We start from the raw sequence: 72,089 nt of genomic DNA, 5'->3' as shown, positions 1-72,089 counted from the left end.
TTAAAAAACATAGTTGGTTTATTGAAGGCGAATTAGGTAAGGTCATTCTTTCTGGAAATAGACATAGGAATATCTATACTATCAGTAATATAGATAGTCTTAGAAAACAAAATTTGTCTAGCGTCTATGATTGATGATCCTTGGGTATGGCATAGGAAGTTTGGCCATGCTAGCATGCATGCTATTCAAAAACTTTCTAAACGTGATCTTGTCATTGGACTTCCAAAATTAGATTTTTCAAAAGATCTTTCACGACCCTAAACCCAACCCGGTTGTGATAGCACCTCTCGTGAAGACAAGGCCAGCCAACACACCTCCAATTCACTTTAAGAAATTAAAATAATAATTATTAAGTCTTTAATCAGAAATAAAATTCCAAAATAAGCATTTAACAGTATAATTTACGGAAAGAAAAACCAACACAGCCCGACATCGGGGTGTCACCAGTCATGAGCATTTAAAATAATACTACCAATTTGAAAGTCTGATCTAGTACTAAATAACTGAATCAAAAAGGAAAAATATAGAGGGGGGTTGCACTGGGCTGCAAATCGTCAAGCTTCTACCTAGTAAACCTCCGAAGATCTACTGCAACTATAAACCCTAAGTAGCAGGACCTGTAACACCTGAATCTACACACAGAGGTGGAGGGAGTAAAGTGAGTACTTCCAACTCAGTGAGTAATAAAAATAAATGAAGACTGAACGATATAAAATCACGTTAAACACAACATTTAGCTATCAGAGGCATAACAAAATAGGTAAACACAATTTAACAATGAAATCTCATAAAACCCTTTTTAAAAATCAAGCAATATATAGGAAAAACAACTAGAAATGGTAAATACATAAGAACTACCTCTCGGTACAATAAGATCAGAATCAGCCCCTCGAGCAATATCACAGAATAGTACCAGCCCCTCGGGCTATATCTTATATCTCAATGGGTACTCGCACTCACTGGGGCTGTGCAAACTTTTGGAGGGGCCCCTTACGGCCCAAGTGCAATATCAAGACAACTTGTGGCATCGTAAACAGGCTCTCGGCCTCATATCAATATCAAGCCACCGTGTGGCATATAATCTCAGGCCCTCGGCCTCATTATCATAATCAGTATATCACTGCTGCGGAGTGCAGCCCAACCCAAAAGTATCCTCACAATCCAGGCCCTCGTCCTTACTCAATCGGAATCTCATAAGCCCCTCAGTCATAAGTAAAATATGAAGCTCAGCTTAGAAATATCTTTAAAATATCATTTAAGGTGTTTAAAACCGATTAACATAACTGAGTTTTGAAAACAGTAAAATATGGCATAACTGAGCATAAATATGAAATCAAACAGTGAGGAAAATATCAGTAAAATCCCTGAAGGTTCCAAACAATTGGCACGAAGCCCAAATATGGCATTTAGCCCAAAACATGACAATATCAAACAATTTGCTATTAAGAACGCAGTAAAATAGTCATTCGGGATGGACTAAGTCACGATCCCTAATGGTGCACGACCCCACGCTTATCATCTAGCATGTACGTCACCTCAACATAACCGAACGTTGTGTAATCCGGGGTTTCATACCCTCAGGATAGCATTTAAAATCATTACTCACCTCAATCCGGCCTGAAGTTTAGCTCGTGCCTTTGCCCTTCGAATTGATTTCGGATGCTCTGAATCTACCAAAATCAGAATGTAACCATTAATTTATGCTAAAGGGACGAAGCCCACTTGAAAATATTAGAAAAACATCACAAATCTCGAAATTACCAAAACCCGCCCCCGGGTTGATATCTCGGAATTCGATAAAATTCACGTCATTAGATTCATTATTTCCCCACGAGTTCATACATATAAAAAGTTCCAAAATCTGACCATAAATGGTCTTCCAAATCCTCAATCAAAGGCCTAGGTTTCTATGCCCTAGTTTCTCTAATTTTACCTTTAATCATAGCTCTAATCCATGCATTAATACCATAGAATCGAGTTTTTAAGTCCAAGTTTCTTACCTCAATGCGTTCTCCTTGAATTCTCACTTCAAAATCGCCCAAAGCACTCAAATTCATGTTAAAAGGTGAAGAAACCCTGTGAAAATCGCGAACAAAATAACTTATGTGTTATGTCCAGACATTTCCGCATCTGCGGTACTTCAACCGCATCTGTGGTACCGCATTTGCGGTTCTTCATCCGCTTGAAATCACTTAAGTTCCCCGTCATCCGCATATGCAGTTCCTCGCCCGCATCTGCGACATTGCAGATGCGGTCCTCCTAACTACTTTTGCGGTCCCAAACAAATGTACCTCTAGCCGCTTCTGTGGCGCCGCACCTACGGTCCTCAATCTGCAGGTGCGGAAATACCAGAAACAGCAAAATCTGTAGCTGCAACAATTCCTGAAACTCCTCGTCAACCATCTGAAACCACTCCGAGGCCCCCAGGACCTAAACCAAAAGCAAAATCATATCCCATAACCTTATTCAAACTTGTACCAATCTTCAAAATACCTCAAACAACATCAAAACCACCAAAACACATCGACTTCAAGCCTAAGATTCTAAAATCTTCTGCATTATGCTTTTGATCAAAAACCTAGCAAAACCACATCCGAATGACCTAAAATTTTGCACACACATCCCAAATGAAGCTACTACAACTTCCGGAATTCCATTCCGACCCCTATATCGAAATCTCACCTATCAACCAGAAAATGCCAAAAACTCAATTTTGCCAATTCAAGCCTAAATCTACTCCGGACTTCCAAAACACATTCTGATCACGTTCCAAAGTCCTGAATCATCTTCTGAAGCTATCCGAACCATCGGAACTCAAATCCGAGTCATCTAACACATAATTCAACATTCGATTGACTTTTCCAACTTAAGTTTCCTAAAGAGAGACTAAGTGTCTCAAACCTTACCAAAACCATTCCGGATTCGATCTGACCAACCCGATACCACATAACACGGATAAACAAAGCATAAAGAAGCAGAAATGGGGAAAACGGAGCAGTAACTGATAAGACGACTGGCCGGGTCGTCATATCCTCCACAACTTAAAAAAACGTTCATCCTCGAACGTGTCAAGAAACATACCTGAAGCCTCAAACAGGTGAGGATACCTGCTCCGAATCTCCCGCTCAGTGTCCTAGGTAGCCTCATCCACGGACCGACTTCTCCACTACACTTTCACAAAAGCTATATCCTTTGACCACAACTTTCGAACCTGATGATCCAAAATAGCTGCTGGCTCCACATCATAAGTCAAGTCACCATCCAACTGAACCGTGTTGAAATCTAGAACATGAGACGGATCCCCAATATACTTCCGGAGCATAGAAACATGAAATACCGGATGCACACTTGACAAGCTGGGTGGCAAAGCAAGATCATAAGCCGCCTCCCTTATCCTCCTAAGCACCTCGAAAGGCCCAATGCAACGTGGACTCAATTTACCCTTCTTCCAAAATCTCATAACACCCTTCATGGGTGCAACCTTCAACAGAACCTTCTCACCAACCATATAGAACATGTCTCGAACCTTCCTATCAGCATAACTCTTCTGTCTCGACTGCGCTGTACGAAACCGCTCCTGAATCACCTTCACCTTGTCTAAGGCATCCTACACCAACTCTGTCCCCAATAGCCTAGCCTCACCGGGCTCAAACCAACCAACTGGAGATCTACACCGTCTCCCATATAGAGCCTCATGTGGAACCATCTAAATACTCGATTGGTAGTGTAGACATGTGATTTTTTACCCTCCCCAAGATTTTTCATATTTTAGCACGTAAATATTTAATTTAGGCATAATATAGATATTTTAAGTAATTTTGACTCTTTTACTTTATTTTATTACAAGAAAATGAAAATTACAAAAATATTTTATTTTTATGTACCTTTCATAAAGTAAAAAAAATATATACAAAAAATAGTACCTTATTTTTATCTTTATATAATTTTGAAAAATACCAACAAATAGGTTTGTTTTAGCGATTAGTTTTATTTTAATAATTATATTTATTTAAGTAAGTTTAATTAGTAAATAAAGTAGTATTTTGTCTTGTTCACGGAAAGAATAGAACTTGGGCTCGAGCAACCCAAGACTTAATCTCTTTTTCTCAGGTAGAGACTAAGTCAAATAGGCATGAATCAATACTTGCAATCATTAATTCTTGAATTCAAGAATTAACAAGGGTAAATATCACTAACTCAATCACAAACAAGCCCTAAATCAAACACTCATTAAGTACCCACACTAGAGTTGGGCCACAACCCTAGCTAGAAATTTAACTACTCATGAAAAATAAAGAAACTAAAGAAGAAATTAAGATAGAATGCATAATAATTGATTTGGGGAAGAATATCTAATGTTTAGAAGATAATCTAGTACAATATTACTCAAAACAGTAAAGAAAACGGCTCAAGTGCTTTCCTCAAAACAAAACTTAATCTAAAAATGACAAAACATTCTATTTATACTAAGCTAAAAATATCTGACGAAAATGCCCATGCGAAGATTGTGCGGCCGTAAAATTATAAGTGCGGTCCGCACAAGTAGACTTGGCTTGATAGGTTCCATCTCTACGGCCGCACAATTCTGTGTTGCGGCGGCACTCCTTCTTCTTATGCGAACCACACATTTATGAGTGCGGCTGTACTCTTGCTTCTGTGTCCGTACAATTATAGTGTGGTCCGCACTTCTTAACTTTGGACTTGAATCCAGCTTTGTGATTCTTCTCTTTTGCAGACCATATAATTGTGAGTGTGGCTGTACAATTATGGTGCGGTCGGCATATCTTCAGGTTTCCCAAAACCAACTCTCTAAATCTCCTCTTCTACGGCTGCACATTATTTATGCGGTCCGCATACTATAAAGAAAAACTAACATGGCTTTTTTCCTTGTTTTGCGGCCGCACACAGTATTGTGCGGTTCGCACTGTGGGCCTTTTTGCCTTGTTTTGGTCCTTGTCCACTTTTGACTCCTTTATGTGTTAATTTTGATTTCTTTGGCTCATATCGCAACACTCCTTCAAGCAAGCACATTTCATTAGTTTTTGGGAATAATTTTATGTATTTTTGAGCTAAAACGCAAGTAAAAGAGAGGAAATAAGCAGTCAAAACCCTACCTATCAATCGGTAGCCAAGACTGGCTCCTCAGACTGGCCAGTTGGTGCCAAGGGAGCTAATGGTACTGCTGGTACTGTAAGAGTTGGATTAGTCAGCATCTCAAATGGGAGATCTTCGGCTGCTGCAATCTTGGTCACCTGTCTCCGGAGTTTTTTAACTGACTTCTTGGAAGCCTGGGACTTCATCATTTTCTTTATTTGCTTTCACAGATCCTCAATCACTAACTCATTTTGTATCAAGGTGTTCATTATGGTGGTCTGGTTCTCTAGGAGCTTCTTCAATGTCTCTTCTACTGTCGGAGGAACCTGAGGTGCTGGAATGGATGACTATGCTGCAACAGTACTGGATATGCCAGACAACTTTGCAGTGGTTGTCTGTATCCAGTTGTTGAGGCTTGCTAGTGTCTGGGAGACTCGCACAACAGAAGGTGGAGCAGTAGGCATAGGCACCGACTTCAAAGCCAACGTGGAACCTGTGGCAAGAGATTCAGTGGGAACTGAAGATGGTGGTGGAGGCATCGTTGTGGCATTGGAGGATGGCTCTGCTAAAGTGAATGGACCCTCAACTATCTCCGCAACTACCATAGCTGGCTCGTCATACTGGCCCACAGTGGTAGGAGTCTAAACCTTCTTCTTTGGGTTTGTCGTATCCTTCAGAGAGTACCATAAGAATGGCTTCTTCGGACGCACCTTCATATCATAATCCCTCAGCTCTACCCCTACATCTATGAGATACTCTGTAATAGTTTTAAGATATGGGTAAGACTAGTCAGCTTGCCTCGCGATCATAGAGATGTTGGTTGACATCACGGCATCCACATTGATCGGGTACTCGGCCATGATAGAAGCAACTAGAACTGTCTGTGGAATCGGAAGATAAGTCTCACTCTAGCACGGGTCTTGTCTGGTATAGAAAAAAGTCTACCACCCCTTCGCCTCAAAGCTCAAAATGTTCCTCTAAATATGAACCCTTATTGTGATCCATGGTGGATGTGGCCAAGTAGCTTCTAGCATCTATACTAACCAAGGACGGGCTGCCTCCCCAAGTGCACACTTCACTTAGTACTCTGTGAGCTCGACATCATCAAAACCAATTAAGTGTTCAATGTGTGCTGGTCAAATCGAACCTTGAGGTTTCTCACTTTTGTAAACTTTGTCCCCTTCTTGATGTGCGCCACATTGGGTAGAATTCCTAGACAATGTACTCCTTTGCATCCACCACGCTCTAGATAAACCACATCCACCCTTTGTATTCTCAAAACTGTCTCAAAACTACGGGTTTTTACTTTTATAACTCTTTCAAATGGAACTAACGCTCAAGAGTTTGCGACCTCATCGGCTACCATACGCGGAAACTGGAGAAGGCTAGTAAGCTGACAAACCAGTCCTACCATGCCTCTTTCTGTCTCGACCTTTCAAGACGGCAACTGTAGCATCCCCCCCCCCCCCTTGCCATCATCGGGGATGTCATCAACTTGAGTAGTTGGTGCCTCAGGGACAGGTGTAGAGAATGGCTCAGAAGCCTGACTAGCACTTTCTAAACCATCGGAAGTGCTCTGAGATGTGAAGGTTTGTCCTAGAGTTGATACCTTCCTGGTGGCTTTGATTGGACAGCAGGATACTCTTCAACCGAGTTGCCCTCTGATGCTTCCCTATACGGGAAATAAGATCTGGAGTTAGAGAGCTCTAAACCTCTCCTTGTACCAGACATAGACTTCTTTGTGATTATCTTTTGAAGGGTGAGGGGCAAAGCGCTCTTTCCTCGACCCCTGGAAGGTTCTCCCCTCTCCTTTGAAGTATTACCTCTACCTCGGGATCTAACCATTTTATGTGCCAAGCAAAAGCAGATGTTAGTTGCAATTCAAGTGCAAACATACAAGAACACACCATAGAGATAGTGAAGAACACAATGGAAAACATATTTACAAAGTAGAGAGTTGTGGTCTGCAGAATTCTTATTGAAGGCTGCAGAATAGGCATTGTGGACCGCAAAATTTTCCATTGCGGTCGTAGAAATGGATTGCGGATCACACATTTCTCATTGCAGCCGCAACTTAGATACCACTAATATGCCAACTCTTTGATAACAGAGAATTGGTTGTTTTGTGGCCGCAACCAGTTTTCTGCAGCCCGCACATTTTCTATTATGGCCGCACATATGAGTCATCTAATTGACAACTCTTTGATAACAGAAAAAGAGTTGTTCTGTGGCCGTAATGGGTTTTCTGCGGTCCGTACATTCTTCATTATAGCCGCAGAATCATTCCTTACTAAGTATCCTAGATTCAACTTCTGTGGACCGCACAATTTCTTGTGCGACCACAGATTTCAAAACAATTATGATTAGGGTTCTAGGGTTTGCAATTTTTGACTTGGTATTAGCATATAATCATGAAACCCTATTTACCCATTCTTCATAGAGTACGTACCAGTTGACCCACTGTAGTTTTAACCCTACATGGCTGTATAATTGAATTTCTACTAACAAGTGGCTTAAAACTAACTAAAAATCTTGTAAATTAAACTAAAAATTGAATGTTTCTAACAAGTAATTGAGGCATACTAGATATGAAGTAGTGCAAGAAATGAGTGATCACAGTTGTTGAGTGTGTGGGTAGATTATTTAGTAGAAGATTTCGTTTTTTTGAGTTGTGAATGTTTAGAGAGGGAAAAAGTGTAACAGTAGCCTCAAGCCTCTTATTTATACTTATTTACTTTTCTAAGAGAAGAAGGAACGAGTGAGGACGCAAAATACCAATTGTGGACCACACTCTGTTACTTGTTGAGCTTAAGCCAACTTTTGTCTGCGGTCCGCAGAAATATCACGACCCAAGTTCTCCCTATGTGAACTGTTGTGACGGAACCTAGTCTCTATGACTAGGTAAGCCTAATATTTCATGGAAAAAGGAACGAAAACATAAAAGCTATCAACTAATAGGTAAATTTAGACAAGGAAATAAGATGTTGCTCGGCATATACAATAATCTTTTTCGAAAAGTACTTAAACTCTCCCAAAACCCGGAATGTCATAAGTCACAAGCTACAGAAAGAAATAGTACTTCTAAACTCCAGAGTCTAACAAAGAAGAAAAATACAAGAAGTGTTTAATATGGGGAAGAGTAGATAGGGACTCCAAGGTCTGCGGATGCAACATATATACCTTGAAGTCTCTACAACTGTCTCGCCTCACTAGTAATAAGGCTGAGAAGTGGCACCTGGATCAGAATAAATAAAACATGTGCAGGGAAGGGCATGAGTACACCACAACAATACCCAATAAGTTCCAAGCCTAACCTCGGTCGAGTAGTGACGAGATCAGGTCAGGGCCCTACTGGTATAAATAAAGTGAAATAAGATATAATGAAATATCGCAATAGAAATGAATACGAAAATCTAATAATAATAAAATTATAGAAATACAACATCTTAGAACATTGAGATAACAACAGGGGATCTCCTGAGATACCGTCTCGTAGTCCCAAACGTAAATGTGCAGGGGGATCTCTCGAAATACTACTCCGGAGTCACAAAGTAAATATGCAGAACAGGGGGATCTCCCGGAATATCATTTCGTAGTCCCAAAGTAAATATGCAGGATAGGAGGATCTCCCGGAATACCATTCCGTAGTCCCAAAGTAAATATGCAATTCAATCCACATAAATAACAATTACAACAAGAAAGCCTATCGTTGATACTAAATTCAAGTAAAGGGAAGCATGAAATTTCACTAAACATGATGCACTTTGTTCAAATAGGCAGTTAAAACACTATGGCATGCTATTTTAAACTAAACATGATAGTTACAAATGCTAGTGTAGTTCAAATAGGAGAAACATGTTATGACTTAATGAAAAATGTGTTTTACAACAAATAGCCAGTGTACGTACTCGTCACCTCACGTACACGACGCTCACATATCAAAACAGTACCAAATCCTAAGGAGAGTTTCCCCCACACAAGGTTAGGCATGCCACTTACATCGAACCAAGCTAAATCAATCCGTAACCAGTCTCTTTCCATGAATATCTAATTCCGAATGACCCAAATCTAGCCAAAACCAATTACATAACATAAATATAGCAACAAGAAACAAATCTAGCTAATGAATTCAAAGCTAAGGCAAGAAATTAGAAAATCTCTCAAAAAGCCTCCCCATGCCCACGTCTCGGAATCGGGTAAAAGTCACAAAATATGAACACCCATTCACTCACGAGTCTAACCATACAAAATTTACTCAAATTCGATACCAAAATCACGATCAAAATCTCAAAATTCTGCCTAAGAACTTTTCCCAAATTTTGCCCAATTTTCCAACTCAAATCCCTAATTAAAAGATGAAATCCGCAATGGTTTAGTGGTAAACAACCAAAAACGAGTTAGGAATCATTACCCAATAACTTCCTTTGAAAATCCTTCAAATTTTCGCCTAAACTCGAGCTCTCCATGTCCTAAAATGAAAATGAGATCAAACCCTTGAATTTTCCCTTTTTTTACCCAGCAAAATCGCTCATGCAACCTAATTACCGCACCTGTGGAAAATCCATTGCAGGTGCAGAAATGACTTAAGGGACATGGCACCGCTTCTGCGAGAAGGTGGCCGCACTTGCACGTAAGCACTTGCGGAATTTGGTCCGCTTATTTGGTCTCACTTCCCACCTACGCTCCATTGTCGCAACTGTGGCCATCGCATATGCGGAAATTTTACTTTGCACTTGCGAACCTTGAGTTCCTCTTTCCAAACTGCATCTCTGCCTTACTTGCGCACGTGCGAGTCCACCCCTACGGTTCCCCAACCGTAGATGCAAAAACACCAGCAACCAGAAATCTTCAGCAATTGCATAAGTCTAAATTTCAACCCATTGAGCATCCGATATACACCCGAGGCTTCCGGGACCTCCACCAAACATACCAACCATTCCTAAAACACCATACGAACTTATTTGAGCCCTCAAATCATATCAAACAATGCTAAAAGACAAATCATCATCAGAATCAAACTTAGAGAACTTGGAGCTTCAAAATTCTACAACCGATGTCGAAACCTATCAGACCACGTCCGAATGACCTCAAATTTTGCACACAAGGCGTATTCAACACTAGGACCTACAACAACTTTTGGAATTGGATTCCGATGCTTACATCGAAACTTCTACTACCGGTCCAAATCTCCAAAAGTTCAAGTTTTTCTGTTTCAAGCCTAAATGAGTTACGGACCTCCCAAAAATAATTCGGACACGACCCCAAGTCCAAAATCACATAACGGAGCTAAAGGAACCGAAAGAATTCCATTCCGGAGTCGTCTTTACACAGTTCCGACTACGGTCCAAATCCTGAGGCTTAAGATCCCATTTAGGGATTATGTGTCCCAAAACACTCCAAAAACAAAAACGAAACCTCCTGGCAAGTCAAAATAGTAGAAATAGATACGGGGAAAGCAGTTAATAAGGGATCGTGGATCTAACTCTCAAAACAATCGGTCGGCTCGTTATAAGAAATATGTGTGCAACCATAGATAACTATTGTGGAACGCAGAATTTATGTTAAGGCCGCAGATTGAGCATTTCTCTGACAAACCAACTTTAGAGAGTTGTCATTTTACCCCTTCAATTTGTGCGGCCCGCAATGTAATTATGCAACCACAGAGAACCTTTTTCTGAAGCAACCATAATTGTGCAGTCCACATAATACAATTGCGATCCACACTTCTTCCCACACATAGCCAAATTTCTGGGAACATTTCATATTCTCCGTCATGTCGTTATTGTGACACTCTTTGATCATTGTTTTATACCGCTCTCAAATCTCTTGTAGCGGTTCATTGGGCTCTTGCTTGAATGCTAGAATTTCATCTCTAAGAGTAGCCATATGCCCGGGAGAGAAAAACTTGGCAAAACTTTCCCTGCCAACTCATCAAGTATGAAGGGAATGGTTAGGCAATCGTTCCAACGAATTTAAAGCTTTCCCCCATAGAGAAAAGGGAAAAATCCCTAGCCTTAAAGCATCCTCAAAGATGTTTGTTTGTTTACTCCCCCAACAAGTGTCGACAAACCCCCTCAAGTATTTGTATGCATTTTGACTTGGAGCCCCGGTGAAGAAACCTCGGTTCTCTAGCAAAGTGAGCATTACATTGGTGATTTGAAAGTTGTCTGCCCTAATACGGGGAGGGACTATTGCACTTGCATACCCTTCATTCGGTAACACCCGGTGTGGAGCCGCTCTTGATGGAGGTAGGGGTGGAACTGGGACGTTGTCGTGATGCGCTCGACCTCTTCTATTTTCTTGAGGTTCAAGAGGAACCTCTTCAACTTGGTCATCCTCAACATCCACATCACCTAAAGGCATATTGTCGAGTTCATTGTTTTTCACTGCCATAATTGCGCCTACAATGGATTAAAACACAAATTAGTAACATGGAAGAAAAAAAAGACAATCCACTGTCACAGCCCAAAATTAACCGTCGTGATGGTGCCTATCGTGGAACTAGGCAAGCCACTACCTAATATTTCAAGACAGTAAAAACTTTGAAAAAATAAAGATATAAGCAATTAATATTTAAGAAAAGCCTTTTGAAACAGAAATAATCCGAAATATGATACAATCTATCCCAAAACTAGGGTATCACAGAGTACATAAGCATCTATACCAGAATACAGTCTACTACAATGTCTAGAATAAGAACTAAAATACAGATAGAGATAATGAATGAGAGTCAAGGCCTGCAAATGCCATGCAGCTACCTTGATAGTCCATAAATCCTGACTCCTCGATCATCACCCGTCGTGACCAGAGGCACTGGATCTGCACACGAGGTGTAGGGTGTAACGTGAGTACAACCAACTCAGTAAGTAACAAGTCCAACCTTTGGACTGAAAGGTAGTGTGAACTCAACCGGCACAGTTCAAAATAGAAATAATTGTGCAAAAATGTAGGCATGCTTTCAAGTTAAATAGATAGCTCAAACTTGTAAGATAGATCAAATTTGAACAACGTGAAGAATATATCTCTTCTACTTTTACATGCTTATCCACATGAGATATGTGATGCACCATGTTGATAGCCTCATGTGTGTTGATACCCAATTTTTTCCTCATATTCTTCAAATACATATATATACTTTTAAAATAGTGCACATGTATCATCATTTGATTTATAGGCATGCACAAGTATTTTTCATAATTTTCCATAATTTTTAAGGCTTTAAATAAATTTGTTTCTACATTTTTATTATATAAATATCCAATAATTACCCTCCAAATGATTTCTATGATGAGTTAATCATCTAAACTTATCATTTATACTAGCATAATATTTAAATATTTTTCAGTACGTTTTTATAATTATATTTGTATTTTTTAGGCCAAATTGCACATCTTTGAAATAATAGCCCATAATAATATATAATTACACTATTTATGCAGAAAATAATTTTCTATATTTTTAAAATGCTAATAACTATTTTAATTTATTTTAGTGCACAAATGATATTTTTATTATTTATCTATTCTTTTTACAAATTATTTATTTATTAAATACGAGTATTTAAAATCTAGCCCAACTTTTAATTAATTTCGGACCTAAAATTACCCATCTACACCTACCCAAATCCTTAGCCCAACACTTAATCCCAATCTATAACCCCCTAACCCAGTCCAGAACTAACCCAACCTTGCCTAAATCCCAATCGTTGATCACAAATGATCAACAACTCACAAACAACCCCGACTTTTCCTTATATCCCCATCTCCAAACCATATAGACAATTATCCTAGCCCTGCCGCCCTTGAATTCTCTCGAACCTTCTCCCTTCCTCCGTAAATTGTAGCACTGTTACCCCTCAAATCTCTTTGATTCCAACCCCAAAAATGGAATCAATCTATGATTCCTTAACCACACTAGTCCCACCTCCCTACTGGCTACCCGTTTTTGGTATTACATAATGGTTTGCCTAAAATGGCAAGCAGATCTAGTAAGAATCGAACCAAAACTGGTTCAAATCTTTAACCTGTTGTTTATTCTGTCTGCGTTCATAGCTTGTTCTTTGTGAGTACGAATATTTTCATATCTCTCATTGATTCATACTTAACCATAAGGTTAGGGTTTTCAGATACTCTTTTGATTCGAATCAAAATTGGTTCAAACTGTAATTTTGAGTATTATTTTGCCTATATTCACTCTATTATGCATAAATCTTCCTATTTCTGTTAATTCCTTTTACTTTCCCTAAATTAGGGTTTCAGACCCTAAATTTGGACCAGAACTGGTTTGATTATGTGTTATTTCGAATGATTTGTTGTCCACATTCATCTCATGCAATAGGTATTTGATTATCTTTATTATCTGCCGACTTGTGAAGGTTTACCTAAAACTAGGGTTGGAGACCTTTCTTTGTCTTTACTGATTTTCTGATTGATACCCTTTCCTTTCTCGCATGGGACTGATATTTCCTTATTTCTGTTCAATCTACCATATTTCCTTTATTTCTTTACCTTATTTTTCCCTAAAACTGGTTGTTAATCGATTCTATGTGATATTTTCCTTATTCTAAGTGTTGCTCGCCTGATTGCACGCCATTATTCTCTGATTAATTCACTGAACTCCGTATTATTTGCTCTAAAACTAGACTTCAATTGATTCTGTGATTAATTTCTTTCCTTACTTATGTGTGTTTGATTTCTTTCCGTATTTGTTCGCCTAATTGAACCCTGTTTAAACCTTCTCCCCTTTCCCCTTTAGACAGACTCGAACTCTCAATACTCTCACTACGAAATCTAGGGCTTAGTTCTATTATCTTTCTGCTCTCTCTTATTTACTACTGGTCCTGGCCGGCTGAAAGCCAAGGCCAAATATTATTTATTACATTAATTAAATGAGGCATTTATCGGCATTAAATCTCTCCAGATCTACTTGTCACTAGGCTTACCTCTGGCACAACGAGGTTCCCCAAATTAGGATGCGAATTTACATTCCTGTAATATGTGTTTAAATACTGCAAATACTTTTCAGAATCCTTACTAACTTGTTTACCTTTTTGCATTTTTTTATTTTGATTACTCCCACCCCCTAAGGTTGGTTCGCACATACGGGCATCGTTAGCATATCACACAAGATCTAGAGGCCCTCCACCTCCTCCTCCCCCTCCAAGTAATCTGAAAAGCAAGGGAAAGGCTAAGATGGATGATATGAGTGGTATTCGAAAAGAAAATTTTGCACACGTGGAGAATGTTGAAACTTCACACGGTCAGAGTAATCCAGCACATATTGATTTGGTCCTACAGTTGGAACAGAAAATACTAGAATTTCAAGGGGAACTTAAGCAGGTCTGCAACTTGGCAAACCTCTCTCTCACCATAACAATCCCAGACCTTAACCAGTAAAATGCTCAAAACCAGTACCTCCTCAAAACACACCAAACCATCATCCACAAAATCCTCCTGCACCCCCATCAATACGCAACACCTCCCCAAACTCCTAATCCTCCACCAGTACTAACTCCTCCTCAACACCAACATCTTCTGACTTAGTACCCTTAAACCACTTACCGTGCTCCTTAGAATACCCCACAACCTATTCTTGATCCGCAAAATTCAACTAATGATTGCCACTACACTTCACCACCCAGCACCTACCAAAACAATCCCATATACGTGGAAACCTTACCCCATTCTACTCAACCAATCTCATACACTAAAAAATCCTCCGATAAGGACCTGCTCATTAAGAATATGGAGGAGGAGCTCAAGAAGCTCACAAGCCACGTCTAGGGTGTTGAAGGAGGCAAAGGAATTAAGGGTCCGAATTCAGCCAGACATAGAAATGTCGGAAGGTTACAAACCTCCTAAGTTCGAGATGTTTGACGGAACGGGTGACCCGAAGGTACATTTGAGGACATACTATGATAAGCTCGTGGGAGTTGGGAAAGATGAAAGAATTTGCATGAAGCTGTTTATGAGGAGCCTCACAGGAGATGCTTGTCGATACCCAATTTTTCCCTATATATTTTTCAATATGCAAACACCTTCAAAATAGCATATGTATGCATATATAAGTATGCCCAAATGTTTTAATATTTTTTTTCCTTAATTTTTAAAGGTTTTTAAATTAATTTATTTCCCTATTTTTATCCATAAAAACCCAATAATAATTTCCAAAATTTTATGTTTGGTAATTCATTTATTGGACTTTCAGATTTATGTTAAAATATAGCCAATATGATTTTTTCATATTTTTACATATTTATTTAGTATTTTTAAAGCTAAATTGCATATAATTGCAATATTAGCCCCTTTTAGGATTTAATTGTGTTTACATTGATAAATATTAAGTTCAGTATTTTTAAATTGATAATTATATGTTATAAAACATTTTAGTACTTTCAATTTATTTTCAAAATTTTGCTATTTTTTTATAAAATAAATGGGAAAATGGCTATTTAAAATCTAGCCAGATTTCATTTCAATTTCAGCCTAGTTTGAACCCCAATTTGAACCCAATTTACCCGGACCCAATTTCAAATTAAACCGACCCAGACCTGGATCCCCACCTAACCCTTTAAATCCCAGTCGTTGATCATTTAGATCAACGACCACCGGCTGCCCTTACCATTTTTAACCCAAACCAACCCCTTAACCTAATTCACTTCCCACTTACTGCCGCCCTTGAAACCCCTCCTCTCTCAACTCTCTTTGAAACTCTCATGAACCTTAGCCTCCTCCCTCTCACCCCACCCTAATACCTACCTAATCCATGGCCTTCTGTGGTCATTTGAGGCATATACAAGCCTTCCATGGCTTCTATGTATTTGTTCTTATGGTTTCCAGGCCAGACCTTGAAGGAGTCTGGTCCAGTCCTTGTTTGATTTCAGTTCATTGCTCTTCTCCGGTCATTCTTAACCTTTCTCCGGCCAGCCATGGCCGCTCGAGTCAGATCCTTGACTCGCCTGGTTAGATCGGTAAATTTCAGGACCTTTCTCACCTTTTCTGGGTTTTTTGAAACCCTAATCTCTAAGATCTTTTCGATTTCTTTTAGATCTACCTTAGATCTGTGCTTACCTTGAACCTTTAAGCATTGTCTCGAAGTTTCTTTAACTTTTCTCTCAAAACAACTCTTTATCTTTTCCGATTAGGGTTCTTTTTTTAAGTTATTTCAAAATCTATTCTCTGATTTTAACGTGTTTCTGATCTTGGTATGTTTTTCTCATGTTGTTCTTCTATCTGAGTTAGCATGTTTAAAAAAAACTAATTTCTTTTGGCTATTTGTTAGATAAGTGCTTGTTTGGTTAAGTTTTGTTCGATCTATTTGTTTATCATCTTTTAAGCTCGACTATTGTTGAAAAAAAACCTATGTCTTGGGTCTGAAACTGTTCATTTAAATACCTAAGTCGATTTGATGTTCCTTGGTTCAGAATCTCTTTTTCTTTATATGATTCCTCTGATTTTTGGTTTTATTATCTTTAAAACTCGACTATGCTTGAAACCCTAACTTTTCAAAAGGTTTTCTCGTCTGCTACTGTGAGACCTTTGCATGTTTTTGATACTTTGTTTTATCCATTATTCACTCAATGTGACTTGACCTACTTGATTACTATGCTTCGAATGTTTGCTTTACTACTGAACCTTATGCCTATTTCTGTATGTTGTTTCTTTTGCCAATGGGTTTGGCCTCACATGTCTGGTGTCTCTACTCACTCTGTTTAAATACTAAAGTGCAGAAGCATGTTACTTCCTTGATTGATCTTGATCTTGTGACTGATTTCAGAACTTTTTTTTATGAACTCTAATTTCACTCGCCTATTTAAAGTTAATTGATTCTTTTCCTTTATTATGATATTTTGTCTTACTGAATCCTTTCCCAAAATAAGCATATTTCTGTACTTAGACTTGATTGCTTACTTAATGCTTTTACTACCCCTTTTATGGTAATAAGAAGTCTACCTACAAACTGATTCGTCTTTCCTTATTTTTTGAATCTGTTACCCCCGTTATACAAGTGATCTCTTGATTAAATGGGAATCACTTTGTTAATTGATTCTGACTGTTGTTGTTTCCATATTTGTATTGAAACTTTACTTATTACCTTATTTCTCACATTTTTCAAAACTATAAATACCTTGCACCCCTCTTCTTTCAAAGACACAAACACTTGAGTTCAGAACACACACTTCACTCAAAACTCTCTTTTCTTTGTTACTACTTGTGTTGCTGCCTTACCTAGCCGGCTGAAAGCCAAGGCTAGGATGTGGGAAATTTGGTTACTTTCTTTCTGCATTTGCTTCTTTACTGGTATGTTCTAATTAATCTTCAGCATCAACAACAACATGTTTCTTTACTATTTCTTGCACTCTTGCGTGTTTCCTGTTTGTGTTTAATCAAGTTCCATTATTAAGCATGTTGTAATCTGCCCCTTTCCCTTTTGAATTAATGTTTTCCTTATGTATGAATTCTTTCACTCACTTATCATGACTTATGAATTCCAAATCACCATATCCCCTATGTGTTTGTATTCTTTCATTGGTTTGAGGGCATGTCAGCATTAGACATTGTGGTGTATGACCCAAACCTGATCCTCCCTGGGGTCATATCCTTCATATCCCCTCTATGTGTTGTATTTTCTGGCTGGTTTATGGGCATGCCAACATCATCTATTGTTGTGCGTGTCCAAAACCTGACCCCCTCCTAGGGTCATATGCTCTCTGTAATGAACTCCCATACCTCTGACCCCTTTGTATCAAAATGTTGATTCTATAGTGTTAACTTTATTACTACTGTTTTCAAATTACCCTTACCCCCTTACTACTCTCCACCTAATTTTAAACAACTCTCTGCTCCTACACTTCTACTATACTCTTAGACTTAGGTTCTGCCCCTCTTGTGTGAGCCTTGCCTTGGGACCCACGAGTTCCCTCTGAACTTGGACACATAAGGGATGGCCCTTCCACACTGCACTCATTCCTGTTTGGTTATGCATAACTTGGTTGTAAGCACTGCCCGGGGTTCCTTGAGACCCTTAAGGAACTTTAACATACCCAGGTCTGAGAAAGGCTTTGAAACAAATGGCATTTGAGGTGGTTTATTCCATAACTCAGAGGGGAAGTTAAGAATCAGGCTTCCTCTGGTTGTAACTTTTTTTTCTTTTACACTTTTCTAATGTAATTCGTTATTCGGTTTGTAATAATTTGCAATAAACGCTGGGGTTTGGCTAGTTAAAAGGGCTAGGTAATTGTGCATGATTAATGGTAGATATCATGCCTATAGGACCTAAAATTATGCATATTTAACTCTACAATTTAGATATCATGCCTATAAGATCTGTTTTCACTAAAATTCTGCATGTTCTACATCTAGAGAATATGATTATATGACCTAAAGTCTGCATATTTAACTTTGCATTTAGAGAACCTGTCTATAGGATTCGTTTAAATTCTGCATGCTTAACTCTGCATTTAGAGAACCTGTCTATAGGACTCGTTTAAATTCTGCATGCTTTACTCTCCATTTAGAGAACCTGTGTAGAGGACTTGTCTTAGATACTGCATTACCGCACTTAGACACCATGTTCTTAGGATCCAACTGGTTATCGTTTGGCATCATGTCCAGTAGTTTAAAATCAGTACCCTTTTATAGAAATCATGCCTATAGGAATTGCGAGTAAATTCTGCCTTCTTCATTACACGTTCAACTAGATATCATGTCTATAGGAATTAAATCAACAATAATAGATATCATTCCTACAGGATCTGAAATTAGTCTAGTTTAAAATTGACCTAATTCATACTATTCTCAACTAGTTTTTAAACAACTCTCTCACCTTTTGTTAATACGGTTTAGAAAGTATGCCTGTAGGATCTCAAATCGTTTGTTTTAAAATGGTTACTGTTTTGCCACATTCTGAATCAGTAATAGATATAATGTTATAGGATCTTACCCAAACACTTAGGCAAGCCTTAAGTGATAGGAACAATAAGACTGAATCCGCCTTTGTTAATCAATAACTGCTACAACCAGCAAGCAGGCCTGATTCGGACTTCTTATCTGAGTTATGTAATAAACTAGTCTACTTCAACAATTAAAACTCCCCTCACCTTTAGTATTTTTAAATTCAGACCCTAAATATATGTTTAAGTCATGCTATTTATGTGTTTTGCTTGAGGAGATATACATGAGCCTTTTATTTGTTTACATGCTTCCCCTAATGTGCAGTATTATGTGTTTTTGTATGTCGCCTTAGATTTTTCACCTTTTGAAACCTAAAGTCAGCCTAATATCCCTCCCATTTAGGAATAGTAGTCCTAAGTTCCTCCGGGGCTAATAAGAATAGGATGGGTAATAGCATGCAATAGTGGTCGAGACCAATTCGCGTTTTAATACCTTAATGGGGTGGGGAGGGTAGATATGGATATGATGAATGATGCGCTAATACCTCGTGTATCCCCTCTTTTGAGGAGTCTCATATCGGGTATCGCATTGACGTGATCGATATTATAAATAAACCTAGGACCCCCCATTTCCCTCTTTTATATTTTCAAGTATTTGTAGAACTGTAACTCTTTCTTTTCGAAATCCTCCTTCTAACTGTTTTCAAACTTTTATGTGTTTAAATCCCCTACTATTTGAGCCTATACCTGTTTGTTTGCTAAATTGCACAAATTCACAAAAACTATCTGGCCGGGAACCACACTAGTTCATCCTAAGGGGTGCCTAACACCTTCCCCTTAGGATAATTTCAAGCCCTTACCCAATCTCTAGTTATCAAACAAACTTAAAAGTGAACCCTATAGGTGTCTTAATGTACCTTAAATCATTAGGTGGCAACTCTTCAAATGCAAAACCCAGTTCCCAAAAGGAATGAGTTGTCTTATACCCAAAAAAATGTCATAAACCAGATCTCCCAATGCAAAGAGGGAAAAAAAGGGGGCACGACAATGCCCTATCTTGGTACATCAGTCAAAATCCCAAGAAGTGGGTTAACTAGGTAAGCATGGCATCAGACTTTATGGACCGATTCAGGTTTAATACAGAAAATGCACCAAACGTCTTCTACATATAGAACCTCAAGAAGAAACCAACGAAAACTTTCTGCAAGTATGCTACTCGTTGGAGGTCAGAAGCTGCAAAGGTCAGGCCAACACTAGACGAAGAACAAATGAACAAATTCTTCGTCAAGGCCTAGGACCCATCATACTATGAAAGGTTAATTGTCATCGAAAATCACAAATTCTCCGACATCATCAAACTCGGGGAAAGGATTAAAGAAGGGATCAAGAGCGGGATGGTAACCAATTTTAAGGCATTGTAGGCTGCGAATAAACCATTATAGTTAGGGGATATATCAAATAAGAAAGAAGTAGGGGCAGTGATGGTAGCCCAAGGTCCAAAATCTCCACTCACATACCAAACACCTCCACCCACACACCAACCTTCACCTCCCAGATATCCTCAACTCGCTACCGCCTATCACACTTATAACACCCAGCCAGCCTATTACCATTCACCTCCAACACGTCAAAATTATCAAAAACCTAGACCCAATTTCGATCGCAGGCTGCCCAGGCAATACACCCTTATTGTTGAGCCCATCGACCAGTTATATGAAAGACTAAAGGCTATCGGATATGTCATCCCTATTGCCGATGTCTCCATGGAAAACTCCTCCCAATGGGTCAACCTGAACAAAACATGTGCGTACCATTCCGGCATGAAGGGACATACTATTAATGAATGTCGTACTTTTAAAAACAAGATTCAGACCCTGATTAATAACAAAGTCATACAAGAAAAGGAAGCCGCACTTAGTGTCTGCAACAATCCCCTCTCGTATCATAGGGTTGAAGGAGTAAATGTGATAGAAACTGATGAAGAATGGGATTCTGAAGGGAAAATTGGGCTTATTCGGGAAGGTGACAACTCTAACCTGCATTCACACTTACTCCTATTTCGGTAAAGATACAGCCACCGGTCGAAGTTGAAGTAGCCGCATCAGCTCCATTTAAAATTGAAGTGACAGCACCTTCGACTACACCTATCCATTTAAAGTAGAAGTAGACACACCATTCACTGTGACAGTTGCATCCACACCACCTTCAATTCCAATTCCATACCTTGGGATTATGTTGCCGAAGCTAGGAGAAAAGAAAAATGAAAAAATGGAAGAGTCTAGTGTTGCACAGGGGATGACCAGAACTGGAAGAATCTATACACCTGAAAATATAGGAGGTACAAGCAAGGAAGTTGCTGCCAAACAACCTATCATTGAAACTGGTCCAGATGATCTTTGGAGGAAAGTACAGGAAATAGAATACTCTGTTGTTGACCATCTAAACAAAACCCCTGCTCATATTTCTATTCTATCGCTGCTACAGAATTCTGAGACGCATAGGAATGCTCTAATGAAAGTGTTGAATGAAGCGTACATGCCTAACAATATCACCAACGGAGAAATGGCCAACATGGTAGGGCAAGTACTGGAAAGCCACAAGATCACCTTTCACGAAGATGAACTACCACCTGAAGGACTAAGCCACAACAGGCACTGCACATCACAGTACAGTTTGAGGACAAATTCATCGCCAGAGTCCTAATAGATGGGGGTTCAAGCCTCAACATTTGTCCATTGAATACGCTAAAAAGGTTGGGTAAAGATTTCCATGAGATACAAGCAAGGAGTATAAATGTGAAAGCATTTGATAGGTCCCAAAGGGCCACACTTGGGGAAATTAACCTTTGTTTGCAGATGGGCCCGGCTTGGTTTGATGTCGAGTTTCAGGTATTGGACATATTTACTGCATATAATCTTTTATTGGGACAACCTCTTATATATGTTGCTGGAGCTGTGGCTTCTACGCTACACCAAGCCGTGAAGTAATGGTATCCATCAGGAGGTAATCATTCATGGAGACGGAAGTAATCCCATTTACACCAGTCAAATCATCCCGGTTGTCGAGAATAGAAGAAAGCTGGGTGGAGAAACTTATCACCACATCGAGTGTGTCAATGCAACTGATAAAGATAAGTGGTGGAGCAGCAAAATAGAAAGCATACTTGCATGGTCAGGGTATGAACCCGGCAAAGGTCTTGGGAAGAAATTCCAGGGCATTACCAAACCAATACAGTTGAAAAGTCATGGTACAACTTTTGGGCTCGGATATCCATATACATGGCAAGAGTATAATGATTGGTCGCCTCCATGGCGTGGTCCCTATTATCCTCATGAGCAGCCAGTGACGCATCTGAGTCAGAACTTTCATTAGGACGATAAAATATGGGGATCTGAAGAAGAGAAGCTTTGGTTGTGCTAAGGAACCTATTTCTAGAAGAAGAACATATGGATTGCAATGTGATATTTGAGGAGGAGGAGAAAGAAGGCCTTACCATTCAGATGGTAGAGAGGGGAGCATTTCTCAGGAATTGGACTGTCACGCCATCAAGGGCCAGACGAGTCCTAGGGTAGAACGTCTACTAATGTTATTTAAAAAACAAGTCTTTTGAGCATTTACTTTTGAAAACACCTTTCTTTTAGTATTTTATTTTGGAAACATTGTTTTGAAGTCATCTAGACGATATTTTGTTTAACGTTTTAGCATTTATCAAATAATTTGATGTTTTATTATCGTTATCTTTCACATTTTTCTTCTACAACATTACTATTTATTACCTTGATGAACCAAAGGCTGTGACATGGAATGAGACAACGCAACATAAGGATAGTGACTTGGAAGAAGAAGATGAGATAGCTGAGGAAGTTGTCAAAGAAGTTGAGAATTTTGAGAATAAGCCTAAGCCTAACCTGGATGAAACCGAGACAGTCAATTTGGGAGATTCTGAAACCATAAAAAAAACTCGCATAAGTATTCACATGTCATCATTAGAAAATAAAGAATACACTCGTTTCCTGAAAGAATATAAGGATATTTCTGCATGGTCATATGATGACATGACCGGTCTGAGCATATCAATAGTGGCTCATAAGTTGCCTATCAATCTAATGTATCCGCCGATGAAGCAAAAACTCAAAAAGTTCAAACCAGACATGAGCCTAAAAATTAAGGAGGAAGACACTAAGCAGATCAAAGCCAAAGTCCTCAGGGTAGTTGAGTACCCAACCTAGTTAGCCAACATTGTACAGGTTCCAACGAAAGATGGAAAAGTCTGGGTGTGTGTTGACTATCGGGATTTAAATAGAGCAAGTCCCAAGGACGATTTCCCACTACCGAACATACATATTCTGATCGACAATTGCGCCAATCATGAACTCCAGTCCTTTGTAGATTGTTTCGCAGGTTATCATTAGATTTGGATGGACGAAGAAGATGCGGAGAAAACAGCTTTCATTACACAATGGGGAGTGTATTGCTACAAAATGATGTTATTCGGTCTGAAGAATGCTGGGGCCACCTATATGAGGGCCATGATGGCCATCTTCCATGATATGATACACAAGGAAATAGAGGTATATGTTGACGACATCGTCATCAAATCCAAGAAAGCCACAGATCACATAGAAGACTTAAGGATGTTCTTTGACCGGCTATGGAAGTACCATTTAAAACTAAATCCCGCAAAATGTGTATTCGGGGTTCCTGCTCTAAAATTACTGGGATTCATTGTCAGTCGCCGAGGAATCGAGTTGTACCCGTCAAAGGTTAAAGCTAACCAAGAATTACCACCACCAAAGAGCAAGAAGGACGTGATGAGTTTCCTGCGATGCTTCAATTACATCAGCCGCTTCATAGCACAGTCCACAGCAATATGTAAACCAATCTTCAAAATGTTGAAGAAGGATGCTGCAACCAGTTGGACCGAGAATTGTCAGAAGGCTTTTGACAAAATAAAGGAATACCTATCCATACCGCCAGTCCTAGTCCTACCGGAACCTGAGGGACCTTTACTACTCTATTTGTTCGTACTAGATGGGGCTTTTGGTTATGTTTTGGGACAACATGATGAGATGGGAAGAAAAGAGCAAGAATATACTACTTAAGTAAGAAGTTCACACCTTATGAAGCATGGTATTCTCTGCTAGAGCGCACTTGATGTGTTGTGACATGGACAACTCTGAAATTGAGGCATTACTTCTATGCCTATACCACATACCTCATATCAAGGATGGATCCTCTAAAGTACATCTTTCAGAAGCCTATGCTTACCGGGAAGTTGGCCAAGTGGCAAATATTGTTGAGTGAGTTGGATATCATCTCTGTAACTCAAAAGGCAGTCAAAGGACAAGCGTTGGCAGACCATCTTGCCAAAAATCCTGTAGGAGGAGAATACGAACCACTAAAAATGTATTTTCTTGATGAAGAAGTGTCATTCGTAGGAAAGGACATTGCTGAAAACTATGATGGTTGGAGAATGTTTTTTGACGGAGCTACAAACTTCAAAATAGTGGGTATTGGAGCAGTTTTGGTGTCAGAGACAGGTAAACATTATCCGGTATCCGCAAAGATTAGGTTTCCATGTACCAACAATATGGCAGAATATGAGGCTTGCATCATGGGCTCAATTTGGCCATCGACATGAATATACAAGAGTTGCTGGTAATTGGTAATTCAGATCTTCTTGTACATCAGGTTCAAGGAGAATGGGCTACGAAAAATACCAAGATACTACCATACCTATATAATGTGCAAGAACTGATAACGAGGTTCACAAAAATAGAATTCAAACATGTTCCAATAATCTAGAATGAGTTCAAAGACGCACTGGCTACTCTGTCTTCCATGATACAGCATCCGGACAAGAATTTCATCGATCCCATTCTAGTAAGGATCCATAGTAAGACAGCTTATTGTGCTTATGTTGAAGAAGAAATGCACAGAAATCCATGGTTCCACGACATCCAAGAATATTTGGCGAAAGGAGAATACCCAGAGCAGGTGAACCATACTCAGAAACGCACATTGTGCAGGCTGTCCAATCATTTCTTCCAAAGCAGATGAATTTTGTAAATGAGAACACCTGATCTAGGACTTTTAAGGTGTGTTGACGCCAAAGAAGCTTCCAAATTGCTCGAGGAAATACATGTCGGAACCTGCGGTCCACATATGAACAGTTTCGTTCTAGCCAAAAAGATACTCAGAGCCAGATACTTTCGAATAACTATGGAAACAGAATGCATCTGGTACGCCTAAAAATGCTACCAATGCCAAATATATACAGATATGATACGACTGCCACCAAACAAACTCAATGAAACAAGTGCACATTGCCCTTTTGCTGCTTGGGGAATGGATGTCATTGGTTCGATCGAACCCACTGCTTCAAACGAGCACATGTTCATTTTAGTGGCCATCCATTACTTCACAAAATGGGTAGAGGTTGCATCTTACAAAGCTGTAACCAAGAAAGTCATCACAGATTTTGTCAGGGATCATATTGTTTGTCGATTTGGGGTTCTGGAGTCCATCATCACTGACAATTCCTCCAATCTCAACAGTAATTTGATGAAAGCCATGTGCAAAACCTTCAAAATTAAGCACAAAAATTCCACATCTTACAGGCCTCAAATGAACGGAGCTGTGGAAGCTGCCAACAAGAAAATCAAAAAAATACTAAGGAAAATGATCGAGAATCACAAGCAATGGCACAAGAAGTTACCATTTGCCTTATTGGGATACCGTACCACAGTCCGCACATCAACCGGGGCAACTCCCTCTTTGCTAGTTTAGGGTACCGAAGTTGTCATTCCCGCCGAGGTAGAAATTGCTTCTTTAAGGATCATACAAGAAGCAGAACTCAGTGATACATAATGAATAAGGAGTCGTTATGAGCAATTAGCTCTCATAGGTGGAAAAAAGATGAATGCAGTGTGTCATAGTCAGCTTTATCAGAATAGAATGTCTAGAGCTTTCAACAAAAGGGTCAAATCAAGACAGTTCACATCGGGGTAGTTGGTGTTGAAGCGAATATTTCCATATCAAGATGAAGCCAAATGGAAATTTTTACCTAACTAGCAAGTTCTTTACATAGTTCATAGGGTACTAACAGGAGGAGCACTCATACTTGCAGAAATGGATGGAGAAGTTTGGCCAAAGCATATCAATTCGGACGTAGTCAAGAGATACTATATTTAAATTGTTCACATTTCTTCATCTGATGTAACTGAACTATGCTTGATCTGATTCCCGTTTAAGATGTGATATGTAGGCAGCCCTATGGGTTCGATCACATCTCAATAAAATTTTTATTTTCCCACAAACAGAAACTGGGGTAGAATTTTGAGGAGGACCCTTAAAATTTCGGAGCAAGTCCATCCGACATCATCATATGTAAGACAGTCAGAGAATAAGTTAAGTAATTGGGGCAGAATTTTGAGAAGGATTCTCAAAATTCCGGAGCAGGTCCAATAATCTTTGTCACATGCAGAACGGCCGAAGGATCGGTTATTAAACTGGGGAAGAATTTTGAGAAGGACCCTCGAAATTCTATGCAAAGAAGCCAAAATGTCTCCAAAAGTGTCACAATCATTAGTTCATCTAATTTACTCGATATCGTATACTACTATGTTTTTAAATAACTATGTTTATCAAATGCATGAATATTTTTCGAAAACTCTATTTCTATGACAGCCAGATGTTACCCAGGGCAACTCAAATAGGATCTCCAGGGCAAAGCAAAACAAAACAAGCATACAAAGGCACAAACCAACCTCCCCCATAAAACTCACGATTTATTTTTGGATACAGGAACAAGGAATAACCACAAATACACGCGCCATAAAATTATTACCTTCATGACAATCGGACAGCCAAGCGCAAATATATCTCTAGCTAAGAAATAGTTTGCTCCTATTTGCTACTTGTCCATCGCATGAGGCTAAGCCCTGCCTCCCTATTTGCATAAGGCTAAGCATTTCCTTCTCTTGGCATAAGACTAAGCTATGTCTCAATTCTTGCATGAGGCTAAGCCCTGCCTCCCTATTTGCATAAGGCTAAGCATTGCCTTCTCTTGGAATAAGACTAAGCTCTGTCTCAATACTTGCATGAGGCTAAGACCTGCCTCCTTAATTGCATAAGGCTAAGCTCTGCCTTCCCATTACAAGAGACTAAGCATTGTCTCCTCTTCTTGCATGAGGCTAAGCCTTGCCTCCCTACTTGCATAAGGATAAGCATTGCCTTCTCTTTGCATGAGACTAAGCACTGTCTCAAATCTTGCATGAGGCTAAGCCATGCCTCCCTATTTGCATAAGGCTAAGCATTGCCTTCTCTTGGCATAAGACTAAGCTCTGTCTCAATTCTTGCATGAGGCTAAGCTCTGCCTCCCTATTTGCATAAGTCTAAGCATTGCCTTCTCTTGGCATGAGACTAAGCTCTGTCTCAATTCTTGCATGAGGCAAAGACCTGCCTCCTCAATTGCATAAGGCTAAGCTCTGCCTTCCCATTGCATGAGACTAAGCATTGTCTCCTCTTCTTGCATGAGGCTAAGCCCGCCTCCCTATTTGCATAAGGCTAAGAATTGCCTTCTCTTTGCATGATACTAAGCCATGTCTCAAATCTTGCATGAGGCTAAGCCCTGCCTCCCTATTTGCATAAGGCTAAGCATTGCCTTCTCTTGGCATAAGACTAAGCTATGTCTCAATTCTTGCATGAGGCTAAGCCCTGCCTCCCTATTTGCATAAGGCTAAGCATTGCCTTCTCTTTGCATGAGACTAAGCTCTGTCTCAATTCTTTCATGAGGCTAAGACCTGGCTCCTCAATTGCATTAGGCTAAGCTCTACCTTCCCATTACATGAGACTAAGCATTGTCTCCTCTTCTTGCATGAGGCTAAGCCATGCCTCCCTATTTGCATAAGGCTAAGCATTGCCTTGTCTTTGCATGAGACTAAGCCATGTCTCAAATCTTGCATGAGGCTAAGCCCTGCCTCCCTATTTGCATAAGCCTAAGCACTGCCTTCCATTGCATGAGACTAAGCACTGTCTCCCCTTTCTTGCATGAGGCTAAGCATTGCCTCCCCATATGTATAAGGCTAAGCTCTGCCTTTCCTTGTCTAATAACCGAACGTTACCCTATCTGAAGCATAGCACTATTTCACCTTCTCTGGGGCTAAGCTCTTTCCTGATCCTATACAAGACTAAGCTCTATCTTTTTTTGCTCATATGTTGCATCACGATGTCTCTGTCCGAAGGTGTCATAGTCCGAAGGCATCATCCTCATAGCCTGAAGACACCATGCAATGGCTTGAGGATCTCTCAATATTGCACATCATTATTCAAAGGTGCCATGGTTCGGAGGCACCATTCTCATGGCCCGAGAACATCATTTCATGGCTTGTGAATCCCTTATCTCACGATTCATGGCCCATGATACCATGGTCTAAGGATATCATCCTCACCGTCCAAAGACAACCTTCATGGTCCAAAGGGAGTTTACATCATGTTTAAATTCTCGCAATAATCCATAAATATTTGCACGCATTGTGTTTTAAGTTTTGCAGGTAATTCAGGAGTTAACCATTCTTCAAATAGGAGCAACCTTAGCTCCGGTTTCCGCTCATACCATTCACACCCGGCCATTATTTCATACATAACCGACTCCCATCAATTACTTGCCTTTACTCTATGACCGTTCAGATATCTACCCTGTGATATATCCGTTACGCTTCATAATCACATTCATAACTCCGCATAAATCTATCTGATACTATCCTTCCCAAGAGAACCCTTTCTGAAACACACGACTATTCACATAACAATTCCATCGGTTTCATTCATCGTTGGATCCAGAACTACACACGGTCTGATTCCTATAGAATCAGGGATATGTAGGTAGCTCAAAGACCAGGGTGCAGCCCATATTTTTCAAAACACCCCATTCGGTCAAAATCGGTCATCATTTCTTTACCTGACAACTCTTTCATCCTTCTCGGGTAAACAAGGGCAGCTATTGATACCCAATATTTCCCTCATATTCTTCAAATATATATATATATATATATATATATATATATATATATATATATATATATATATATATATATATATATATATATATATATACATGCGTAAGTATTTTTTATAATTTTCCATAATTTTTAAAGCTTTAAATCAATTTGTTTCTACAGTTTTATTATATAAATAAAACATAATTACCCTCGAAATATATATATATACTTTCAAAATAGTTCACATACATCATCATTTGATTTGCAAGCATGCACAAGTATTTTTCATAATTTTTCATAATTTTTAAGGCTTTAAATCAATTTGTTTCTACATTTTTATTATATAAATATCAAATAATTACCCTCGAAATTATTTTTATGATGATTTAATCATATAACCATATCATTTATACCAGCATAATGTTTAAATATTTTTCAGCACATTTTTATAATTACATTTGTATTTTTTAAGCCAAATTGCACATCTTTGCAATAATAGCCCATATTAATGTATAATTACATTATTTATGAAGAAATAATTTTCTATATTGTTAAGATGCTAAATAAATATTTTAAATCATTTTAGTGCACCAATTATAATTTGTTATTTATCAATTATTTTTACAAATTATTTATTGATTAAATTCGAGTATTTAAAACCTGGCCCGATTTTTAATTGATTTCGGACTTAAAATTACCCATCTACACCTACCCAAATCCTTATCCCAACACTTAAGCCCAATCCATAACCCCCTAACCCAGTCCAGAACTAACCCAACCTTGCCTAAATCCCAATCGTTGATCACAAATGATCAACAGCTCACAAACAACCCCTACTTTTCCTTATATCCCCATCTCCAAACCATATAGACCATTATCCCATCCCTGCCGCCCTTGAACTCTCTCGAACCTTCTCCCTTCCTCCGTAAATTGTAGCGTTGTTACCCCTCAAATCTCTCCGATTCCAACCCCAAAAAATGGAATCAATCTATGATTCCTTTACCACATTAGTCCCACCTCCCTACTGGCTACCTATTTTTGGAATTACATAATGGCTTGCCTAAAATGGCAAGCAGATCTTGTAAGAATCGAACCAAAACTAGTTCAAATCTTTAACCTGTTATTTATTCCATCTGTGTTCATAGCTTGTTCTTTGTGAGCACAAATATTTTTGTATCTCTCACTGATTCGTACTTAACCCTATGGTTAGAGTTTTCAGATCCTTTTTTGATTCGAACCAAAATTGGTTCAAACTATAATTTTAAGCGTTATTTCGTCTATATTCACTCTATTATGCATAAATATGCATATTTCTGTTAATTTCTTTTACTTACCCTAAATTAGGGTTTCAGACCCTAAATTTGGACCATATCTGGTTCTATTATGTGTTATTTTGAATGATTTCTTGACCACACTCATTGTATACATTAGGTATTCGATTATCTTTATTATCTACTGACTTGTGAAGGTTTACCTAAAACTAGGGTTTGAGACCTTTCTTTGTCTTTACTAATTTTCTAATTGATACCCTTTTCTTTCTCGTATGGGATTGATATTTCCTTATTTCTATTCAATTTACCATGTTTTCTTTATTTCTTTACCTTATATTGCCCTGAAACTTGTTGTAAATCGATTTTATGTAATATTTTCCTTATTTTAAGTGATACTCACCTGATTGTATGCTATTATTCTCTGATTAATTCATTGAACTCCGTATTATTTTCCTTAAAACTAGACTACAATTGACTCTGTGATTAATTTCTTTCCTTACTTATGTGTGTTTGATTTCTTTCCGTATTTGTTTGCCTAATTGAAAGCTTTAAACCTTCTCCCTGTCATGACTCCAAAACTGACCCGATCGTGATGGCGCCTATCATGAAGACAATGAATAGTATTTTCGTCACTATTCATCGTCCATAATTCCGGTATCCGGCAAGGTAAGTTCACAAGATTAGTCCCAAAAGAACACCCTTTTCATTGTGAACAATCTCCTTTTGTTTTTTTTCCTAAAATCCATAACCAATTGCAGCAGATCTTAAAATCTTTCTTAAGATTTACTGTAGCGCCGACTTCTCTCTAGACAAATAAATCATTCCTGCCCTCTTGTAACGTGAAGTATCCCAGTTGGTATAGATTGTTGAGGAATATCGTGGCTGCATAAATCGTGATCTAATCTATAATGCAATAGATTTTAATTCTCGAGTTACTGTAGCAGTAAGTATCTCTCCAGTAAATTCCAACAACACTTCATTATTACGTGAAATTTCATGGATTGATCACTTAATTTTCATTACGTGAAATTTCACTTCTATTGGCTGGCCAGATTTTTATTCAGCAAAGCTGTTCGTTCTTTTAATTTTGTACATGAAGGTGTTATCATCCTCTTTGATCTGTTGAAGAAATCGTCCAACCATCTATTACAGATCATTACTGTAGCATTGAGTTCTTACAAATAGCTGCTGCAATTGTTTCATGATATTAAAGTGCTGAAGATTTCTACACTGTAATGGACACAGTGGCAGGTGGCCAGCCAACTTTTGTGGCTGCGTTGCCTACCCAACCTCCTCCAAACTTTGCACAAATATCAGGGAACACAAATAACAACAAACAGCCGATGGATTACTCCAAAATTCTGAAACCTTGCACTTTGAATGCTGCAATGCATGAGCAGCAGGAAGTCGAGCCAATTCCCATACGTCCACCTACAATATTGAATGGAGAGCATGTTATTCAGTTCACAGAAGCAGAAGTGGAAATGATGGATGTCATCGAAGGATTACAATATGAAATAGTTGGTAAATGTTCTTATGGCAGCCCAAAAATTCAACAACTGCGTAAGTTAATACCAATTCAATGCGGAATCAAAGGTGAGTGTAACATTGGTTTTCTAAAGGATAGGCACATTTTGATCAGAATGACGTTAAGTCAGGATTATCTTCATTTCTCATCAAAAACACATTACATAAAGGATAGGGGATGGCTATGAGTATTAGCTTAGGCCATTGATTTATGACTCAAAGTTTAGAGCAGATGAGGAAACTCCCAAGGCAATGGCTTGGATTTGATTCCCAGGTCTATTGCCAACATTTTTTTGTGAAGGAATGTTTGTTTTCTCTAGCTACAGCAGTAGGTAAACCTATGCACCTAGACATAGAAACAATTAACAAAACTAGACCTAGTTGTGCAAGGGTGAAGGTGCTAGTTGATCTACTTGCAGATTTGCCTAAAAATACGAGGATGGACATCTTCAATGAAGCTACAAGAACAACAAGAACTGAATGGGTGAGAATTCAATATGACATGCTGCCTAAATATTGCAGACATTGTAAGCTTCAAGGGCATGATCAGTTGGAATGTTGGAGGATACACCCTGAACTATATGTCGAGAAGGATAATGCTAACCAAGCAGATACAGGTAAGGAGTAGGACCTTGGGAACTCACAACCTATAATGATCTTATCGAGTGGAAAAGTCGTGGGTAATGTGAATGTTCCAGCAAAAGAGCAATGGAAGGAAGTGAAGGACAACAGAGTTAGAAATGTGGTGAATCTAAATACTAGTCTCAATAACAATGGAAAGGAGATGGCACCAGCTAAGCAACTTGAAAACCATCAGAACAAGGAGGGTACCAGTATTGTAGATCGATAAGCAGGAGCACAAAGCAACAGTGGTAATGAATTGGTAGCAGAAGACAATGAAGATAATGACCATGTTCAGGTAGGTAACAAATTTGCAATATTAGAAGGGATTTGATGAAGAGGAAGAACCAGTTCATCAATTGGCAATGGTGGCAGCTCATGCAGTAACAAATTGTCCAACAGTTCATAATCAAACAACAACAAAGCAAAAACTAAAACATATGGTCAATAAGGAGGGAAAGCTGAATCCGACAGCATAAGCATTTCATCTTAACTCATCGGGGATTGGTTTGACTAATGGTCTAGTCAATGGAAAGGAGGCATCAAAAGCAAAAGAAGCTACTACACAATGGGTTGAAAGAATATTCAATGATAAAGCAGGAGATGGAATAGTGGAGATCAATACCTCATGCCAGGAAATACCATCACAAGATACATTAGTGAACAAGGAACTTACTAAAACTCCAAATTCTCAAGCAGAAGGGTCAAAATCTTCAACATTAAAAGAAAGAGTGCAAGGCAGTGGAGGCAGGCTATGGGCTGCACAAAGGGAATATGATTCAGAGGAAGACGAAGTACCAATAGGAACACAAGCTGATGAGGAACCAAATAAGAAGGACAAAGAACAAGATGAGCAAAGTGTAAATGGAGAGCCCAATACGAATGACAACAATACAACTGGCAATTTTTTAATAAAGGGAGGATTAGAAAATGTTGAGCACAACACTAAATATCAGATAGCAGAAATCACAGAATTTGGAAACTCTGAAGGAAGAGGCCCAGAGGTAAATGATCCTGGAGGGACAGAAGAGGATAAACTTCAGAAGCCACAAATATACTCACAAGGACACAACACAACAGAGAAGGAGAAACAACCAAAACAAAAAATAGAAATAGTAAATGTTACTGTTACATTTGAGCAAAAGCAGTTGCAGTTGTTTAAAAAAGGAGAAGAGAAGGCCTTGGTTCTTAAAAATCAAGCATTTGGAGGTACAACAGGAGGGAAGGAAGACAATGATGAAGGTGAAGAATCTGGTAGAAAAGGATACGACATAGATCAAGACTCAACTACCCAACACCTTATAAATGCTGCAAGGCAAGGTGATTTATCACCAAGGCAAGTGGATAAGGCAAAATCAGCAGCAAAAGGTAAGAAGAAACAACAAAAAGATAATTTTACAGCCCCAAAAACTGGGGTGCACATAAGGAGAACACTGACTAAATCCAACAATCAGTGATGAATGCTCTGATTTGGAATATAAGGTCAGTCAACAAACAGCAGGCCTTTGAAAGGTTGACAAAAATGCATAGGCAAAATCACTATGAATTTATAGGATTAATGGAGCCAAAGCAACAAGCAAAAAAACTAGAGAGGTACAGAAACAAAATAGGACTTGCACAGGCAATTTCAAATGTTTCCAACAAGATCTGGGCTTTCATAGATGATGTATATGAGGTAACTGTTATGTACAATTTGGTGCAACAATTAACACTACGATTTTTTCATACTGAATCACATTTGGAGATTGTCTCAACCTTGATATACGCTAAATGTGATGCAATAGAGAGGATAGAATTATGGGATTCATTATATGCAATGGCAAGGATATGGATGCATCATGGCTTGTAGGTGGTGATTTCAATGTAATATGGGATGAAGAAGAGAAGTTTGGTGGGTTACCTGCGTCATTAAATGAAATTGATGACTTTCGACACTATGTCAACACATGCAATCTCTTTGACCTTGGATTTAAAGGCAGCACATTTACGTGGTGGAATGGGAGAGCAGAGGAAGACTGTATTTTCAAAAGGCTAGACAGATGCTTGGCCAATGTAGAGCTCCAACAAACATTTCCAGGAATAGAGGTGCAACATTTGTCAAAGACAGGTTCTGATCATAGTCCAATGTATTTGAAGTGTGATATTGAGACTCCACCAATAAAGAAACCTTTTAGGTTCTTAAATTTCTGGGTAGAACATGCTACTTTTAAAGATGTGGTGAAAGAGAATTGGACAGCTGATTTCAGTGCAAATCCTTATACTCTTTTTAATCACAAGTTAAAAAAATTAAAGAAGACCCTTTCATTGTGGAGTAAGGCTACCTTTAGGGATATTTTCCAAAAGATATCAAGCATGGAGGAGGTGGTGCTGGTTTATGAGGCAGAATTTGAAGCAAATCCTACAGGGATGAACATGGAAAGGCTACAAAAGGTACAAGCAAAATTGATCAAATTTCTTACATTGGAGGAGAAATATTGGCAACAAAAGGTAGGCATGACTTGGTTCAAGGAATAGGATAGGAATACTAAGTTCTTCCACGCTCACGTGAGAGGTAGGAAGAAGAGACTACAGCTTAACAGAATTCAAAATAGTAGAGGAATCTGGATTGAAGAGGAACAAGACATTGTAGAAGAGGCTATCAAATTTTATGAGGAACAGTTCACAGAAGCAGCTATTCCTTCATCATTTGATATCATAGATCATGTCCCTAATCTGATTACCGCTGAGCAGAATGAAGAATTGATTAAGCAGCCAACAAAAGAGGAGGTTAAAGTGGCAGTACTTGGACTTAATGGTGATAGTGCTGGGGGGCTAGATGGTATGACAGGCAAATTCTATCATTCTTATTGGGACATAATAGGGGATGACCTGTACGATATGGTGAAGGATTTTTTCAATGGTCATGAGCTACCCAAGTGTGTAACACACACCAACTTAGTACTTCTACCAAAGAAAAAAGAAATTACCACTTTTTCTGATTTAAGACCAATAAGCCTCAGTAACTTTTCCAACAAGGTTATATCGAGGGTGGTACATGAAAGGGTAGTGAAATTTCTGCCCAGTTTGATATCGAAAGAACAGTCAGGATTCGTTAAAGGCAAGAATATTGTAGAAAACATCCTTTTAACTCAGGAGATAGTGACTGACACGAGGCTTAGAACTAAGGCTGGACCTAATGTCATCTTGAAGCTAGACATGACCAAAGCTTATAATCGATTATCTTGGCTATTCCTAACCAAGGTACTGAGAAAAATAGGATTCACGGAAAGGTTTATAGGGATGGTCTTTGGAGTAGTTTCAAAAAATTGGTATTCTATTCTAATAAATGGTCAAGCTCATGAGTTTTTTAAGTCCTCAAGGGGAGTAAAACAAGGTAATCCTATGTATCCAACTTTGTTTATCTTGGCAGCTGAAGCATTATCTAGGGGTCTCAATGCTCTATATACTAACCTGTATTTTTGTGGATTTGGGATGCCAAAGTGGAGTCCAAAAATCAATCATTTGGCATATGCAGATGACATGATTATATTTTCATCGTCAGATAAAACATCTCTGATGCTGATTATAGAAGTGCTGAACGCATATAAAGTTGCATCTGGATAGCTTGTTAACAAGGCCAAATCTGCTATTTACCTGCATCATTTAACAGACATGGAAGTGGTCAGTAAGGTGGAGAGGATCACAGGTATTCACAGGAATGATTTTCCTATCATATATCTAGGTTGTCCTATATTATATTCACGGAGAAAGCTGAAATTCTATCAGCCCCTAATTACTAAGGTAATGGACAAACTGCAATCATGGCAGGGCAAGTTATTATCAGTAGGGGCAGGGCAGTTCTCATATCCCATGTACTGCAAAGCATGCCTATGCACCTATTATCAACTGTAAACCCTCCAAATTATGTGATCAATAGGTTGCACAAATTGTTTGCTCAGCTTTTTTGAAGCATCTCTATAGGAGGAACTAGTAGGCATTGGGCTTCATGGAATACTTTATGCATGCCAGTTGAGGAAGGAGGAATAGGGTTCAGGTCATTGCATGATGTAGCCAAGGCTTTATTCAGTAAGTTGTGGTGGAATTACAGAACAAAACCAAGCCTATGGAGCTCTTTCTTGTGTCAGAAATACTGTAAGAAATTGAATTCTGTAATTATTCCATGGAAGGAGGGGTCTTATATTTGGAAAAAATATTGGAATGCAGAGAACTGATTGAATATCAAATCTTTTGGCAGCCAAAAATGGGTTCATCACTATTTTGGTTTGATAACTGGACAGGTTTAGGGGCACTATATTTTTTAGTTCCTCAGGACTTTGGCATTGATGAAACTGTACATAATGTAAATGATGTTATTGAAGATGGTGAGTGGGACGTGGACATGCTATTTGAACTGCTTCCTAAAGATTTTACAGTAAACATTCTAGAGAAAATCAAACCACCTTTGTCTTAGCAGGTGTTTGACATGCCTTTTTGGATGCTGGAAACAAGAGGATATTTCAGTGTTAAGTCAGCATTGGACTATATGAGAAGAAGAGACGAACCAAAAATAACTTATAGGATGACTTGGGTAAAGGGACTGCCTTTCAAAATAGCCTTTTTCATGTGGAAAGTGTGGAAAGCAAAGTTACCTTTAGATGATTTTATGAAAAGGATAGGCTACTGCATGCCATCGAAAGGTTGGTGTTGTGTACAACCTAATGAGGAATCTCTTCAGCACTTGTTTTTTAGATCAGAAACAACTAAGACAACTTGGAAGTATTTTCTTTTGAGGGAAGGAATAGTTGTAGAGGGATTAACATTACACCAAGCAATCACAAAATATTGGACTACTAATGTGTGCCTTAGGATAAAACTAGTAATGCAAGCACTCCCTTCCTGTGTAGTCTGGGAACTCTGGAAAAGAAGAAATAGTATGAAGTATGGGAATGCTGTTTCAACTAGCAGGGTGATTTATCATGTTTCATCGAATCTGCAGGCACTGGTGAAAGTAAGAAATCCTGGGGCATCGAGGGGTAACCCTGGCAGGAGCTCAATAGGTTTTTGTGTAAGAAATGAAAAGGGAGATACAATAATGGCAGTAGGGAAGGAGATTGAGGAGACAACAAACACAGTAGCTGAAGCAAAAGCAATTATAAAAGCACTAAGATTCTACAGAAGTCAACAATACTCTCATGTATGGCTTCAAACTGATTCAATGTTGTTAAAAAAAATAATGGATGGGATTTGGAAACCACCGTGGATCATTGTAGAGCAGGTAGAGGAAATGATGCAGCTTATGAATGGGGACAATTACAAAGTTTCTCATATTTAAAGGGAAGGCAACAAGTTGGCAGATCACTTAGCAAATTATGCCTTAGATCATGGAGCTATTGAATGCCAATAATTTGTGCATCTGGATGCTCAAGGAAGGAGGATAGTAAATGAAGATAAGATACAATGTTCAAGTCTAAGGGTGAAGGTGGACAGGAGATAAGAAGTCAAGAGAAAAGGAGGAGCAGGAGACAGTTTAGTCGACCAATATATTCAAATCCTAAAGGAGGAGGATATGTTGGTGGATACTCTATCTAACTATGTGTTCTTTCTTGCAGGTTTCAAAGCAAAAAATGCAAACACAAATGAATGCACATTACGCCGATGGGAAGGCAAGTGGGATCACCCAGGTTTCATAGAAGTAACTAGCTGGAAAAATGTGGGTGAAGGCATGCTGCTTTCGAGAAAACCTGGAAGCCAACATGGCTTTGTGATTTTTAATGCACGCATGGCACAGTTAGAGACAACATCTGGGAATATAAAAATGTTTGCACTTCTTTTTGAGCACAACAAGAAGCTAAAGGCATTGGAAACACAACTAGCATGGGGAGCTCGCTTGACTTCGAGAAAAGCTGGAAACAAAGGCCAATGCAGTTTTTTGTTTTTTAAATGCACGCATGCTTCTATCATTTTTAAATGAAAGAATGATTCTAGCTGGGTGGCTATCTACTGTGTGCAAAATACGACTTGTACTACAACAACAACAACAACAACAACAACCCAGTGTAATCCCACAAGTGGGGTCTGGGGAGGGTAATATGTACGCAGACCTTACCTCTACCCCGAGGGGCAGAGAGGCTGTTTCCAGGAGACCCTCGGCTCAAAAAGGCAACAAGAGGCAACAAGAGACACTATATTAGTACTATTAATAGTCTCATAATAAAACACCATAAAATACCATAAAATCCATAACATAACATAAATAGCATACAAACAAAGTAACAGAGTAACAACAATATAAGAGATATAGGAAATACGAGAATATGTAGGGTATTAATACACAGAAGATAAAGCCCATCATTAGTAGTTGATCAATAGCATCCTAAGACTAATTCCTAACTAGCTAGTCTCACTCTAGTGCGCTGTAAAAAAGACATCATAATTTTCCCTAACCTACAACCTTAATGCTCGATCTCCACAATTCCCTGTTTAGGGTCATGTCCTCAGTAACCCTAAGTCGCGCCATATCCTGCCTGATCACCTCTCCCCAATACTTCTTAGGTATTCCTCTACCTCTCCTCGTACCCACCACCGCCAGTCGTTCACACCTTCTCACTGGTGCATCAGTGTTCCTCCTCTGAATGTGCCCGAACCATCTGAGTCTTGCTTCCCGCATCTTGTCCTCCATGGGGGCCACACCCACCTTATCTCGAATATCTTCATTTCTAATCTTATCCTTCCTTGTATGCCCGCACATCCACCTCAACATCCTCATCTCTGCAACTTTCATCCTTTGGATGTGTGAGATCTTCACCGGCCAACACTCGGTTCCATACAACATAGCAGGCCTAACCACTGCACTATAAAATTTACCTTTCAGTAACAGAGGCACTTTCTTGTCACACAGGACTCCCGTAGCTAACCTCCATTTCATCCACCCCACCCCTATACGGTGTGTGACATCCTCGTCGATCTCCCCGGACCCCTGAATAAACGACCCCAGGTACTTGAAACTACCCCTCTTAGGGATGACTTGAGAATCAAGCCTCACTTCCACTCCCGCTTCCGTCGGCTCTGCCCCAAATTTGCACTCAAGGTATTCCGTCTTTGTCCTGCTCAACCTGAAACCTTTGGACTCAAGGGTATGTCTCCAAACCTCTAACCTCTCGCTGACGCCGCGTCGTGTCTCGTTGATTAGGACTATTTCATCAGCAAATAGCATGCACCATGGCACCTCCCCCTGAATATGATGCGTCATAGCATCCATCACCAGGGCAAATAGGAAAGGGCTGAACGCAGACCCTTGGTGCAACCCCGTAATAACCGGAAAATAATCTGAATCGCCTCCTGCTGTCCTAACCCGAGTCTTAGCTCCATCATACATGTCCTTAATCGCCCTAATGTAGGCAACCGGGACCCCTTTAGCATTAACACACAGCTAGAGAGTACTCAGTCGAGGAGCTACAAGGGAGGGGAGCTACAAGGTACTAAGGAGAAACTGTTACCCAATGCCTCGATGGAAAGCAAATGGGTGGTATTGGTGCAAGGCACTGAAGCCAATGGAGTGCCCTTACAGCTTGGCAATGTCACGCGTAGTAAAACTGAAAAAGAGTCCTCGATAAAAACGAAAAGCTTACAAACATGGATGCAATTGCCAAGAACAAATCTGGAATGTGTAGGAATACACTGGGGGCTTATTAAATTATTAACTTTGGGTGTTGTGCAATGCACACCTACACATTGGGGAAAAGCTTTCGACATCTCCCTGCTTTCGAGATGTTGGGCAGTGTGTATTTTTGCACAGCCTATTTCCTTAAATCATCCAGATTACAATTGGATGACCACCAAAGGAATGCAAATGGGACTCAATACAGACAATGGCTTCAGATGTAAAGGAAAAGTATATAGAGAAGCTTTAGATGAAGTTATTCTGATGGCTTATATGCGATGGCCTATTGTACTCTGGCATTGCCCCATGTTACGACTTCAACGGGTGGTATTAGTACTATGTGCTCATTCCTTTGAAGAAAGAAAAGGGGCATGCTCAAGCTTGAGATATGATTGTTCAATGGTTTTGTTTGCCTATCCTACAAGGACATGAAAAAGATATATGGTTACAACACATGAGGAAGAAGGCAAATGCATAAATGAAGCAACGGTATTTCTGGATTCGAGATGCAGATTTTGGCTAAGTCAATGGGGTAACTGGAATGCGAGTTGGATGATTTTCCAAATGCAGATCTTAGTTACAAATATTCAATGTCTAGGTCTTGTTAAAAATGCAGACAGGAACAAAAGGATCAAGCAGGAAATTAAGAATCAAAACAATACATTGGAGCAGGAGTGGAAATTGCACCAGACAAGACAAATTCAAGAGCACCTAGCGGACAATACGGAGCTACTTGTGGCTTATATAGCAGCACAAATGAGTGGATGGACACAGCAGGAACGAACATATACAGGGAAATCAACAAGAATCATGGTTAAATCGAGCAAAAATAATTGCAGAACAACGGTCAAACAACAGATGGGGAAAGAAGCAGCGCAACAGGAGGTTCACAGGATCATATGTAGATGGTATGCAGCATTCAGGAGGGATCATTTATATGGAGCAACGAGAACAAGGGCAATACAATTTCAAGGCTAAGAGCTTTATTTTACCAGAATAAGGACCAGATCACAACTGCAGGATCACACGGATCATTGGCATAAATTAATTAAGACCTACAGACAATGTAACTATTTATGTATTCCATTATTTATATAAAAAATAGCCATAGTCACTTTGCCTAGTGGATTGCCAAAAACAAATCACCTTCCTTCTCTAAAGTGTGTGAATAGTACGTCTGTCACTATTCCCACCTTATAACTACGGCGTCCGGCAAGGTAACATTACAAGATTGGTCTCAAAAGAACGCCTTTCTATTTGCGCACAATCCCCAATTAGTTTCATCCTTAAAATCATTTCCATCAGTTATAGATCTTCAAGAGAGTACGACAGTTACTGTAGCAAAACGCCCAGATTTTTTCACTTGGGCAGTCTCTTTTGATTTTTGTCTTCACGATGTAGTGTTGCAAACTAGTGTAACATCATAGTAGCTTCCCTGGGTTCCATCGTCTCTCCCCAGATCCAAGCTGTGGGAGAGTCTATTCAAAATACTAGCCAATTGATATCTAATCCTAATCCAAAACAATCATATGCATCGCAGCTTGTTTCTAATCATTCTGCCACAAATTCGTCAAAGCTCGATCTAGTTCCTGTAACTTTTGAGCATGGAGAACCAAGGGTAAATTTCACCATGAACGAAGTTAATGATTTTACAAGAGAAGAAGGACTTCATCAAGCAGTTGTAATGAAGTTCTCATATGGAAAACTTGAGCTACAGGAATTTCGAAAAATATTTTCATCGCAATTCGATGGTCAAGGTCGCTGCAATATTTGGCTGCTGGAATTTTGTCACTTATTGGTCAGATTTTATTTTACACTGACTATGTTCTATTTTTATCAAGATCAACTAGTTATGTCAAGGCAAAAGGCGATGAATTCATTTTTAGAACATTCTCATGGACGTTAGGATTCAATCTGAAGGAGGAAACGTCTATGGCAGTCGTGTGGATCTCCTTTCCAGGTTTGCCACCTAATTTATTCGCTAAGAGGTCATTAATGTCTATTACTTCATCTGTTGGTAAGGCTCTTGATGTGGACAAGGCGACGCAAGAAAGTATACGACCTAGTGCTGTTAGGGTCAAGGTAATTCTTGATTTGCTCGACAAACATCCTAAGAAGGTTAAGCTACAGATTGTGGATAGAATTTCGGGTAAAATGATCGTGCATTACCAGGAGATAGTCTATGACAATCTTCCTAAATATTGCACTTATTGCAAGCATCAATAACATGATGAAAAGGTGTGTCGAATTATGAAAGAATAAGCTAGAACGGATGTGGTGGCAGAGGAAATAACAGGGGCAACATCTCAAGGTGATCGTGGTTTAGTCGAGACAGCTGGTCCAGGTATTGAAAAACTACAAGGTAATGCTAGCAAATATATCAATGCAAAAAGAGCTAGCCAAATAATGGTGTTAAATGCAGATGATACCAGAAATAGTGGGCAGCAGCAGATTTACAGCAATTCTGAGATTTCAAAGAATGGTAATATTGTTCCTGTAGGTCGTTCCTTATCTAGGATGTCTCAAGCTATGGTTATAAAAGTAGAAAATAGGGTGTTGAATGAACAAGGTAATAGCAGTGTTATAGTGATAGTAGCAGGAGGTGATCGACCTAGTATTACTACAACTAAATAACATGATAATGCAGTAGGTTATGAAGTTGCTACTGTGAATGGTGAGGGGCATGAACATGTAAGTGTTGAGGATTTGGAGAGGGAAAATGCTACAGCATCTAGGTTTGAGAAAATGGAAAATTCAGCTAAAGTTTTGCAATCCAATACTGGTGTTTAGAAAACTACTGTTGCATTGACTCCTACTGTTGATCGAACAACTTTTGATCCTATGGTGACAGTTGTAGGAGGTTGTCGACCTATTGATACTACAACTGAACAATTTGTTAAAGTAGCAGGTTACAAAGATGCTACTGTGAATGGTGAGGGGTATGAACATGTAAATTTGAGGCTTTGGAGGGTACAAATGCTATAACATCTAAGTTTGAGACTATGGCAAATTCAGTTGGAGTTTTGCAATCCAATACTGGGGTTTGGAAAAATACTGATGCAACGACTCCTACTATAGATCGACCAGCTATTAATCCAAAAGTTAAAAGAGATGGGCAATTGAAAATAGATGCTGCACAAAAATCTTAAGTTAAAGGTGTGCAAAATGTAAAAGCTGGAGAAGATAATGTTCAACAGTTGTTCCATGAGAAGGAGAAGATATCTGCTATGCAGGAGAAACGACCTACTATTGCACCCGGTAAACTAATTGAAAATTCATCAGGTCTCAAGACTGTAGTAGTACATGTGGATGGGAAGGTACTTAATACTAAAAGGCAATTTGCTGCTACTCCACACAAAGTAGATACAAAGAGCAGTAACTGGACAGTGGTGAGTAAATCACCTAGCAAGAAGCAAACTCTAGTTCTTCAAAATCAGATTCTACCATCACCAGTCATTGGAGTCTCGAACTCTTTTGATGCATTGGTCAATGAGGGTGAGCATGATATGAATGAGGCTAAAAATAAGGAACATCAGAAGGATGATAAGACACAATCAGTTGATGGAAAAACCAGCTTTACAGGCAATGTAAATCAGCAGAAAAGTGCAAAGGACATAGATGCTCGACTTAGGATTGGAACAGATAAAAATCACATTGGTGAGGCAAGTCAGACACACTGGGAACTGGTTCCTAATCTCTTTTGAATTTTTTCTGAGCATGTGGTTCTGGTGTGAGCATTGCCCTGCGTCCCTGAGGCCCTTGGGAACTTTGACACACTAGAAACCTGATTCTATGTGTGCTATGGGTGAATTACTCATTATTGGCTATGTTGTACATGTGAAACACGTCTCGAGGTGGAAATGGTTTGAAGGCTTGGTTGTCCAGGTGTATTTGGGCCTGATAAAGGCTCCCTATAGTTTGTGCCAATACTATCATGTAATTCATTTTCTAATCTGGTCTGTAATAACTTTGTAATAAATAGATTATGGGGTATTTAGTAAAATCAAAAGGGTTTCTTATTTCCTTTGTTAAACTGGGTAGAAATCTTGCCCATAGGGTTTCATCTACGCTGTTAATTCTGCTCATTTTGTCCAAAACTGTTAAGTTCTACGTTGTTTAGAGATTTTGCCTATAGGATTTTCATTGGTGATGTTGATTCTGCTAAAATCGTATCAGTTCTGTATTAGAAATCTTGCCTATAGGATTAATATTACAACTTTTGTTAGCAATCCTACCTAAAATTGTATCAGTTCTGTATTTGAAATCCTACCTATAGGACCAATATTTGACTCAACTGTTTTCTGGCAATATGTCTAAATTTCTACCCGTATTCTATTTAATTACAAATCATGCCTATAGAATTAAGGTCAATTTAGTGCTAGAAATCATGCCTATAAGGTTAAAATCAGTTCAACATTAGATATCATGCCTATAAGCTCAAAGCCAATTCGAACTTAGATATCCTGCTTATAGGGTAACAATCATCACAATCGTAGAAGTCATGCCTATAGGATTCTGCTAATTGGTTCTGAATACAATCGCCGCTATCAATTACTTAGGCAATATACTTATAGGACTAAAATAACAATTCTGGATTTGTAACTATGAGTTACTGTTATTCATTACTGCATGAAACGCCCAGATGCTGTACTAAATAAAATCAGTAGGCAAATAGTAGTTCCTAACACTCACATTAGTAAGACTGCTTCTGTGTATCATTGCTCGCATGTTCCTTAGATAGACATCCTGCCTATAGGACTTTAAGATTAATAAAGCATGTCAATCAATTGTGTGCATTTGCTATTTATGTGTGGAGGTCAATATGAGCCGTATCTGCTTTTTATCTGAAAGTCCTAATTGTTTTGCTTGTCGCCTAGTATTTTACATTTTTGAGAAACCTAGGCTTAGTCTAGAACTATCCCTAATAGAGGTCCCAATACCTCTAGGGCAATAGGTAAAGGACGGGTAGTGCACGCATTAGAATCGAACCAGAATCAATTAGAGTGCTTTAGGTAACAACTTAAAGATAGTAATCGGGTAGTAGGAGATGATGGTCTGTGCCCGCTGGATAATATGAGTAACACCTCATTTTGGGGAAATTACGAAGTATTATTTATGTTGCATGGGGTGATCCTATAAGCTAAAAAATTTAAGTTCGGCCGGGACCCACCGTTGTGGACCTCGATGGGTGCCTAACACATTCCCCTCAAGGTAATTTGAGCCCTTACCCAATATCTGATAATGTTAACTGGTATAACATGAGTTATCTGCTCTAGGTTCCCTAACACACCTTAATCCGTTAGGTGGCGACTCTAAACTAATTCCTTTTCCTTACCCTCTCAAAAAGAGTTGTCAAAATATCGAAACCCGATTTCACGAGAAAAAGGGGTGCGAAAATGTGCTCACACTCTCAAATGATCAATCACTCGGTATTGTATATAGTCCATATGCCTAGGGAAGATCCATCCCAGAATATATACATCTCTAACCATCAGTCATCCAGTACAGAGTAGGGCTAATCTAGCACATGGAGAAGATCTATCTCCAAGTATACAATGCTTCGGACAAAATTCATGTCTAGGGAATATCCATCCCTCAATAATATCAACTGTGCTCACAGGGGTGTGTACATACTCCGGAGGGGCTCCTTCAGCCCAAGCGCTACAATTAATCAGTATAACTGTTGTGGCGTGCAGCTCGATCCCATAACTGTCACTCATAATCAGGCTCTCGGCCTCACTCAGTCATCAATCTCTCCAGTATTACTCACGGGCTCACAATGTCATGAAACTAGCTCGAAAACAATGATATAATGTATCAATAAATAACAACTGAGATTGAGATATGATATGAAATGAATGAATATGACTGAGTACGAAATATCAATGAAATCATTAAAATGGCAGTAAGAAACGACCACTATGGGTCCCAACAATACCAGTATATAGCTTAAATATGATCTCTAGCATGATTGATAGCTTAGTTATCTTATCACATGGTAAAAACACGGATATCAACAAGATAGAGTCATTTTACAGTGCCATGGAACTGACCGGATCAGAATTCATATGGTCCACGCCCACACGCCTATCGCTTGGCATGTGCATCACATCAATACCAATCACATAACACATAATTTGCGCTTTTGAACCCGTAGAACCAAGTTTGAAAGTGTTACTTACCTCAATCCAGGCAAAACTCTACTCCAAAGTGTCTTTGACTCTCAAATCGGTCTCCAAACATCCCGAATCTAGCCACAAGCAGTAAAATACAATTAATATAGGCTAAAGGGATCAATTCCATAAGAAAAATACTAAATTATAGCAAAAACCCTAAATCAGCTCAAACCCGGCCCTGAGTCCATGTCTCGAAATTCGACAAATGTCACAAAACCCAAAAGCACATTCACTCACGAGTCTAACCATACCAAATTTACTAAAATCCAATAATAAAATCATATTCAAAACCTCAAAAATCTAACTCAAGAACTCTTCCTCATTTTCCCCAATTTTCCACCCCTAATCTCAAGTTAGATGATGAAAAGGCATAATCATGGAATGTGACCAAAATTAGATAGGAATCACTTACCCCAAACACCTACGCAAGAATTTCTCTAAAAATCGCCTTCTAGCGAGCTCCTACTTCAATTTTATGATATGAACTCGAAAACCTCATTTTGAATCATTTAAATTTGCCCAGTGATGCCTTCATCGCGAACACGGTCTTACCCTCACGTTCGCATAGCACATTTAAATCTGTCACCCAAAAACCTTCATTGCAAATGCGTCCAACCTACCGCGAACGTGATGCTTCGGTGACCCCTCATTTCGCAATCGCGACCACCCTTCTGTGAACGCATAGACCAAATGGATGGGGTCCTCAGCTGCCTCAACTCTTCTTCGCAAACGCATTACCCTTCTCGTGTTCGCGATGCCATCACTGACCAAAACTTCACAAATGTGGGCTCCTCTTCGCGAACGAGAAGAACAAATTTCCATCAACCTCTTGGTACACTTTGCGAACGCGAGACCTTACTCGTGAACGCATAAGAGGAAACCAGATGAGCAAAAACTAGCAACTTCAGCTTTTTCACCAACTCAAAATCAAGTTCGTTAACCAACCGAAATCAGCCCGAGGCCCCCGAAACCTCAATCAAACATACCAACAAGTCTTAAATCATGATACAAATTTAGTTGAATCCTCAAATCACCTCAAACAACATCAAAAAAAGGAATTACACACGGATTCAAGCCTAATGAACTTTGAAATTTTCAAATTCTGTAAACGATATCAAAACCTATCAAATCCCGTCTGATTAACCTCAAATTTTGCACACAAGTCACAAATGACCCTACGAACCAACTCCAACTTCCAAGAATCCAATCTGACCCCGATATCAAAAAGTCCACTCTTGGTCAAACTTTTCAAAAATTCCAACTTTCATCATTTAAAGCCTAGTTCTACTACAGACTTCCAAACCACAATACGAACATGCTCCTAAGTCCAAATTCACCTAACGAAGCTAACGAAACTACCAAAATTCAAATCCGGGGTCATTTCACATAAGTCAATATCTAGTCAACTCTTCAAACTTAAGCTTTTAATTAAGAGTAGAACACAAAAGGAGCAGTAAATGGGGGGAACATGGCTACAACTCTCAAAACGACCAGCCGAGTCGCTATATTATCTCCCTTTTAAACAAACGTTTGTCCTCAAATGGGTCTAGAAACATACCTGGAGCCATAAATAGGTGTGGATATTAGCTTCGCATCTCCCACTTTGTCTCCCAAGTAGCCTCCTTAACGGGCTGACTTCTCCACTGCACCTTCATGGAAGATATTTCCTTTGACCTCAACTTTCGAACCTATCAATTCAAATGGCCACCAGCTCCACATCATAAGTCAAATCACCATCCAACTGAACCATGCTAAAATCCAAAACATGAAACAGATCGTCGATAACTTCTGGATCATAGAAACATGAAATACTAAATGCACACAAGACAAGCTAGGTGGCAAGCCAATCTTGTAAGCCACCTCCCCAATCTTCTAAAGTACCTCAAAAGGCCCAATTAATCGAGGGCTCACTTGCCCTTCATCCCGAACCTCGTAATCCCCTTCATGGGTGAAACCTTTAGCAGAACCTTCTCCCCAACCATGTAAGACACGTCATGGACCTTCCGGTTGGCACAACTTTTCTGTCTAGATTGCGCTGTGCGAAGCTGCTCCAGAATCAATTTAACCTTGTCCAAAGCATCCTGAACCAAGTAAGTACCCAACAGCCTAGCCTCACCCGGCTCAAACCAACCCACTAGAGATCTACACCGCCTCTCATATAAAGCCTCACACAGAGACTTCTAAATGCTTGGCTAATAGCTGTTGTTGTAAGCAAACTCCGCGAGCAGCAGAAACTGGTCCTATGAACCCTCAAAATCAATGACACAAGCGCGTAGCATATCCTCCCATATCTGAATAGTGCACTTGGACCGTCCATCTATCTGAGGATAAAATGTTATACTCAGCTCCACCTGAATGTCCAACCCTCGCTGCATGGCCCTCCAAAACTGTGATGTAAACTGCATGCCTCTATCTGAAATGATGGAAACTGGCACACTATGAAGGCGGACAAGCTCTCTAGTGTAAATTTCAGCTAACCGATCTGAAGAATAAGAAGTACCCACTGGAATGAAGTGCTCGGACTTGGTCAACGGATCCATAATAACCCAAATAGCATCGAACTTCCTCAAAGTACATGTGAGCCCAACTACGAAGTTCATAGTGATCCGCTCCCACTTCCACTCTAGAATCTCCAACCTTTGAAGCAATCCACTCAGTCTCTGATGCTTATATTTTACCTGCTGACACTTAATACACTGAGCTACAAACCCAATTATATTCTTCTTCATTCTCCTCCAAAAATAGTGCTATCTCCAATCATGGTACATATTCGTGGCACCCGGATGAATAGAATGCCGCGAGCTGTGGGCCTCCTCAAGAATCAACTCCCTTGCCCATCTACATTAGGTACACATATTTGGCCCTACATCCTCAACACTATTACAGCCCATGTTTTTGTACGTGAAAGTGTACCATAAATAAATTAATGGAACCTCGAAAATGAGATGTTACATCCCGCATTTTTGTATGATAAAGTTATATCGTAAGTAAATCGACGTAGGCTCGGGGATAAGATTATCTTGAGGTTAACGTATGTATGCTATTTATAGCAAGCAATAAGTAAGTGTCCTGAAAGATAAAGGATACTCCAATTAAAGAAAACGAGTTGCATTGAAGGTTGTCGATTTGGGATAAAATACAATCCGTGCTATAATACCCGATATTTAGGGACTAGTACCATACAAGGTACCATATGACTATGATAGTATGATGTATAAAGTATATTAAAAATAAGTAGAATTTTAAGTAATTTGAAAATAATTCTTAAGTATATGGGTAATTGGTTAATTATCGGGTAGCGGGACATTATCTAATTAATTAATAAATTAAGAAATAAGACTAAATCCCCCCTCCCCCAAAAACATGGCAGCTAGCCACAATTTTAAGCTATGACTCTTAGTAGATCTTTATTAGGTGGCAACCTAAATTACTGATGAAGAGACACTTCACAATTTGAATACAAGACTTGAAAAGTAATGTGCTAAGTACTCTTTGAATAAAGAGAGTCCATGTCAGAATGGTTCATATGTAGAATTCAACCCTTCATAATGTTCTGTTAGCAATTCGTAAGTGAGATTTGCACCTTAGCCAAAATTGCTTAGAAAAATCCTACAAAGTTCCTTCATAACAGAACCTTAGAAATTCTTACCATTCAAGTTTCTACAAAGATATTAACAATGAGACTTTCTTCAACTAAAAAAAATTCAACGAGAATTGCTAGCAACGTAAAATTTTGCGGTTCTAACGGAGTATGGTGCAATCTTTTCCCAAAACATCATATGAATTTTTCCTATTCAGGGTATGTTAAGGCCATCCTTTTTTTCTTTTGGCATGATCCATACAATACAATGAAACGAGTAAAATATGCAACTTTCATAAATGACTCTATTCGTAGAAATACTAGGGCTAGGGGTCTCTGTGTTCTTGATTCCTTATGTGACATATTATTATATCTTATGTTCATGGGTCTCAGAAAAATACGTATTTGATAAAGTTTATCCGAAAGGCATATTGATTTTTATGGCATTCCGAGAAAATCTTATTAACGTATTTCTTATGCATTTCATGCATTTATACATATACATTGACCCATGACCAGATGACGTTATATATATATATATATGGGGGGATATGGGAAAGGTTATGGCGTTATATACGCACCACCACCTGATCAGCTGGTATACATTGATGATTTTGCCCACAAAGGCTGAGATGATATGATGGGATGCCCTCAGAGGCTTGATTATGTTATGAAACATGTACCCATGCACGACATGACATTCATATGCATATTCATGTTACTATAATTATTTCATGCTTTACAGAGTTATCTAGGCTTACAAGTTGAGTCATTTACTTTATATTTCTTCCATGTCTGTTATGTACTTATTTATGTGTCTTACATACTCGGTACATAATTCGTACTGACGTCCCTTTTGCCTGGGGATGCTGCGTTTCATGCTCCCAGGTTTCGATAGACAGGTGGAGAGTCCTCCAATTAGTCCATCAGATCAGCGGAAGATGTTGGTGCGCTCCATTTGCTCCGGAGTTGCTTCTTGGGTCAGTACGATTAGTACATGTATTGATTGGAATGGCGGGACCCTGTCCCCACCTTTATCATATTGTGTATTCTTAGAGGCTTGTAGACCGATGTCATGTATGTGAGAGTTTGTATGGCCTTGTCAGCCTATATTTAGTACACGAGTGATTATTTTGGTCTTATAGGCCTATATGTGTCATGTATAAGTTGGTATTACATATTTTATAATAGTTATCCTAGGATAGCCTTTCTGTCTCAATTACCTATGATAGCATAATACGAAAAGATACATTATGCTGGTACTTGGTTGAGTAAAGTATCGGGTGCCCGTAGTGGCCCATCGATTTGGGTCATGATAAAAGTGGAATCAGAGCAGTTCTGTCCAAGGAAGTTTACAAGTCGTGTTTAATAGAGCCTTGTTTATGGGTGTGTCGTGTACCACACTTATAAGCAAGAGGCTACATGACATTAGGACTGTCACTCTTTCTTCTTACTCTAGATCGTGTCATATATCTCAATTATAAGAACTCAATTTCCTAACTCTATCTTATTCATAATACAACGATACCTACATCTAGAAAGACAGTTGGTAAGAGATATAGCTATGAAAGAGTTGAGTCAGAGGAACTCGATTTTTGCATCGTGTTTATGATGAATAAATTTGAGGTATTAAGCAGATCATGTGTGTACTAAGATGTGTAAGTTTTTTGATAAGGATCCCTAAGGCAAGAATGACTATCCACTCTCACGATAAAAAGAAATAAGAGAATCAGAAAGTAGACATAAGTTTCAGCAAGTAAAAGAAGCAAGGTGAAGAAGGATACGAGGTACCCAGTTAATGAGATTAACAATATTTACAATTCAATGAGAGAAATATAAACATTTTGAGATACCTTCAATTGTAACAAAGTTATGTACAATTAGTCACACCATCTCAATTATGCTCCATGGGAGTTAACGAAAATACTTAAGAGAAGGACGAATATTAGGAATCGGCTGGGATTAGAGTAACCCAAATTGATGGTTGGATTGCTTGCGTTAGCTGACATTTATGAAGGATATTGTAAATGTTCTAATAGATTTCCTAGTGAGACACCCAGATAGTGCACTCTAAAATAGTACAGCTATATATGAGTACTACAAAGATAGGCACTAGAAGCCTTGAAATGATACCCATTACCTTAGTATGGCTCTCATCCCTAGTAGGGAGAGAATGTTAGGAGCCAGTGGATAGAGAAAGGGGAGCTAAAATTAAAAGAATATATTGTTCGAGTTTTCAGAATAAAGTAATAGACATGGATGTTAGAGGGAAATAAGAAGAGAGTTAATGAAGCATTATGAGTAAGATGTAATACATGGATGATACTCAAGATGTGATACATGGTAGGTCAAAAAATGATAGTATTACAGAGTGTACAGTCAAGTGAAGGAAAAGATAAAAGGTGACAGGCCTTGAGACAATAAAAGAGTATAAGCCATAGAGTCATATCCTCATTTCGAGGAATAAGTTCGTGACTCCAATGCGACTACCATAAGGGAGAGTTAAACACAAAGTAATAGAAATCACTATGGGCTGGTGAACAAGATAAACTAAACATGAATTAGGGACTGAGTGCTTTGATAATAGTCAACATCATGAGAATTTTAGATTATATTCCGGCGATAAAAGAAGGGACAACAGAAGAGGATTCATGAGAAGTTTAGAGAATAGTCATTTAGGAAGGCACTTCCCTAAAGCAAGCAATGTGAGCGGAGTTAAGCTCAAGGGACTGTATTGCTAGTTATATTAAGTGTCACTCTGGTGAGGAAGGAATTTCGTTATCCTTGGTGCAGAAATATTACTGAAAGGCGAGTAAGGGTCATTGATGATGTGAAAAGAAGTCAAAGATAAACAGGTAAAACATCTATGGGTCGATCATTGTGGCTCGACCTCTTAGTTCTCACTTAAGGGGGGAATATGGAGTGATATGGCATTAAGTCAAAATTAAGTGGTTCTAGTAACTATGGAATGGTAAAGGAAGAATGCGATAAAAATGAGAAAGGGATGAGATTGCACTTATTCAAAGCCTACAGATATGCTATGATTATAGAACATTATGCAAGCACGACGTCAAGGAGAGGAAGTAAGGGTTCTGGCCCAGGATGTTTTTGATAAACAAGGAGCCAGTACGAGAATTAAGTTAAGACAAAAGGAGTAACCCAAGAAAGATTACATGGAATATTAATATGAGAATGGGCCAATGAGTAATTAGCAGTTGATTCAGGAAGAGCCTAGTTATGGCTAGATAGGTGGTTACCGACGAATCAGGAGACCGTGCAAGATAAACATAGTAAAATCCAATATAGTGAATTCCTCCTCGCATTAATATCATTATCATACTTGAGATGTATTCAAATAGGACACGAGGTAGTTAAAGGTACTGTATGAATGTTACGGTAATAGAAGATAGTGCCACTAGAATGACAATCAAAATATCAACTTAGAAGCAACCCAACAAGTACAAGGGCGTGGAGGTAAGTAACTACGGACAATTATAGGCAAGGAAGGACAGAAAAAATCCTATCGAGTATATGATATAATAAGCTCGCATCCTTGCAAGAATCAGAGGGTCCTCCCTAAGTACTACAATGAAAAACTGGCTGAGGAAGTAAGGAAGGAAGATTTAGCCTAAGTTGGGTGATCTAAGGATCAAATGGTCTTATAACAGCAATCTCACAACAACATTGTATGCACTCCATAAGAAAATGACACCTACCGTGGCTGATGAATGGGAAGTAAAATCAGAAGTGATATTCAAGATCATATGAGTTGTATGGAATTCGAATATGTATGGGCACCAAGATAAGCTAAGTATGCATGCAAAAAAGGGTGCATAAAGACCAAGAAGATTAATTGCTTACGTTTAATGAAAGCCTAGATGGAACAAAAAGAATTATCCGATTCATGATCCAGAATTAGTAACATTATGAACACACTTAAGAGTTTGGAGTTTTATACATGCAGCATATACAACCGTAGAAGATTCCAGTATAAGTTAAAAGAAAGAATTAAGCCCGGGTCATAGACAAAGGATTGAATTATTAAAGGATTGTATCATGGAAAATCCTCAGCATCCATAAAAGGCTAAACGTAATAACGAATACCATGAATCGCAGATCGGAAGGTGTCTTAAGCCTAAATAAATGCTGATTAGAAGAAGGAGGAATTTAAAGAGTTACATCAACGAAGTAAATCAGGAATCTGATTATTGGATACAGAAAATTATAGAAATCATGATTGAGAACATTATAGGATCACTCTTAATATCAGAGCTGCCAAAGGGATAGTACAACAACTATATTCTATAATGGCCCTACGGTAAAGCCAGTAGTACCAGCCTCATAAGAAGTCAGTACGAACCTCCCACTAGATTGTGTATGCACCAGATGTGCAAGTATTATAATCGAGCTTCAAGTTATGGACATGAATTATACATATGTGGAAGGGAGGTCATGAAAGAGATAAAAGATACGATGCAATATTTTAAGGTAAGTAAGATAAAGGTGAACAACATACAAGATACTCAAAGGCAAAAGATCGTGAATAGTCCATGCTTCGATTAGAAGGCTAGAAGCACGGGAATTCAATATCCAAGAATGATAGCAGCATCGTCAGTGGCATATCTTCCAGCCTATGGTTTCTAGGTATCGAGAGTTCTAGTTAAAGGAGTAAAGAAGAGTTTGAGATGATGTGATGTCTCGCATAACGTTCCAAAATAACATAAGGAAATCTAGGGTGCAAGCAAGTTGAAGGAAGGTTGTGAGCAGTATGACTAGTATCATTTACAAAAAAAATGGAATGCTTCCTTGGAAGTGGAATGAGGGTGTGATTGTGATAAATAAAGGATGACATTCGGGCCTTCGACTGAGTAATGATTTGAAGAGGATTTCATGGATTGTATGGAATTAAAAACATAAGGTGAGTCATATTGGGATGTTATAAAATACGATTATTGAAGTACAATATCGCCCCTAAGTGGATTAGGAAAATCACTTCAAGTGTTCCTCGATACAGTATAAGCCTTAGTGGCAATGTATTACGTAAGAAGTCTAAAATTATCAATGGAAGATTGTAGATCAACATTGAGGTGGATCGATAATAGATGGATAAAAGATACAACGTACGAGATGAGATTGGTCGCAGACCTCATTAACAATAAATCGAAGTAAGAATTACGGTATAGTATGGCCTACTAAGATGTAGTAAAGCTAATGATGCCCAATGGGATAGCTTGACACAATTTTGTATATGTTCACAAAGTGAGGCCCAATGGCGTACGCAGGATTTTTTATAAGTGGTGTCACTATTTCTGGTAAAAGGGCCGTAACAGTCAAAAAATATTTTGTGGAGCCAAGGGAGTTCGAACCCAAGACCTCTCACATAATACTTCAAGCTATAAACCACTACACTACTAAGATGTTTTGTTACAAGTGGTGTCACTTTTAATAGTTTTATCTTGTATTTCTGTTTTACTTATTATTTTTATATATATAAATAGTAAAAAAAATTGACGAAGCGGTGTCCTGTGACACCGCTTGCCACCATGTAAATCCGCCCCTGGTGAGGCCTAGAGGTTGGCTAAGAGTTGGAGGAAAAGGGAGAGAAGCGTCGCACAGGCGCACATACAAAGTTAGAGTCATACAGGCTGCATGATAGAAGGTAGAAACAGTTACAAGAATAGAAGGATTCCGACTACATGACGTGATGTGAGGAAGAGGCTTAAAGGGGGGAATGCTCTGGCCTTTGGATTTATTCAAAGAACAGTTGTCTGAATAGAAAGGAGAACATTAGAGTATTCGCAAGAGCTATGGTTTATGAGAATGATAAGTGTATTAGTCAAGTGAATGTTCCAAAAGGGGGAATGATGTTACACCCCATGTTTTTGTACGTGAAAGTGCACCATAAATAAATTAATGGAAGCTCGGAAATGAGATGTTACATCCCGCATTTTTGTAAGATAAAGTTTCATCGTAAGTTAATAAACGTAAGCTCGGGGATGAGATTATTTTGAGGTTAACGTATGTATGCTATTTATAGCAAGCGATAAGTAAGTGTCATGAAGGATAAAGGGTACTCGAATTAAAGAAAATGAGTTGCATTAAAGGTTGCCGATTTGGGATAAAATACGGTCTGAGCTATAATACTCGATATTTAGGGACTAGTACCATACAAGATACCATATGACCATGATAATATGATGTATAAAGTACATTAAAAATAAGTAGAATTTTAAGTAATTTTAAAACAATTATTAAATATGCGGGTAATTGGTTAATTATCGGATAGCGGGACATTATCTAATTAATTAATAAATTAAAAAATAACACTAAATCCCCCCTCCCCCAAAAACGTGGCAGTTAGCCACAATTTTAAGCTATGACTCTTAGTAGATCTTCATTAGGTGGCAACCTAAAATACTGATGAAGAGACACTTCACAATTTGAATACAAGACTTGAAAAGTAATGTGCTAAGTACTATTTGAATAAAGAGAGTCCATGTCAAATGGTTCATATATTGAATTCAACCCTTTATAATGTGTTGTTAGCAATTTTTAAGTGAGCTTTGCACCTTAGCCGAAATTGCTTAGAAAAATCCTACAAAGTTCCTTCATAACAGAACCTTAAAAATTCTTACCATTTAAGTTCCTACAAAAATATTAACAACGAGACTTTCTTCAACTAAAAAAATCCAACGAGAATTGTTAGCAACATAAATTTTGCGGTTCTAACATAGTACATTGCAATCTTTTCCAAGAATATCATACGGATTTTTCCTACTCTAGGTATGTTAAGGTTATCTCTGTTTTCTTTTGGCATGATCCATACAATACAATGAAATGAGTAAAATATGCAACTTTCATAAATGACTCTATTCGAAGAAATACTAGGGGTGCCTATATTCTTGATTCCCCGTGTGAATTATTATTATATCTTCTGTTCATTGGTCTCAGAAAAATACGTAATTGATAAAGTTTATCCGAAAGGCATATTGATTTTTATGGCATTCCGAGAAAACCTTATTAACGTATTTCTTATGTATTTCATGCATTTATACATATACATTGACTCATGACCATATGTCGATATATACATATATATATATACTATATACATACCACCGCCTGATCAGCTGGTATACGTTGATGATTTTGCCCACAGTGGCTGAAATGATATGATGGGATGCCCTCAGAGGCCTGATGATGTTATGAAACATGTACCTATGCACGACATGACATTCATAAGTTGGTACATTATAATTATTTTATGATTTACATAGTTATCCAGACTTATAGGTTGAGTCATTTACTCTATATTTCTTCCATGTCCGTTATGTACTTATTTATGTGTCTTACATACTTGGTACATTATTTGTACTGGCGTCCCTTTTACCTGGTGACAATGCGTTTCATGCCTGCAGGTTCTGATAGACAGGTCGAGAGTCCTCTAAGTAGGCCATCAGATCAGCAGAAGATGTTGGTGTGCTCCATTTGCTCCGGAGTTGCTTCTTAGGTCAGTACGATTAGTACATGTATTGATTAGAATGGTGGGACTCTGTTCCGACCTTTATGATATTATGTATTCTTAGAGGCTCATACACAAATGCCATGTATGTGAGAGTTTGTATGGCCTTGTCGGCCTATGTTTAGTATACTACTGATCATTTTGGTCTTATAGGACCATATGTGGTATGTATAAGTTGGTATTACATGTTTTATTCTAGTTATCCTACGGCAACCTTTACATCTCATTTACCTATGATAGCATGATACGAAAAGATATATTAGGTCGAGTAAGGTACCGGGTGCCCGTCGTGGCCCATCAGTTTGCGTCGTGACAAACACCCCCATACCTGTAAGCACGTGATTTTTACCCTATATGAGAAATACTCCCAAAAAATGCAAAATAAAATGATTTTCCTTGGTGTGCAATTTTGAGTATTTCTGTGATATTTTTGGATAATTATTTGTATTTGTCTGTGTTTGCTTATTTGTTAAATTAATAAAAAATACAGAAAATATGTCGCATTTTGCATGTAGGATTTAATTCTATAATTTTTAATAATTAAGTTTGTTTACAAAAAAATGAAAATTACAAAAATAGGCATCTTTTGCATTTTTAGCATTTAATGTCCAAATATATAATTTTAGGCTTAATTATTACTTAATTGTGCGTTAATTGTTATTGAGAGTTAATTTGCGCTTTTATAACTTAATTTAGTTCTAAATAATAATTTAAGTATTTTCATAATTTAGTTTTAGAAAATAAAAGAAGAAAAGAGAACAAAAATACAAAGAAAAATCGGATTGGGCCACTTCTTCAATTTTCAAACCATAGGCCCAAATAATTGCCCAATCTTTCCCATGACCCAGTCCACTTCAGACTGGGTCGACCCGGTCCGCCCCATTAACCCATTAACCCAACACCCCTCTTCATTCAAAACACAAAAAAGAAAAACAAGACAAAAAAACCCTAAAAAAGTGGTCCGCCCCCCTTCCTTACTTTCATCTTCTCCAAACTCCAAAAACACCCCATCCATGGCTTCCCAAACCAGATTCCTTCTGCTACGTCCGGACCTAGCTGCCTCGCGTCTTCATCTTCTTCCTCACCTCCAAATGACCCTTCCAATCACCGGAAAAAAAAACCAGCCTCCTCCTCACGTCCGCCATTGACGAGCAACCATCGTTGCTACGTCAACCCGCCACTGCTTCTGCGTCGTCAACCACGAACAACTCTAAAGCCACCGCCATTCTTCTCCACTGTTGGCACGCGTAACTCGTTTCGTCGCAAACACAATAAAGATATGAATCCTGTGGTTCGTTCCGTCGCGCAACATTCCGTCGCACGCGCAAAGCTGGCAAAGCTATGAATTCCGTCATGGTGTTGCTATGAATCCTGTTGGTAGTGGTAACCACCAACATATCAGTCATGCCAGCACTGTCCGTCGTGAGGCACCACCGGGACGGAGGGTTGGTTTTTATTGCTGCAAAGAGAGCTGGTCGCTTCCATGGCCGAGCTGCTGTCGCGGTGCTGCTTCCCATTCCACCTTCTTCTTCACTTCAGGCTGCTGCTACTTCTGTTTCAACCTCGCCGTCCAGTTGCTGCCTCATCGAACAACCATGGCCAGTCTCCATCGTTGCTTCTTCTGCATTCATTTTCCTCGCAAACGAACTAACTGCTTCCGTTCATCACTTCTGCCGCGTCAGCTGTTGTTGTGGCTTCGGCGTCAACTTCTTAAGTTCGTGTTCGTCGTTGTTTGGTCGAGTTTTAGTTGAGGTCGTCGAGCGTAGTTTTGAGTTCGTCAAGTTTACAAGGAAGGTGAGTTCGTCGTTGAGTCCGGACAGACTTATGCCCATTCGAGGTTTGTTGAAACAGTCCAATTCGTCGTTGTTCATCTCCAGTTAGTAGTTTTTGAGTTTTATTTTGTCCGTATTTTGTTTTGATATTTTCGAATCTAAAATCGGCAAATGGTTGTTTTGTTCATGTTCATGTATTTTTGTTGAATTAACTTTCAGATTTCAAATGGAAGTTAATTAGTTATTTTTCATGTTTATTTCATGTTTGTATTGTTGTTTAAGTGAATATTTATTGTTGTTTAAGTGAATATTTGTTAGTTTAATGTTTGTTAGATTCAAATTGAAATTTAATTAATTATTTCTTCAATTTGTTTCATGTTGTTATGAATTTTCCAGAAAATGTTAATGTTGTTTGAATCGTTAGAATCCGTCATGTTTATTGCTAAAAACAGATTTAATTCATGTTCATCTTTGTTTGAAGTTCATGTGTAAATTCAGTGATTTAATGTGAGTTTATGTTTGTTTGTGATTTGCTTGATTTAATTTGAATCATGCATATTGTTGTTTGTATTATTGTCTCTTTGTTCATCCATTAATGGTCTAAATTAACCAGGATTGGTTCCCGATATGGTTGATTTATTTCCATTAATTTGGGGTTTGTGTTGTTCATCATGTTCATGTAAGTTGTTGTTGAAGATTTTTGAGAAATTGGTCATCTTGACTATATTTTGGTTAAGTTATGATTAATTGATTGTTTAGAGCTGAGGGGGGTAGTTTGGTAGATTGCAATCCGTTCAGTGGTAAAATGGTAAATTGCAATAAGGTCGGAAGGGTAGTTTGGTAATTGGACATTATTTTGTTTCTTTATGTTAAGCATGGGGGACAAATATAATGGGGTGGGGTTTTTGATGTACTTGTTTAATATAATGGGGGACAAGACAAAACATAATGGGGAGGAATCTTGTACTTGTTTAATGTAGGCATGGGGGACATATTGTAATGGGTTGAGAATGTGATATTTATTTAATGTAGGCATGGGGGACAATATTTAAAATAAAGAAAACATTAAGTAGTGGGACAAAGCATGCCATTGGGGGAATAATTTGGGGTTGGGAATTGAAGACTTGTCTTGCTATATATAGAGTCATTCTTGACATATGATGGAGAGGATTTTGGGGAGAGAGTTTTAATACTTGAGGTGGAACATAAAACAGATTTCTACACTTGAGAGCGGACAACTTGAAATATTTTGAGAGTAAAAGAGAAATGCAATTTGAACTTTCACTCGAATAAATTCCGTTTGCTTTTCTTCGAGTGTTATTCAAAAATCAGAAACTACTGCATCTTGTATCTTTTCTCTCCTCTGCTTTGATTGTGATTGCACTTTGGTATTGCTGAGTTTTTTAATCTGTTACTGGGTTATTCTACCGGTTGTTACTGGTTTGCGGTGTTGCTGAATCTACTGTTGCTGTGGTATTATTGCTGCTGACTCCTATTTCTTTTCTTCCTGTACTGCCATTTCCAGGTACATATTTGTACACTCTCGGCTTGAAGCGAAATGAAATATTAATCAGGCGTTGTTCTTGTTGAATCCGAACTATTTAGATTTGTTGTTTGAATATAATTTTCCTTTCTTTATATAATAATGTAGTCGATTTATTAATAAGTAATGGGGTTGCATATGTATAACTTCTTCATCTAATAATGTTAGTTGAATTAATCTGTTTTTGATATTATTGTGTATCTATCTCATTTCTAGCATTAGTAAATAATAGAATGTAGAGTTAAAGCAGTTTTTCCTTGTACAAATGCGATCGCAATTTTCCGTTCACATTAGTAGTAACTTAATAAATAAGTTACGTTTTTTCAGCATGTAAATAATTAAGAAATTTTCTTTTACTTTAGAGACGAACTTAATAGAGAAATGTAGTCATTGTAGGTTTATCCTTAAAAATAAAAATGAGACGAGCCTCGCCAAATAAAAATGCAAAACGCGGGGCCCTCAATAATTAGTCATAATAAATACTTAGAATTTGGGATGGACTGTTTACTGAATTTCACTGCCTTCCCCAAAGATAATAACGCGTTAGCCTCTTTAGACGCGATTTAATTAAATTACTTTCTTAAACTCGGGTGCACATTTATGTGACCCAAATCCAAATCTCAACGGAGTCGAAATGTGTCTCTAATCGCGGGTACATTGATTGTGACGTGGTTTGAGATGCATTTCCATGACGTTACAAATTCCTTTTTAAAAAAATAAGAACGAGATGAGCCTCGCCGAATAAAAATACAAAATTGCGGGGCCCTCAGTAAATACTTGTTTTAAATTTGCTTAGACTTCGGGATGGACCGTTTAGCAAAATTCCACGGCCCTACCCAAAGTAGATGATACGCTAGTCGCTTTAGGCGCGCCTTTAATAATTTAATTTCCTTAAACTCGGGTGCACATTGATGTGACCCAAATCCAAATCTCAACGGAGTCAAAGTGTGTCGACGACCACGGGTACATTGATTGTAACGCGGTTCGAGATACATTTTCACAACGTTGCTCATAGGTTTAACATGTATAAAATCAGATAATCAAGACAAATATGATAGTTGAGCGACCGTGCTAGAACCACGGAACTCGGGAATGCCTAACACCTTCTCCCGGGTTAACAGAATTCCTTATCCGGATTTCTAGTACGCAGACTATAATATGGAGTCATTCTTTTCCTCGATTCAGGATCAAAATTGGTGACTTGGGACACCCTAAATCTCCCAAGTGGCGACTCTGAAATAAATAAACCAATCCCGTTTCGATTGTCCTTTAATTGGAAAAAACTCCCTTGTATCCCCTCGGGTGCGGAAAAAGGAGGTGTGACAATACCCTCCAATAGACAAATCTCTGCCATCATCGTGTTCAACCTTGTCCTTGAAGGCAAGCAAATGAGGATCATCATACTATCTCTCTCTAATTCAATCAAATAAGGAAGACCGAGATTCCACACAGGCTAGAATTTGACTAGGCTCCAAAATATCTAATCTCACGAACTGGTTGTCCAAGGCCTAAATGTCAACAGCAAGAGGCTTCTCCCCAATATGAACGAATGCAAGACTACCCATACTCACTACCTTCCTACTTAAGGCATCGGCCAGTACATTGTCCTTTTCCCCGAATGATACAGAATAGTAATATCATAGTCCTTTAGTATCTCCAACCATCTCCACTGCCTCAAATTTAGATCCTTCTATTTGAACAAGTGTTGAGGCTACGATGATCAGTAAATACCTCATAAGACACATAATAGAGAAAGTGTCTCCAAATGTTCAACGCATGAACAATGGAAACTAACTCCAAATCATGAGCATGGTATTTCTTCTCATGGGCCTTTAATTGGCGCAAAGCACAAGTAATCACTCTACCCTCTTATATCAAAACACACCCAATACTGATCCGAGAAGCATCACAATATACTATATAAGAACTAGAAGTTGATGGTAGAAATAGAACTGGAGTTGAGGTCAATGTAGTCTTGACTTCTGAAATCTCTCCTCACACTCATCCGGCCACCTTAAAGGATTACCCTTTTGGGTTAATTTGGTCAAGGGCGATACAATAGACGAGAAACCCTACATGAATCGACGATAATAACAAGCTAAACCAAGAAAGCTCTAAATCTCCGTAGTTGAGGACGGTCTGGGACAACTCTAAACCCCCTCTATCTTCTTCGAATCCACCTTACTAGACTCACTGGACACCACATGCCCTAAGAATGCCACTGAACTGAGCCAAAACTCACACTTAGAGAACTTCGAATAAAGCTTCTCCTCCCTCCACCGTTGCAACCCAATCCTCAAATGCTTGGCATGCTCCTCATGGCTACGAGAGTATACCAGGATATCATCAATGAACACAATAACAAACAAGTTGAGATAAGGCTGAAATACATTTTTCAGTAGATGCATGAACGCTACTGGGGCGTTGGTTAGCCCAAAAGACATCACAAGGAACTCATAATGACCATAACAGGTCTTGAACTCTGTCTTAAGAATATCCGAGTCTCGAATCTTTAACTGGTGATACTCAGACCTCAAATCAATCTTGGAGAACACCCTTACTCCCTGAAGTTTGTCAAATACATCATCAATACGCGGCAACAGATACTTGTTCTTGATTGTGACTTTGTTTAGCTGCCTATAATCAATGCACATTCTAATAGTACCATCCTTCTTCTTCATGAATAGAACAGGTGCACCCCAAGGTGACACACTAGGCCTAGTAAACCCCTTCTCAAGGAGTTTCTAAAGTTGTTCCTTCATCTTCTTTAACTTAGGTGGTGCCATATGGTATGGAGGAATAGAAATGGGCTCAGTTCCCAGCACCAAGTCAGTACCAAAGTCAATCCCTGTCAGGCGACATGCCCGGCAGGTTTATAGGAAACAAATCCGAAAAATCTCGCACCACCGGAACCAAATAAATAGTAAGGGTCTCAGCACAAACATCCAATCACAAAGGACAAATAAGATAAACAACCCTTCTCAACCATCCATTAGGCATTTAAGTACGAAATCACTCTACTGGGAACATAGTTTTAAGAACTCCGCCACTCAATCCGTGGCAGCCCTAGCATCGCCAGCTTCGCAGTCTTAGCATGACAATCTAAAATATAATGACATGGATAAAACCAATCCATACCCAATATCATGTCAAAATCAACCATAGTAAGAGCAAGAGCTCAACTCTAGTCTATAATCTCCCAATTGTCACTAAACACGATCGGTACACACAGTCCACAATAATAGTATCGCCCACCAGCATAGATACATAAGTAGATGAAGCTAAAGACTCACATGGTATATTATGATAATGAGCAAAATACAATGATACTTATGAATAGGTAGAACCAGAGTCAAATAATACAGAAGCATCTCAATGACATACTAAGAAAATACCTGTAATCACTGTGCCTGAAGCAATAACATCTGGTTTGGCAGGGAGTGCATAGAATCAGGCATGGCCACCACCTGATCGGCCTCTACCTCTAGGCGGACCCCTAGATGAGTGAGCTCTACCCTGAGCTGGCTGGGCGAGTGGTGAAGTAATGGGTGCTGAAGTCGTAGGCCGATTCCTCTGCTGAGCTGAACCTCCTAAGAGGCGGGGACAATGCCTCTTGATATGACCCAAACCTCCACACTCAAAGAAACCTCTCCCTACAAATGATGGTAGGGACTGAAGGGAGCCCTGAGCACCGGGATAACTACTAAAAGAACCCGACAGAGATAAACCTTGAGCTGATAGTGCACGAGATAAACTCTGAGCTAGAAGGGCACTAAGAGATAAGTGACCCTGCTTAGAACTGTGTGAACTATGGATAGATCCACTATAGTGAACTGGACGAGCCGTGTGAGTATGCCTATAGGGACGACCCCAATTATGGTGGAACTGACCTCCAGAAAGAACACCACTAAAACCACCTATCCACGAGACCTTTTGGCCTCCCTCACAACCCGCTCTAGCTATGAACCAACTCTATCTGCCATGTAAATCCAAAAACCTCATCGAAAATATCACCAAATACCCTCTCTCTAGTCATAAGCACTCACAACTAAAATGTGAGGCCATCAATGAATCTCCCGATCCTTTCCCTATCAGTGGAGACCAAACAAATGCATGATGGGCTAACTTACAAAACCTTATCTCATATTGTGTTACAGTTATATCATCCTGACGTAACTACTCAAACTGTCTACATAACTCCTCTCTATGAGACTATGGAACATACTTCCCCAAGAAGAGAACAGAGAACTCCTGCCATGTAAGTGGCACTTCACCGACTGGCTTACACCTCTCATAGGCCTCCCACCAGTTGAAGGATGCTCCAGTAAACTGAAAAGTGGTGAATAAGACCTTATTGGTCTCCAAAATACATGATGTACAGAGAATCCTCTGACATCTATCCAAGAAACCCTGGGCATCTTCCGACTCTACCCCGCTATAAGATGGAGGCTGAGTCGACCAAACCTCTTTAATCTCTAATGCTCATCATCAATCATAATAGGAACCATATGGGTCTGAGCAGCTACCACCGGCAAGGTTGGCAGTACCCCCGGTGTCTAGAGTCCATACATCACCTGCTCGGGTGTATGGGCGGTGTGAGTCTAAGTACCTCCCCAGGCCTAAGAAGTGGCCAGTGTGGCCGAAACAGAGACCGCCTGAGCAAGATTGGTGCATACGGTCAAAATTTGAGCTAAGGCCTCCTGAAAGCCTAGAATCACAATAGGCACAATTTGTAACTGAGCTGGCCCCATAGGCGCATCCGCAACTCGGACCTGCTCCTGAACTGTGGTCACTGGTGGATCTGCAGGTGCTACCCAAGCTGCTGTACGAGCTGCACCTCTATCCCTACCGCGGCCTCTACAGCAACCTCGGCCTCTCGAGGCCCTGACTGGTGGTACTGATGGTTGTCCATCCTGCTCATTAGTACGCGTCCTCACTATCTATGAGAGAATAGAATAACAGAAAATCAGTTACCAGAATCAACAGATTCGCATGACAAGAATTCAATAATGTGAAGTTTCTTAAGGGTTCGGTAGCCTCTCGAAGATAAGTACAAACGTCTCTGTACCGATCTGCAAGACTCCACTAAACCTGCTCATGACTCGTGAGACCTATGTAACCTAGTCCCTGATACCAACTTGTCATGACCCAAAATTAACCATCGTAATGGCTTCTATCGTGGAACTAGGCAAGCCTCAACTCAACATTTAAGCATAGTATAAACTTTGGAAAATAAACACGGAATCAATTAATATTTAAGAAAAGCCTTTTGAAACAGAGATAATCCGAAATATGATACAATCTATCCCAAAACTAGGGTGTCACAGAGTATGTGAGAATCTATACTAGTATACAATTTACTATAATGTCTAGGGAATAAGAACTGAAATACTGATAGAGATGAAGAAGGAGAGTCAAGGCCTGTGAATGTCATACAGCTACCTTGATAGTCTCCGAATCTTGATTCCTTGATCAGCAGCCACCACGAGCAGAGGCACCTGGATCTGCATACAAGGTATAGGGTGTAACGTTAGTACAATCAACTCAGTAAGTAACAAGTCAAACCTTTGGACTTAAAGGTAGCGATGAACTCAACCGGCACAGTTCAAAATAGAAATAACTGTGAAGAAACGTAGGCATGCTTTCAAGTTAAATAGATAGCTCAAAATAGATCAAATCTGAACGATGTGAAGAGTATAACTCCTCTACTTCTACATGCTATATGTGACGCACCATATTGATAACCTCATGTACTCACACTCTCAAATGCTTAATCATTCGGTACTGTATATGGCCCAAACGGTCTGAGGAAGATCCATCCAAGAATATATACATCACTGACAATCAGTCACCTAGTACGGAGTAGGCTAATCCATCCCATGGAGAAGATCCATATCTAGGTATATAATGCTTCAGACAAGATCCATGTCCAAGGAAGATCATCCGTCAATAATATCAACCGCGCTCACTAGGGGTGTGTACAGACTCCGGAGGGGCTTATTCAGCCCAAGCGCTATCATAAATCAGTATAACCGCTGTGTCGTGCAGCCCGATCCCATAACTGTCACTCATAATTAGGCTTTCAGCCTCACTCAGTCATCAATCTAGTCTCACTCACTGGCTCAAAATGTCATGAAACTAGCCTGGAAACAATGATATGATGTATAAATAAATAACAACTGAGACTGAGATATGATATGAAATGAATGAATATGACCGAGTACAAAATATCATTGAAATCAGTAAAATGACAGCAAGAAATAACCACTATGGGTCCCAACAATACCAGCATATAGCCTAAACATGATCTCTGGCATGATTTACAACTCAGTTATCTTATCACATGGGGAAAACATGGATATCAAGAAGATAAGGTCACTTTACAGTGTCATGGAACCGGCCAGATCCCAATTTATGTGGTGAACACTCGTCACTTTGCATGTGTGTCACCTCAATACCAATCATATAACACATAATTCGAGTTTTCGAACCCTCAGAACCATGTTTGGAAGTGTTATTTACCTCAATCTAGGAAAAACTCTACTCCAAAATGCCTTTGCCTCTCAAATCGGTCTCCAAATATTCTGAATCTAGCCACAAGTAGTACAATACAATTAATATAGGCTAAAGGGATGAATTCCACAAGAAAAATACTAATTTATAGCCAAAAATCCGAAATCAACTCAAACTCGGCCCCCGGGCCCACATCTCAAAATCTGAGAAAAGTCAATAACCCAAAAGCCCATTCACTCATGAGTCTAACCATACTAAATTTACACAAATCTGATAACAAATTCCCATTCAAAACCTCAAATCACAAATTATATGTAATGACCCAAAGGGTCATCTTTTATTTTAAAATTCGAATTTGGGTTCTAAGGCCTTGAAAACCTCATTTTCCTTCTCCTTGATTTGTGTCCGCAGTTCGGACGCGTTTTCGGAATGCTTTTGTGTGAAATGTAAGAAAAATATTGAATTTGGCCTTTAAAATTGATTAAAGTTGACTTTGGTAACCATTTTTGGTAAACGGACCTCGACCCATGATTTGACAATCCTATAGGGTCCGTAGTAAAATATGAGACTTGGGCGTACGCTCGAAATCGAATTTCAAGGTCCCTACTCCGAGAAAAGAATTTTTAAAGAAAATTGTTGGCTGAAAATTATAAGGACTTTTGGAAATGAAATGGTGTGTGATCTTGATGGTATCGGGCCCGTATTTTGGTTCCGGAGCTCTGTATGGGTTTAAAATAATATTTAAGTCGAATTTATGAAATTTGGTAAGAATCGGAGTTGATTTGATATAAATCGGACCCTAGGTCGAGAAAATAGAAATTTTGAACTATCTTATGAATTTCATGAATTTGAGGTTAAATTCATAGTTGTTGATGTTATTTTTATTATTTGATCACATGAGCAAGTCCGTATGATGTTTTTAGAACTGTGTGCATGTTTGGTTTGAACCCCTGAGGGCTCGGGTGAGTTTTGGATTGGCCATAGAGTGATTAGGACTTAATAAAACTCAACCGTGCATCTGGCGTTTTGCACAGACCTCGATCTCGCAAATGCGAGACAAGGCTTCACAAATGTGAAGTCTACAGGACTGGTAAATGCGACAATATTGTCTATTTTAACTAAGCGGTCCGGGGTTAGTTGTTGACTTTTTTGGGAAAACATTGGGAAATTTATATCCATGCATTAGAATTGGGCTATTTAGCATTTATTGATGTTATTAAATTAACTATGGCTAGATACGAATGAATTGGTGGTGGAATCGAGAGGTAAAGCGGTGGTTGAGTGTTGAATTACCTGTTGGCTTGAGGTAAGTGTTTGGTCTAACCTTGACTTGAGGGACTAGGGATCCCCGACTTATGTGATATGTGAAATCCCATGTGTGTGGCGTATAAGTGTGGTGACGGGTCCCTATGTGCAACCAAATTACCATTTTTGGCTTGTTTCCTTCCCCGTCTCACTTTATATTGCTATCCTACTTTAATTGCTACTTGATCCTAAATGTTTCCATGTCTAATTGTTTCATATTAACTGTTATTCTCATTATTGAAGTATTAATTGCTCCAAGGTTTCATTTCATTACCCCTTTGGTTTATATTGGCTTATTGTTGCCTTATGGTGTATCCTAGTTGGTCTCGCTGAGTAGTTTTAAATGGTGAAGTTCATAATCGTAGTGATGTTACATTATGTGGACTAAAGTGTAAGTATCATGGGGGAATTTGAGTTAGCTTGTGAAACACCTTGCCTTTATTGTTTATGATTGTGTGGATATATATATATATATATATATATATATATATATATATATATATATATATGTATGTATGTATGTATATGTTTGGATCGGGTTGCATGCCTCAACAAGGAGTAATGAGGGTAGACATGTGGAATTTGTTGCGCGCCACTGCAGGAGGAATAAGGGTGATATGTGTTGAGGAGTAATAAGGGAGGATAGGTGGGATGGGGTTGCATGCTGCAACAAGGAGGAATAAAGGAGAATATTGATATTGTTATCGTTCATTTGGTGGGATCCGTATGCACGCCGCATCAGTTGTTGTTTCTGGCATTAGCTTGTGAAACACCTTTCCTTTATTCTTTGTGATTGGTGCAGATATATATATATACACACACACACATATATATATATATATGGTGGGATCAGGTTGCATGACGCAATAGGAGAAATAAGGGAGGAATGTGATTGTCTGGTTGGATCGGGTTGCACGCCGCAACAAAGAGTAATGAGGGTGGACAGGCAGGATCGGGTTGCGCGCCGATACATGAGGAATAAGGGTGATATGTGTTGAGGAGTAATAAGGGAGGATAGGTGGGATGGGGTTGCACGCCACAACAAGGATGAATAAGGGAGAATATTGATATTTTTATTGTTCATATGGTGGGATTGGTATGCACGCCGCATCAGTTGTTGTTTCTGGCATTCATTTTTGTTGAAGTTTATTTTCTTGAGATGTTGAATTCCCTATGTATTGGTTATAGCCGAATACTGGTAAAATGGTTGAGTGTTGGGTTCCTTTAATGCAAGTTCCAGTTATTTTTCATTCTGTAAATCTTTTCTGTTTATTATAAACTGTTGCAGGTTATATATATTGATATGCCCCATCGTAGCCTTGTCACTACTTCGTCGAGGTTAGGTTCGGCACTTACCAGTACATGGGTCGGTTGTACTGATACTACACTCTGCACTTCTTGTGCAGATTACAGAGCTAGTGGCTGACCATAGTTTAAGGTTGCTGCCTTCAGTCCATAGGAGACCCAAGGTAGTCCTGCAGATGTCCGCTGGCCCTACAGTCCCCTTCAATCCTAGCTTATTTCTATTTTATCTACTTCCGAGATAGATGTAACTTTTGTTCAGACTATTATTTGTAGTATTCGTAGACTGTACGTGGGTTACGACACCAATTCTAGGTATAAGTTATTGCGATTTGTTATCAGTTCTGAGATAATCTTTTAAACTGTGTTCTTCCGCATTTAATTTCCATAGATTTACTACTGTTAAGTTTTAAACTGTTAAAAGCTAAAATAAAAAGGTGAAATATTCTTAAATGTTGGCTTGCCTAGCGAGTACAATGTTAGGTGCCATCACGGTCCCGATGGGGGGGGATTCGGGTCGTGACAAGTTGGTATCAGAGCACTAGGTTGCTTAGGTCTCACAATTCACGGACAAACTTGGTAGAGTCTGAGGGATCAGTATGGAGACATCGGTTCTTATCCCTAGAGGCTACAGTGTTAGGAACAGTTTCACTTCTATTTATCTCTGTCGTGCGTTTTGATCTCTCAATGCTAATTGAACTCTCTACTCTGTTCTTCTGCAGATGGCGAGAATGTGTATCGCTTCATTAGCTGATCAGCAGCCCGAGAAACAAGTGGCCACTCCTGTGAGAGGCATAGGATGAGGATAAGGCAGTGCTAGAGGCTAAGGTAGTGGCAGGGCATAGCCTAGAGCAGCAGCACAAGTGGCGGAGCCTTAGGTTGAGTTTGATGATGAGGTTCCGGCCTAGAGCATTCTAGTGGGGCCAGCTCAGGTCCCAGAGGGGTTCATCGCTACCCCGGTACTGCAGGATGCTCTGGGCCGTCTAGTGGGCCTTATGGAGAGTGTCACTCAGGCAGGCATACTTCCTATAGCACCAGCCGTCTTTCAGGCTGGGGGAGGATCACACACTCCCACTACTCACACCCTGAGCAGATGGCTCCTCAGTTTCAGACTCCAGTAGCTTAGCCAGTTGGGGTAGTTCCACCGGGTGTTATAGCACATATCGGTGATGGATCAGCCATGTCCTCAGATTCTTTGTGGAGGTTGAACAGGTTCACCAAGATTTTCACTACTACCTATGGCGGTACATTATCAAAGGACCCCCAAGACTACTTGGACAGTTGCCATGAGGTTCTATGGAACATGGGAGTATTGGAGACCAATGGGGTCGACTTTACTACTTTTCGCTTATCAGGTTCTGCCAAGAAATGGTGGAGGGATTTCTGTTTGGCTAGACCAGCTGGGTCGCCTGCTTTGACTTGGATCAGTTTTTTCATCTATTTCTGGAGAAGTTTCTCCTGATCACTCAGAGAGAGGACTATCGGAGGTAGTTTGAGCGCCTTCAGTAAGGTTCTATGTCCGTCACTCAGTGCGAGACCAGATTTATTGACTTGGCCCGTCATGTTCTTCTTATACTTCCCATTGAGCGAGAGGGGTGGAGGAGGTTTATTGTGGGACTCGCTCAGCCTATCAGATTGCAGATGGCTAATGAGACAGGGAGCAACATTTCTTTCTAAGATGCAGCCAATGTGGCCTGGTGAGTTAGAGACAGTTCTATCCAAGGGGAATAGTCAGGGATTTGATAAGAGGCCTCGTCATTCGGGTAGGTTCAGTAGTGCCTCGTCTAGAGGCAGGGATTCTTTTTGTAGGGGCCATCATCCCAGGCCGTTTCACTCAGCACTTCAGTCATCTCATCGCGCTTCAGGGGATCATGGTCCTTCAAGATAGCCAACTCATAGTGCACAACCAGCTCCTATCATAGCACCTCCCCTTTAGAGTTATTATCGTGGTCAGCCGGCCTGACAGGGTTAGTCTCAGTATTCTCAATTGTAGTATTCAGATGGATGTTTTGAGTGCGATGAGTATGGTCATATCTTGAGGGCTTGTCTGAGATTAATGGGTGAACGATCGCTGCAGCAAAGTTCTCATGCCATGATTTTGGCACCGCCTGCCCGGCCAGCTAGAGGTATGGGTCAGAGAGCTAGAGGTAGGGGTCAGCTTGCTAGAGGTGGAGATCAGGCCAATAGAGGTAGAGGCCAGGACGCTAGAGGTGGAGGCCAACCAGCAATAGGCGGTCCTAGAGATAAAGTTTAGGGTCGTGGGGCCCAACCCCAATGTTATGCTTTCCTAGCCAGGCCTGAGGCTGAGTCTTCTGATGCTGTTATTACAGGT

At 39.3% G+C, this 72,089-nt stretch overlaps 1 protein-coding gene across 1 annotated transcript; it reads left to right on the top strand.

Moving 5' to 3' along the window:
* The first annotated feature begins 36,056 nt into the window (after positions 1 to 36,056).
* Positions 36,057 to 37,716, top strand: LOC142167001 (uncharacterized). Its single transcript, XM_075227149.1, has 4 exons — positions 36,057 to 36,090; positions 36,366 to 36,553; positions 36,640 to 36,816; positions 36,859 to 37,716. The coding sequence occupies exons 1-4, from the start codon at positions 36,057 to 36,059 to the stop codon at positions 37,714 to 37,716; spliced, it is 1,257 nt and encodes a 418-aa protein (XP_075083250.1).
* The last annotated feature ends 34,373 nt before the right edge of the window (positions 37,717 to 72,089 follow it).

The sequence above is a fragment of the Nicotiana tabacum genome, chromosome 12 (assembly GCF_000715075.1).
Source record: "Nicotiana tabacum cultivar K326 chromosome 12, ASM71507v2, whole genome shotgun sequence".
NCBI lineage: Eukaryota > Viridiplantae > Streptophyta > Magnoliopsida > Solanales > Solanaceae > Nicotiana > Nicotiana tabacum.
The sequence above is the reverse complement of the archived record's forward strand: the minus strand, read 5'-3'. Positions and strand labels throughout refer to the sequence as shown.

What these genes read in the sequence shown, in the direction of transcription:
- LOC142167001 (XM_075227149.1), top strand. Translation starts at nt 36,057, where the DNA reads ATGGAAGTGGTCAGTAAGGTGGAGAGGATCACAG. An exon ending in TAAGGTGGAGAGGATCACAG is followed by an intron (nt 36,091 to 36,365) that starts GTATTCACAGGA and finishes GCATCTCTATAG; the next exon opens with GAGGAACTAGTAGGCATTGG. An exon ending in ACTGTAAGAAATTGAATTCT is followed by an intron (nt 36,554 to 36,639) that starts GTAATTATTCCA and finishes ATCTTTTGGCAG; the next exon opens with CCAAAAATGGGTTCATCACT.